The sequence below is a fragment of the Leptodactylus fuscus genome, chromosome 11 (assembly GCF_031893055.1).
Source record: "Leptodactylus fuscus isolate aLepFus1 chromosome 11, aLepFus1.hap2, whole genome shotgun sequence".
Classification (NCBI taxonomy): domain Eukaryota; kingdom Metazoa; phylum Chordata; class Amphibia; order Anura; family Leptodactylidae; genus Leptodactylus; species Leptodactylus fuscus.
Genome location: NC_134275.1, coordinates 80,346,388 through 80,418,476, shown reverse-complemented (window position 1 = coordinate 80,418,476; position 72,089 = coordinate 80,346,388). Strand labels below are relative to the sequence as shown.

Sequence of the window (72,089 nt, the reverse complement as noted above, 5' to 3'; positions counted from 1 at the left end):
ACAGAGTGGGAAGGCCCATTGGTATTATCCAGCCCAAAAATGCCAACTTGTGGCAGCTCCATCTCTAAACCATCAAATCTGATGATCCTGGTCTGATGATACCCAACTCTTGCCAGTACCCCTGATGTGTTGAGTACTGGGGTAATAGTAAGAGAGATTAGTGTTTGCTTTTTTGCTGACTTAGTAATGGGAAGCTGTAATATAATGAAGTAGTGTGCAAGTCTGAAAATAGATATCTCCTAGATGTCACCTACTGCGGACTATTATCCTGCAATATTTTTCCATAGGAAGCCAATTTTCTTAACTTTAGGGGGGAAAAAATCCTTCCTGACTCCAATCTTGAGAATCAGAATAAATCTCTGTTGATCAGACAACTCCATTACCCGATCTCCAGGAAGAGCGACGTGCATAGAAAAACTGCCCCATAGCAAAATGACCCTCAGCAATAACGATGACAGGCTTTGTTCCACAGCATAGAAGGCTCTGTTGTCTGCATCCCCCGGCATACATAATTCTCTTAGATAATTAGTGGCACCGGTTATCACTTGCTAATTATTAGTTACATTTTATAGATGTTCCTTCCTGAGATCCAGGACTATCACCCAGGGTTATGTTTTACCTTATGTAATCTGTCAGATAAGATACACTGTTATTATAAATGGAGAAAGTCTTACAATAATATACTATAATCAGCATCATATACGGTATTCTACTATGTGATCCTAATAACACCGTATATAGCTGAAATATACGTTAAGGCAAAAGATATAAAGCTGTAAGCTACCCATTCATTCATCCATCCATCCATCCATCCATTCATTCATTCATTCATTCATTCATATTGTGCCCCAAACAGTAATAGTGCCCCACAAACAGTGTCCATACACACTTCTATCCTAATAAAAAAATCACATTGTTAACCCTTTCAGGTCAAAGTTCATTTTGATGTTTTCAAAATTGACTCCCAACTAGGGTTGAGCCAATCTTGAGATTTCAGGATCGTTTTTAAAATCCGATTTTCGATCATTTTTCCACCAAATGAATGCAGTAAAATGTAATTTTTTTTTACGATTTGCACCACAGATCTCATCTCTCATACGGCTATGTTAGCAAAAAACTTTAAAACTATATGGGTTTTGGAAGGATGGGAGTAGGGTTGAGCATTTGGATCGGGAAAGATCGCATCCTGATCGGCGATTGAGCAAATTTCATGATCAGGATGCAATCTTTCCTGATCCCAATCGTTCAACCCTACTCCCAACCTTCCAAAACCCATATCGTTTTTAAGATTTTTGCTAACCTAGCCATATGAGAGATGAGATCTGTGGTGCAAATTGTAAAAAAAAATAATTACATTTTATTACATACACTTGGTGGTAAAATTGCCAAACTACATCTGATGTAAATGTGGGAACATGGCGGACATATCACATGTGCACCTGGCCCATGGAGGGAAGGGGGCCCATTTTATTTGTTGGATGAGAATCTTCCAGCAGTTTTGTTTGGACCAAACAGGCCTAAAATGAAACTGCAATTTTCGTTTTTGACTCCCTGCCTTACAAGCCCCATTACTTTTTTTTTATTTTCTGTTCACAGAGACATATAAGGGCTTCATGTCTGTAGGACAGATTGTTCTTCACAATTGCATATTCTGTACAATGTACGGGGAACTAGAAAAAAATTCAGAATTGGGTGGAATTGGAGAAAAACTGCATTTGTGTGACTTTCTGACGGGCTTCATTTTTATGGTGTTCACCGTCGGTGAGATTCTGAGGATACCAAATTCATGAAGTTTTATCTGTTTTAGCCCCTTAAAAAAATCCAAAACTGCAGAAAAAAAGCATTTTCTTGGAGTCCCCATACTTTTTTGCAGGACTAGGTGTACAGGTAACATTAAGAAAACCAAACCTACTCAACTGTCCAGTGTCTGAGACCACACCCTGTTAAGTCACATACCATGCCTCCATAACCCTGCACCCCACATGACCACTCATGCCAATTGGTGGCCTCAGCAGATGCTGCAGAGGTCACCCACATGTGTCACTAGTTCCTCTCCCGCGACTGCTGACATCAGCGGCACGTGGGGTGCATAGGTTCTGAGGACTGAAGTAACAATGTCTCCTTTGTACCTGCTAGAAAATAACGAAATAACGAAATAATATAGTGGGACAATTTATTGTGTAGGGGCAAAACGTGGACTGTTAAAAATGTCCATCTTTGTGATGCCTAATAGTTTATAGTGATCCCTTGAAGTTAAATTGCCCATCATAAAAAGTTTTACTCACCTGTTTTTCCCACTTTTTCCACCCAGTCACCCAACAAGTAAAATTGCTGAGACCTCTAGAATAAGCCAACCAATGCCAATGACACAATACAGTGACATCATTGAACCACCTGTGTTGGGACACTGACGTCCCAGGTTCAATGTGTCCTAAAGAATGGCCCCTACAGGAACCTAATGCTCCCTTCGCTACCAAGCATTGACCGTTGTCCATTATTTGGGTCATCCTCCCACTTCTTCCAAGTTCTCCATACCAATCGATATGGGAGAATTGAGAAGAGCCGGCCACGTCCTAGAGTTCTCCAGTGGCCTCCTCTATAGAAGACACATGTTTCCTTCTCAGAGGACACGAGCTTAGCTCTTCAGGGCGTTGCTATGAGATTTGGGTTTTATGTCCAAATAAAAATTTTGAAAAGTTTATTACTGGAATGTACCACGTAAAAAGATTGTCAGGTTGCCCTTTCTGTGTTAATGGGTGAATTCAGGGCATGGAACAGAACTGGTTCCTGTTAAGTAAAGTAGGTGTGGTGTACTCGCTCATATATAAAGATTTTTTCTGAGACTATGTCAACAGTGATAGCAGTTCTTCCAAAATGTCCTACCTCCTGCTGCTTCTCCTGGTCTCTCTACAATTTACCGGTGAGTCCCTTACACTACTTTATTGATCATTTAGAAGAGGAAGGGTGTACATAGTGGGATTTTAGGGTCATCTTAAATTTTTGAAGTTGATATTTTTGGGTGCCCACGAGTTATTTTCTATACTGACATAGTAACATAGTAGATGAGGAAGAAGAAGAAGAAGTTGGACTGTGAGAAGACTTAATTCCATCCAGTCCAACCATTAGTGGAGGAGAGCCAGGTCTTATTTTCTTACCAATACCATGATGTATGAAACATAGAGAATGAAATTTATTTTTTCAAGAAATTTTCTTGGTTGGTAATAATTTGGTATTTTACACATTGTAGACATCAATGGGGCACCCTCATGTTTCTAAACAGTCAAGTACTGCTTGGCTAGGTCCTAAGAACCCATTAGATTGGGTCTATGAGGGTTCATTGTCAAGTTCTATGTATATATAATCTTGTATTTCAGTGCTAAGTGTTAAGATTCAACTTGCCCAGAATATTTAAGGTTTGTGCCAAGGGTGAGGCCTGATCCCTTCAGCAATGTATAAGTCAATGTTACGCCTGGAATGTGGATGAGCAGCTAGGCCTCAGCCTTGGACGTTATCAAGTATGAGCCAATCTTCAATATTAATGCTAATTCCTTGAATTAAACATCTTCCTTATAAAATATACATGAGCTTAGTCCTTGTTCTACATCTACATATGATATATTTAACTAGTGCTACGCAAGGTTGCATCTACTATATACTGTAGACAGGCCTTGTCACGGCCAAGAGACCCTACAAGAGATCCACCCAATGTCTAACAAACCCTTCCAAGTGCATAATTGTTAGTACTACTCCTACTATCTTCTCTCTCAAAAACTGAAGACGTTTACCAGTGTTGAGCAGCGCCATGTTGGTAAATGGAAGGTTTCTTTGGCTTTGTGGCCATAGACCCACATGCCAGGAAAAGCCTGAAGAAGGTAGCCATTGTATATAAAGATGGAATTTGAGAATTCATGTCATTAATAATGGATGGTTGGACAGAAGAAATACAATGCCCGGGATAGGGACATCAGGGGCCCAGATTTCAAAGGGTTAAAATGGCCTCGCCCACTTCTATAATGACTGACATGTTCTTATCAATCATAATGGGGTTGTGATATGATGATCAAATAGTCCAGAACAGGGAGAGGTCTATGGTGACCATGAATGGACAAACAATGGACCGTTTTACTGTCCTAGACCACCAGGGAGACTACAAGAAACTCAATGAACACCTACAATCATAAGAGTCATTCTACTGAACTCCTTTATACCCCTAGACCACCAGGATTATTTACTGTAACCTCTTATCCTAGACCTACAGGGATGGATCCATCTCTAGACCACCATAGAGGACCACAGATATACAACGTAATGCCCAAAATACCAGGATATTGTAGACCAAGGAACCTATAAATTACCTTCAACCCCCAGGAATGTTTGGTATTAGCTGTGGTTACCTTACAGCCCTGGGGTCCTGGGTTTGAGTCTACATGAAGTAGAGACCTGGAGACTAGATGGTGTTGGGGACGAGCGTCTGTATGGCAGCCAATGTCTACCCCGCTCCTTTGGGTGAGATAAGCAGGTTACAAATGTTTGTCATTCTCATGGATGTCTATTCACACATACCGGCCCTATTACCCTACTGTGGGTTTTCTGTATAGATAAAAGACGTGGATGTTGTAACGTATGTACAGTATAGCCATATAGATACACCCAAGCCTTATTGTATTCTTATCTCACAAATGATTGCACAGTATAACTGGTTCGCCAGCCCCATTCTTAAGTTATCTCAGAAATTCTTCCGTAATGACTGGACCTTATGAATTATATCTTCTTTTCTCTGTATTACAGGATGTCTGTGCTACTCCTATTGTAAGTATACGCAACTCCCTATAACCTTGAACATAAAACACACTATGGGAATGTATTAACCCGTCTGGGCTAGTTTTCTGGAGTAGATGCGTGTAATTGTGGGGCATTTTTAGCACCCTTTTTGCACTAAGGGTAAGTTCACACGGGGTATGTTGATGGCTCCCATTGATTTCAGTTCTTTTTCATTCCTTCTGGCTCCCATAAAAAAGAAGTGACATGTTCATTCTTCAGGCCGTTTCGCCTCGCAATTTGGCCTGAAGACACTCCCTCCTCCCAACTAGACCCCTTCATTGGGCCTAATCTGGAGCATAGTATGTGACCGGATGCCGGTGCAGTGCACCGGCATTCGGTCGCGGCTACCTGCCTTTTGGTCCGGAACCTGCCTCAGGTTCTGGACCAAAAAATCTCATGTGCGCTTACCCTAAATTTGCACCACCTGATTGGCTCTGGGCCTTGCTCAACGGTTTTGGCCGGAGTGAAGAGCAAGGTAGGTGGAGAAACCCCAACGAGAAATATATTATAACTCCAGAAACCAACATGAAGTGTATACCAATGTCTTACTGAAAATAATTTGGCTCTTGCACATGGGAGTGCACCTGATTTACCAAGAGCTGGAGTCTCCAAATAATTCAGGTGCACCTTATACTAGTCGGCTGAGGGAATGTAAGCCTTATCAATTCTTCCCACTGTCTTGCAGAGGGAACAGAAAGGAGTTCCCTTACTAGTATCACTGCTATATCCCAAATTGTTCAGTTTTGGTAAAAGGAATATTAGGAATTAGGAATTCAAAATGAATCTAATTGCAAGCCGCTTCAACCAGCACTAATCTTGACTGTACAGAGTTTCTTGTAGAATCCGCCTTCTTTCTTTCTGTCACATAGGTTTCTACAAGAAACTCTCTATAGTCAAGATTAGTGTTGATTGAATCGGCTCACGATGAGATGGATTCGTCCAGAATATTCCTAATTGTTCAATTTTTACTGAAACTAAACAATTTGGGATTTGCGGTAAATTATTATTGCACAGTATGAGTGGCGGTAAATTATTATACTCGGAGGTCTCTTCGGACCCCAAAATATAATAGGTGGAGGACCAGGGGTGGTGGAAAAAATAAAAAAACATTGGTACTCACCTTCCCTCACCTCTTCCAATCTGCTTCTTCCTCCTCTGGGTACATGACTTTATATGCCCAGGGTCGCACTGACATAGGCAAGCTAAAGTCTCTTTCACATCTGTGTTGGTATTCCGTCCGGGGGAGTCCGCATGAGAACCCCCCCGAATGGAATACCGAACACAACTGCAAGTGGTGTGCCAGTGAAAACACATAGATCCCTATAGACTATAATGGGGTCCGTGTGCTTGCTGCCAGATCTCTGCAGGGATCATGCGGACAGGAAAGTAGTTTACAATCTACTTTCCTGTCCGCATTATAGTCCCATTATAGTGTATGGGGTCCGTGTACTTTTACTGCACACCACTTGCAGTTGCATTCGGTATTCTGTTTGGGGGGGATCCCCATGCGATATATATATAGATATGAACGAAGGGTAAGACTCATGATGCCAATCACAGGCCTCAACGTGACCTCAGTGGGTAAGATGCCACAGAAGAGCCCCAGATGCCAGTACTAGTGGACTTCTGAGATGTCTAACACCCAGAGGAGGTAGAAGCAGATCTCAAGACGCTGCAAGGTGGCCCAAAAGAGGAGACGGAAGGCGTGTGTTTTGGTTTTTTTTTACACCTCCCTTGGGCCTCTACCTATTATATTTTGGGGTCTGAAGAGACCCCCACCGTATAACAATTTCACTTCTGGTTCTATCTGAACTTGTTTGACCTGAGACAAATCTTGCACCCGAACCCAAAGCAAAACGACTCTTAAGGGGTTTGTCCACCTCTAGACGTAACCACAGTGGTTGAGATTCACCAATTGGGATCTCCTAATATCATTAATGGACCCATTTCAGGCGGTTGTAGAAGTAAATCAGATTTCAATGGGTTCAAAATATGATTAAGTTTATAGCGATGCAATGGAAGACTAATAAGAAAGCCTCAGTTGAAGGATTATGCAAAGTCTGAAGGTGTGATAGACAAAAGGAATGTGAACAATAGATCTCCTTATCAGATCCTTATCAGATGTTCTTTTGTCCTTTGCTCATTGTGATCATTATCAATGTCCATGTGAAAGTGCAAAGAATTATTAATAGTGATGTCAGTATAAAGATATCTACATAATATAATCTGCATACAGAGGAGGAAGAAGTCCATGAGAAGTCTTATCTAAAGGGAACCTGCCGCGAACCTGTTCTGTCATCTGCGGACAGCGTGTTATAGAGTAGGAGGGGCTGAGAAGATTGATATTTACGGTAAAAGATGTAATGTGGCTTATCAAGTATCCAGATATTTCTCAGGTCTTTCCATGGCTTTTGTTATCATAGAATGTCTCATATAATATTAGCTATTGCAGGAACTGGCTGATAACAGAGAGCAGTAGAACTAGTTGTGTAAATCTTATAAAGCACCAGCTAACAGATCTCAGATACCCAGACAGTTTCACCAGAACCAGCTACAAAGCCAGATGGACTTGTGCTAAATGTGGGGCCCAAGTTATCACCACAGGAACTAGTAAAGGAAATAAATACTTCACAAACTGTAGTCAAATCAGAACCCACAATACCTAACAAAGCAGCTCCAAACCAAGAGGGAACGTCTAAGTCACGCGTCAGTCCGAGAGGTAACAACTGCGCCAGAATTGGAAAACAAGCAGATTTCCAATCAAATAGAACAGTCCAGCACAAACAATCAGGATATGAAACCCACAAGAGGTACAACTAACTAGCAGGCACCTGGACGAGGAGGAAAAGGGTTTAAATATCCCTCCTCAGTTGCTGATTGGTTCAGCGTCACAGAGTTCAGTTTAGTTGTACATAGATACACAGTTACATAGTTACATAGTAGATGAGGTTGGATAAAGACATTAGTCCATCAAGTCCAACCTATAACCCTACAATCCCTACAGAGTCAGGGAATGCTTCATATGTCAGCATGGCAACTGTAAAGCACCAGTAGCAAGTGATATGTTAGTGAGAATACACACTAAGAATCCTAATAGTAACTGAGTCCAGTGGGCGGTCCTAACGAGTGATCGACAACTGTCTCTATAAGCAAAGGTACAGTGTTAGGACCGCCCACTGGACTAAGTATAGAAAGATCGGAGAACTAACTGGATAATTGACAAGTTATACTCAATCTTGTCCCATAAAACAATGTATCAAACAGCTCAGCACATCCTGCTCTAGAACATCCTGCAGGTTACACTGTATTTTCATGGTGCCAGTCTTCTTCTTCTTCTTCTCCTCCTTTTCCTTCCTTATTTTATGCTACTTCTCTTAATGATACCTCCTTCCTCCTCCTCCTTCTTCTTCTACTATGGTATTACTTAGGTAAGTACAAAGAGTGCACTCACATTGATCATCACGAGCAATTCATCCTCTGATCTCCCTGCTTGGTTTTTGATACCCCCATGCTACACAAATATCAACACTACTAATGTATCAGCACTTTATGCTATAGCCTGTGTGTGACCGAAATATGACACAATATAACGGCTTTGTCTTTGCCTCTTGATAACTACAGATGGCGTCCCAACATGGGGAATCGTGTGTCTGGCACTGGTGGGTTCCGTATTGCTCATCTTGTTCTTTGTCTTTGCTATTATGGTAAGTAATATGTTTGGTCACTGGAAAGGAAATTGTTTGATGGACTTTTTATATTACTGTAAATATTTGTAACGATCAAACACTGAATTAGGAAAAAAAACAAGTTGTAACTGTGATTGTAATCCTATAAGTCATAACGGCATCCAAGAGAAACACTGACGGAGGACCTTCCGCCACCGCCACTGTCTACAACTCTTTGCCTCCTTTAGATTTTGTTCTTGTCCCCCGCCATTCCTGAGAAATCATTGCTGTTATTGTCAATATAATTATGTTCTCTGCTGTCAGGTGGGAGGCAATGTTCCCTCTAAGATTCATGTCCCTCCATCTCTGCCCCCAGATTCATGTCCCTCCATCTCTGCCCCCAGATTCATGTCCCCTCCATCTCGGCCCCCAGATTCATGTCCCCTCCATCTCTGCCCCCAGATTCATGTCCCCTCCATCTCTGCCCCCAGATTCATGTCCCTCCATCTCTGCCCCCAGATTCATGTCCTCTCCATCTCTGCCCTCAGATTCATGTCCCTCCATCTCTGCCCCCAGATTCATGTCCCTCCATCTCTGCCCCCAGATTCATGTCCCTCCATCTCTGCCCCCAGATTCATGTCCCTCCATCTCTGCCCCCAGTGTCATGCCGTCCCCTCCTTCATCTGCCCCGTTTCATGTTCCACCTCAGTGTACACATTAAACTTACCTTCTCCTCGCTCCCCCGCCGCTCTCTCCGCACCTCTCTCTCTCTCGTACACAGTTGTCATCACATCGCGTCTACACAGCGACTAGCCAGAATGCAGCGGCAAAGCAAGGAGCTGAGCTGTGACAGCTCCATGCTTTAGTCACGTCTGTATTCAACTCAGATCTGCGTCCTCCGGACGCAGATCTGAGTTGAGTGAACGGGCATTAACTCTGGCTGAGCGGGGTGGCTGCAATAGGTGAGCGGCCACCCATGCGCGCACGCTATTGGGAACAGTGGTGGGAGGTCTCTTTCTTTCTGCTTCAGCCCAGCACCGCCCACCTGACAGTAGAGAGTTAAATTGGGTTGAAACTAATAACAATGGTTGTTCAGGAATGGCGTGGGCTAGAGAAAAAATTCCAACTGCACCGGAATCAGTGAAGCAATGTGTATTGAAAGTTGTATTGAATTGGTGATGGAGGTGAAGGGTCCTCTCTAACAAGATGTTCTTCCCCTAAATGTGTAATCAGTATATCCCAGTATTCTACATTATTTGTAAACTACTTGTCTTCATAGTAAAGTTCCGCCATCTCCTCTTCCCGCTCACGTCTTGTGACGTCACTCGGCTTTCATCTTATACTTTATTCCTTCCAGATTGCCCTGCGACGTAGACTCTTATACTGACACTGATCGAAGATGATAAGTAACATCAAGAACCTGCTACATATTGAGACCTTGGAGACACCGATTAGGACAAAATTTCATCAAAGATCAAAAAGTGAAGCTCAAGATGGATATTTTCCACTATATCTTTGGGTTCCTTTGTCTTGGTCTTAGATTGCTAAGGAGTTTGCTCTTTGCTTAGAGCACCTGCTGCCATATATATTCCATAGGTGACGCTCGTGACTTGACAACCAGTCACTTTTCTGTATTGTCTGTATCATGAAGAAGCTTCTTTTCTATTAAACTTTATAATAATCTATCTATAGTTTGTACCTTAAGTATTCCGAAGATGAACCTTTACAGCCTGGCATAGAAGACTAGATGCCGAAGAACTGGATAGTCGCCGTCTCACCTTCCTATTGATTGATTAGTTTGTCTTAGATTTCTGTACTGACTAGGAGGGCGCTAGAGAAGAAGCTGGGGCGAGTAAGTGCTGCGGCTGAAGAGTAGACTATGTACGACTCAGAATGGGCGAATTCGTTGTATAATTATAATCTCAAAAACCAAAAACTGGAGAATTTTTTTTAAAAAGCAGAATGTAAAAATAAAACGTGTCCAATGTGATACATTGATTAAAGAACTAAATGTATCAGGATTCTTCAATCTGTTCTGTTCATGCATTTATTAAAGGGGGTTTGTGGCCCCCAAGTTATTTCATATGGATCTAGAGAATCGGTGAGAGTCTGACACCCGGACCCCGCACCGATCAGCTGATCTAGTTGCCTCTACAAAAAGACGGGATCAGAAGACGTTCTACTTCTACTCAAGTGTTTTCGACTGTTTCCGACTCCGTCCTTCGCTGTGGTTTCCAGCATACAGGTGTAAGATAGAAGAAAGTCATGTGCATTTTTGCAAATTTTGCCCTGATGGGGGATTGAGCGTTGCAAGGCGTTGGTAGGTTACCACGTGCTGCACCCCACTGCATTGTGAATGGTTGAAAAGGAAAATGGAGCTATGAGACATAAAGTAGTAAGAGATACAGCCCTATTTATAGAAACAGCGTCACACCCTCTGCAGAGACACAAATATACACCAGTGTATACAAGACAACACCAGGAAAAGAAATCTCACTGGATCCTTTGTTATTATTAGGTTCTGCCTCTAAGAATAAGCAGTAAATGCACAGCGCCCTCTAGGGGCAGCTCAAAGTAGTCAGCACGTATACTGAGAGCGGAGGAGTTCTGTGTGACTATAGCAGGTACTGCAGCCATATAGAATGGGACTAACCTACAGTACAAGACACAGTCACATGGGAATGGATAGCAACAGTGTGTGTGGGGGAGGGGGGGGGGGTCAAGATTTTAACAACAGACTCCTTACTTTACATGTGGGATTTTAAAGGGAGTTGTCATGGGACCCAGTATATCACCCCAGCCCTGCAGATAGATAGGTTAATGTCACCAGAACCAGTATATCACCCCAGCCCTGCAGATAGATAGGTTACTGTCACCAGTACCAGCATATCACCCCAGCCCTGCAGATAGATAGGTTACTGTCACCAGAACCAGCATATCACCCCAGCCCTGCAGATAGATAGGTTACTGTCACCAGAACCAGCATATCACCCCAGCCCTGCAGATAGATAGGTTAATGTCACCAGAACCAGCATATCACCCCAGCCCTGCAGATAGATAGGTTACTGTCACCAGAACCAGTATATCACCCCAGCCCTGCAGATAGATAGGTTACTGTCACCAGAACCAGTATATCACCCCAGCCCTGCAGATAGATAGGTTACTGTCACCAGAACCAGCATATCACCCCAGCCCTGCAGATAGATAGGTTACTGTCACCAGAACCAGCATATCACCCCAGCCCTGCAGATAGATAGGTTACTGTCACCAGACCCAGCATATCACCCCAGCCCTGCAGATAGATAGGTTACTGTCACCAGAACCAGCATATCACCCCAGCCCTGCAGATAGATAGGTTACTGTCACCAGACCCAGTATATCACCCCAGCCCTGCAGATAGATAGGTTACTGTCACCAGACCCAGCATATCACCCCAGCCCTGCAGATAGATAGGTTACTGTCACCAGACCCAGAATATCACCCCAGTCCTGCAGATAGATAGGTTACTGTCACCAGTACAAGCATATCACCCCAGCCCTGCAGATAGATAGGTTACTGTCACCAGAACCAGCATATCACCCAGTCCTGCAGATAGATAGGTTACTGTCACCAGACCCAGCCTATCACCCCAGCCCAGCAGATAGATAGGTTAGTGTCACCAGAACCAGTATATCACCCCAGCCCTGCAGATAGATAGGTTACTGTCACCAGAACCAGCATATCACCCCAGCCCTGAAGATAGATAGGTTACTGTCACCAGAACCCAGTGTATCACCCCAGCCCTGCAGCTAGATAGGTTACTGTCACCAGAACCATTATATCACCCCAGCTCTGCAGATAGATAGGTTACTGTCACCAGACCCAGCATATCACCCCTGTCCTGCAGATAGATAGGTTACTGTCACCAGACCCAGCATATCACCCCTGTCCTGCAGATAGATAGGTTATTGTCACCAGAACCAGCATATCACCCCAGTCCTGCAGATAGATAGGTTACTGTCATCTTAATAAAATTGTGGCTCCTGACTTCCTTTCCCTATTGCATATAGATATTCTGTGTAATGGATTGCAATACAGAAGTATTTCTGTACCTTGCACTGTGGATCAAGACATATCAGGGCCAAGTCTCCTTACGGGACTGTAAAAATATTTTATAAAGTTAAAAAAAAAAAAGCGTTAAAGAAAGTATTAAAAAAAAAAAAAAAAATAGAATATAAAAATATGTAAACACACACGTTAATTATCACCATTTGCATAAAAGTCTCCATTATCCAAAAATAATGTTATTTATTCCATAAGGTGAATGCCATAAATGTATATAATGTGCAAATCATGTATTCTGATCCCTTCACCCTCCCTAAAAATAGCAATTATACCAAAGGTTGTCTCCAATGAAAACTACAAGTCGCCCAACAAAAAAGAAGCCCTCACATCGCTCCGAGAACAAAACAGAATATGGTGACCCCAGACAAATCCTTTATTGTATTAATAAAAGTGGTAACACATGATAAAACCAATATAAATCTGGTATCGCCATAATCGTAAGGACGCCTTCCCCGGACAAAGCTGCCAGGTCATATATAATGCAGAGCGAACACCGCAAAACAAAGTGCAGAAAATAGTTAGAAATAAATAGATAGAATTATGGAGGTTTTCACACAGACCCCCCAGAAACGTTAGTGGAAGCTAATCAAAACATTATATGGAACCCAAAATAGTGTCAATGAAAACTACAACTCATCACACAAAGAATAAGCCCTCACATAGCTATGTGGAGAGAAAAATGAAAAAGTTCAGAATTTTGCAAGGTGGGGATGGAAAATATTACAAAAGCTGCCGACCTTTGACAACCCAAACTACGCCGTGTCATTAAGGGGTTAATAGCAGAATCATTGTACAGGGCACCCGACTTGTCAGAATGATTTATATTACATAAGCGCCCCCTGCTGGAGGATACAGGCAGTGCAGGCAATAGAAAACATTTGTACAATAAAGCAGCAAAGGCAGTGGTGAGAAATAACTTTACCCCATACAACATGAAGTATTGTATTAGTAATGTAAAAAAATCCAATTTTGTAAGACTTACATTTAAAAAAAGTTACATTTTGGAAATTGGGAAACATCACGCTGAACAACTGATGGATATAGATAGATAGATAGATAGATAGATAGATAGATAGATAGATGGATGGATGGATGGATGGATGGATGGATGGATGGATGGATGGATGGATGGATGGATGGATGGATGGATGGATAGATAGATAGATAGATAGATAGATAGATAGATAGATAGATAGATAGATGATAGATAGATAGAAGATAGATAGATAGATAGATAGATAGATAGATAGATAGATAGATAGATAGAGGAGGTAGATAGATAGATAGATAGATAGATAGATAGATAGATAGATAGATAGATAGGAGATAGATAGATAGATAGATAGATAGATAGGAGATAGATAGATAGATAGATAGATAGATAGATAGATAGATAGATAGGAGATATAGATAGATAGATAGATAGATAGATAGATAGATAGATAGATAGATAGATAGATAGATAGATAATGAGATAGATAGATAGGAGATAGATAGATAGATAGATAGATAGATAGATAGATAATGAGATAGATAGGTAGATAGGAGATAGATAGATAGATAGATAGATAGATAGATAGATAGGAGATAGATAGATAGATAGATAGATAGATAGATAGATAGATAGATAGATGGATGGATGGATGGATGGATAGATAGATAGATAGATAGATAGATAGATAGATAGGAGATAGATAGATAGATAGATAGATAGATAGATAGGAGATAGATAGATAGATAGATAGATAGATAGATAGATAGATAGGAGATAGATAGATAGATAGATAGATAGATAGGAGATAGATAGATAGATAGATAGATAGATAGATAGATAGATATAGGAGGTAGATAGATAGATAGATAGATAGATAGATAGATAGATAGATAGATAGGAGATAGATAGATAGATAGATAGATAGATAGATAGATAGATAGATAGATATAGGAGGTAGATAGATAGATAGATAGATAGATAGATAGATAGATAGATAGATAGATAGGAGATAGATAGATAGATAGATAGATAGATAGGAGATAGATAGATAGATAGATAGATAGATAGATAGATAGGAAATAGATAGATAGGAGATATAGATAGATAGATAGATAGATAGATAGATAGATAGATAGATAGGAGATAGATAGATAGATAGATAATGAGATAGATAATGAGATAGATAGATAGATAGATAGATAGATAGGAGATAGATAGATAGATAGATAGATAGATAGATAGATAGATAGGAAATAGATAGATAGATAGATAGATAGATAGATAGATAGGAAATAGATAGATAGATAGATAGATAGATAGGAGATAGATAGATAGATAGATAGATAGATAGATAGATAGGAGATAGATAGATAGGAGATAGATAGATAGATAGATAGATAGATAGATAGGAGATAGATAGATAGATAGATAGATAGATAGATAGATAGATAGATAGGAGATAGATAGATAGATAGTTAGATAGATAGATAGATAGATAGATAGATAGATAGAAGATAGATAGATAGATAGATAGATAGATAGATAGATAGATAGGAAATAGATAGATAGATAGATAGATAGATAGATAGATAGATAGATAGATAGATCTTTTCTCTTTGCTGATTTCAGGCGGACCCCGGACTCCATTACAGTCTATATGGTGCAGGAGTTTCCCCGGGTAACGCTTTTTAATCGAATAGGGTATTCCGTTTTTCAGGTCCCTAAGCAGACCCAAATACAAGTGTGAACCTAGCCTACGGGTAATGAGTCTGATATTGGTGATTATTATTATTATTATTATTATTATTATTATTATTATTATTATTATTATTATATTGGGGACTTCTGATGGATTTCGCCGTTTCCTCCGGTCACTATAACTAGGACTTTGCAGTAATAACAGAAATCCTGAGCTCAGCTCATTCCAATGTCCTGAATGTAAATGATCCCTTACAGATATAATGGGCCGCTGGACAGGTCACATTTACCATACCGAAAAGTGTAAATAAATCAACGCCTGGAAACATCGCAGTACTTCATTACAATGATGTCATGTGTAACCAGCGATCACCGGGACAGATAGTGCGCGCCATCTCCTGGTGATCCTCAGTTACTGCAAAGCAAATTATACTTTATTTATACAAAGCCTTTGCTAGGTAGGGGTCCAAATTCTGGAAGAGTCACATGACTATCAATATATTTGTATCTATAGCCAAACTATAACAATATCTAACTCTAAACTTTAATCTATCAATGTACTAAGAAGATATGAGATTATACCAAACACATCGTGAAATGCTAAGATGGAAACGTAGGCCAGTATTTCAGTGCCATCTCTATCTGCTCCTCGGGGGCGGTCCCTTTGACTAATGCTTAAATCCACAACTGTCCTTGGATGAGATCCCAGATACCTGACCACATAGTCTTATTCTGTCTAACCAAACTTATTCTCCATATTTCTACTTTCCATTTCTATAACAGGAAGTTGTCAGGCGGTAATTTTGTTGTCAGCGGGTCACTCACAGCGTCACCTGATAGCCGGTCCATAAGTGAATCCTTGATGGTGACAGAGATGGAGGAAGGGTCTAGATTCCCCTCCTAATGGGTGACTGTGTCTATGACAAGGAATGTCCCTCTAGTTATTTGGGGGTTCTGTTGTTCATTATTAATTGAATAGGTCCAGAACATTGGATACATCATGAGCTGATTGTATCTTATCCATTGTAGAAGAGGACAGAAGGAGGTCGCCAAATCATATTATAATAAGGTACAGATCAGCAGGGAAGAAATGGGGACCAGCAGGGAAGGAAAGTGGAAGAGAGATCAGGGATCAGCAGTGGAACAGAGAGAACAGGAGATTGGATGGATGGTGGATATACAGAAGAAGACAGAGACGTGTTATGGTGGTGGATCAATGGGAGAGAACAGGAGATCAGTGGTAAGGCTGATTCACATCTGTGTTCGGGTTTTCGTTTGGGGATTCTGCGGAGTCTGCGTGGGGACCCCCCCAAACAGAAACCTATCTGGATAAAAAACCAGTTACCTAAGGAAACGCGCCGACCCCATAGACTATAAGGGGATCCATGTGGTATCCGCTCGGTTTCCGCTCGAAAAATGCAGAGAGAAAACTACTGCTTGGAGGAGAACGGAACGGTCCCAATGCAGATGTGAACCGGGCCTTAGGACAAGGGTTGAGATTTCAAGATCGTTTTTAAAATCGGATATCCGATCATTTTCCAGCCGATCCCGATCGTGAAATTTGCTCGATTGCCAATTGGAATCCGATCTCTCCCGATCCCGATCGCTCATCCCTAGTTACTTTATGTTCATGGGGTAGGGTTGAGACGATCTTGAGATTTCAGGATCGTTTCTAAAATCTGATTCTCAATCATTTTCCAGCCGATCCCGATCGTGAAATTTGCTTGATCACCGATCGGGATCTGATCTCTTCTGATTGCTCAACCCTACTTAAGACTGTAAATATGAAAGGGAGAAGAGCGTGTCAGCCAAGGAATGAATGTAGCTATAAACTTTATTGCATCTCAATATGAGAAGGAAAGTAAGTCATTAAAGTGATTCTTCAAGATATCATCGTATAACCTGGGCAACAAAATGGGTCGGCAAGGAGCCGAATGGACCAGCGAGGAGAAACCAGGAGCTGCAGATATTAGGACAGTTTATGGCAGCAGACGTTACATTGTAATGGCTCAGCGGGGTGAGATAGTATCCTGACAGGTCAGTAGGCAGAGTGCTACATTGGTGCACTGCGGGGTTCTCTATAAGACTATTTCATCAAGACATGGAGAACTTCTTATCAGCCATGAGACAATGTCTAAGCAGGGGCCGGTCATTGGTTGCTTTGTTGCATTGGGTTGAGGGGTCTGTATACCATTCAGAGTAACAATCCCTGAGCACAGAATACGGAGCCTGACACAGTTCCTGAGTTACGAGACGTCAGATTTGACTTTTCTGTTGATTCTATTATTCAGCGAGTTATTAGACCTGGTTATTAATCTGCAATCTATCATCCCAAGGCTAAGTATAGGATGTCACAAACTATAATTATATTGAACACAGCTATTAGGGAGTATCATTGATACCTAAACTATATCAATTACACCTGGCACAATGACACCCAACAAGTTATCAAACGGGATTCATTGGGGAAAGCATGCTGGGAATGTGGGGAGAGCGATGATGGGGGACAGGTGGCTATGTCAGGAATGTCGCTGCTATCACATGTCACGTTCTCGTCATCACAATAGAAGCGATTAGGAAATCCGAAGGGAGATGAGAAACGTGTTTGTGCGTGACCTCGGGGGAGGAGGAACCTGATATATAGCAGCTGGCGGCTTTATAAGCTCCTTAAAAAAGAAACAGAAAACATCGGACCGCACTTCAAAATGGCCTCCTACCTCCCCATAGTGCTCCTCGTCTGTCTCCAGATCACAGGTAGGTCCTAGAGAAGAACGGCAGTAAGTCATGGTAGAAATCTGCTGATTGTTGCTGGTGTCAGAGAAGGACACGAAAGTAAGATAGAAGTGGAGAGGTTGTCAGATGTAGCAGAAGAGTCAAAAGTTACAGAGAAGCGATTGTTACAGGTTGTTACAATGTTAACTTGATAGATGTAATAGAAATATACGCTCTATATACTATCTATCTATCTATCTATCTATCTATCTCCTATCTATGTATCTATCTATCTATCTCCTATCTATCTATCTATCTATCTCCTATCTATCTATCTATCTATCTATCTATCTCCTATCTATCTATCTATCTATCTCCTATCTATCTATCTATCTATCTATCTCCTATCTATCTATCTATCTATCTATCTCCTATCTATGTATCTATCTATCTATCCATCCATCCATCTATCTATCTATCTATCTCCTATCTATCTATCTATCTATCTATCTATCTATCTATCCATCCATCCATCCATCTATCTCCTATCTATCTATCTATCTATCTATCTATCTATCTCCTATCTATCTATCTATCTATCTATCTATCTATCTATCTATCTATCTCCTATCTATCTATCTCCTATCTATCTATCTATCTATCTATCTATCTCCTATCTATCTATCTATCTATCTATCTATCTATCATCTATCTATCTATCTATCTATCTATCTATCTCCTATCTATCTATCTATCTATCTATCTCCTATCTATCTATCTATCTATCTATCTATCTATCTATCTTCTATCTATCTATCTCCTATCTATCTATCTATCTATCTATCTATCTATCTATCTATCTATCTCCTATCTATCTATCTATCTATCTATCTATCTATCTATCTCCTATCTATCTATCTATCTATCTATCTCCTATCTATCTATCTATCTATCTATCTATCTATCTATCTCCTATCTATCTATCTATCTATCTATCTATCTATCTATCTATCTATCTCCTATCTATCTATCTATCTATCTATCTATCTATCTCTTTCTCTCTCTATCTATCTATCTCCTATCTATCTCCTATCTATCTATCTATCTATCTATCTATCTATCTATCTATCTATCTCCTATCTATCTATCTATCTATCTATCTATCTATCTATCTCCTATCTATCTATCTATCTATCTATCTATCTATCTATCTCCTATCTATCTATCTCCTATCTATCTATCTATCTATCTATCTATCTATCTATCTATCTCCTATCTATCTATCTATCTATCTATCTATCCATCTATCTATCTATCTATCTATCTCCTATCTATCTAACGGCTAGGGGTATTTTATTCCATTCAGCTTGGAGAAGACAGGTAAATTATTTTACCGATTTTGGTCGGCCGTCTTAGTTCGGCAATCCAACTTGTCCCAGAGGTGCTCGATAGGGTTCATGTCTGGGCTTTGGGCAGGGGAGTCCAGTAAGTTAACCTTACTGTCTCTGTACCAAGCCATGGTAGACCTCACTACATGATAGCTGGCGTTGTCATCCTGGAAGTAACATTGGTCGGACCCATAGAACCGCCATAATGGAGGCAGCACACTGTTATCTGACATAGTACAATAGACATCAGCGTTGAGTTTACTATGACCAAGGGTCCGAGCCCATACCAGGAGAAACACCCCCAGACCATAACTCCAACCCCACAGAACTTATTGGTAGACAGTGTATGTGATGGATATGTCTATGTATATCATCAATTCTAATAATCTCCTTTCCATCTCTTCCTTTGCAGGAGGCCTGAGCCAGTCATGTCGGGGCAGTAAGTAGAGCTTGTACTTAATATATGTACTATATGTGCCTTATATACTATATATGCCTTATATACTATATGTGCATTATATACTATATGTGCCTTATATACTATATGTGCATTATATACTATATGTGCCTTATATACTATATGTGCATTATATACTATATGTGCCTTATATACTATATGTGCATTATATACTATATGTGCCTTATATACTATATGTGCCTTATAGTAACATTCCTATGGATGTCAATCTAGACATTAGCTAGAAATGTATCTAACCTATGGCTACAGTTTCTACGTATGCTATAACTTACACTTATTTGTCCTATAGGCAAGATAGATAGATAGATAGATAGATAGATAGATAGATAGAAAGATAGATAGATAGATAGATAGATAGATAGATAGAAAGATAGATAGATAGATAGATAGATAGATAGATAGATAGATAGATAGATAGGAGATAGATAGATAGATAGATAGATAGATAGATAGATAGGAGATAGATAGATAGATAGATAGATAGATAGATAGATAGATAGGAGATAGATAGATAGATAGATAGATAGATAGATAGATAGATAGGAGATAGATAGATAGATAGATAGATAGATAGGAGATAGATAGATAGATAGATAGATAGATAGATAGATAGGAGATAGATAGATAGATAGATAGATAGATAGATAGGAGATAGATAGATAGATAGATAGATAGATAGGAGATAGATAGATAGATAGATAGATAGATAGATAGATAGATAGGAGATAGATAGATAGATAGATAGGAGATAGATAGATAGATAGATAGATAGATAGATAGATAGATAGATAGGAGATAGATAGATAGATAGATAGATAGATAGATAGATAGATAGATAAAGATATTACTATTAATATGTTTTTCTCTGCAGCCGGCCAAAACAGAATTTGTGACTGGCAGATCGCGGTCATAGTCTTGCTCAGTATCATCCTGGCCATCATTGTATTAGGCTTCTTGGGTATGGTAAGTAACACACAGACAGTAATTCTATACTTATATTCTTTATGTTGCCCAATGAACTGCTTGAACTATCTTGATTTTGATTTACATATATTATATTACAATGGCCGCTTTGGCTAGTTACTCCCTCCTTCACCATACATAAGGCAATGGTGTAGGTGGAAGAGTGAGGAACCCAAAGTAAAGATCATAAAGAGACCCCAATTATAGGGCCGGGTTTTGTTCCTGTATTTGTTTTCCACTTTCTACCTTGGGCTAAATCTCCTCACCCCTTATTTGCAAACCGTTGGGGTAATAGCCATAGGAACTAAACGAACCTTAGCGGGGCTCCAAGGGCACCATAACATGTCCTTGCCCTAGGACGGCTTCTCTCTGCAAGGACATATCTGTATTTTGTAAAAATTGGAAAAAGAATTTCCCCCGAGCCCTTAAGACTACTTGGAGATTTGGCTACGTGACTCTCAGATTTTCTATTACTGACCACAATTTTCTCCTCCGTCCTTCTATATTAGATCTGTTGTGGTGCAAAGATGTGCAAACAGAACCAATGCAGCAATGACGTCTACCTACAAAATATAGGCTGCCGGGGACAACAACAGTGATTTCCCGACCTCCCAAGTATCCCGAGTGTTCTCCTCCACGCTACAGACATGAAGACAATGTTCCTTCTGCTTATGTAAATTCATTATTTGTTAATTTATGACCATGAAGAGCCGAGGCTCTGATAATAGTCCTGTCCATGATAATATGGTCTCATTCAGACTTTTTCCATGAAATGTTTACAATAAAGTATTGATATTGCTGCTGACTACCCGTCCTGGCTTTGTATTATTGGGTTTGTTCCAACAGGTTACATATCAATAGATCAAATAAATGGAATATTAAATGGAAGTCTAATAACCCTGACCCATCATCCCGGCCGGATTACTGCAACATTCACCACACTTTTACCCGACCGTGTTCCATAAGGCTTGGGATACATTGTGACAACAAAGAGTAGCAGAAAGAAACAATTGTGCAACTTGTCTGTGACTTACCGTCAAGCAACTTTTGCATTGTTGCGTTTCGCCATGTGACTTCTTAAAGATACATTGAAATTTTTGTTGCACAACTATGTAGTCTTAATCTTAGAATTGGGCTAAATGGTGACAAAAAGTTGCACAAATACAACAGTTGTGCCTCTTGTCCAGGACCTACTGTCACGAAACACTCTTAGCGCTAAGATTTGGCTGTAGAAACAAAGCAAAGTCACAAACTTCCACTGAAGAATGGCATGCTACTTAAGACTAGACACAGGTGATCCTTACAAGATTCATTTTCCCAAATATTTGTGAGGTTCAGCCCCCCTCAGTTAGTTTGGGGCTGAACTCTTCCTAGATCCCAGAGTTTAGTAAGTGAGGGCCAAGGAAGGGTGAGTAAAAATAACCAACTGATATACTTCCCTTGCCTGACCTCTGTTGGGGATCCTTATATTGTCCAGCAGTGCCCCGACATTCCCTTTAGGCATCTTCTGGCTATGGGGTCACCACTGCGGAGTACGATTGGGCTTCAATAGTCACATGGGACACGTCAACGTCACAACCTCTCCTGGGCCTCTTCACGACGTCCAGTGTCCTCTTCAGGCCTCTTCTCTCCTCTGAATGACATCAACCACCTCAGGGGTCACCACCGAGGCACACCTTTACCCAGTGTTGTGTCCTCAACACACACCATGTGACCAATGAGGTCCAATCACAGGCTTCAGTGGTGACTCCGGGGTGCTAGTAGTGGCATGAAGTGTATGTCAGGTGGCCACGGGGGGCCCAGGAGAAGTGAGGAGACCCCACAGTATAATAATGTCTCGTGGGTGGCAAACCTCAAAGGTTTAGGGTTTGGGTAGAATCTGAAACCTTTGAAAAATCCAGTTCTAACCAAATTAGTTCACTCCTCCCTACTTGGAACCATACTCCAACACGTTTGGGTTCTCTGCGACTGTCACGTTCCAAGTGCGTATTGTTACGTGTCATAATTTTTTTGCTTGACTTCCGTGCAACTTTTCGTTGACATGTCAATGTGAAGTTTCTTATTCCAATGTGCAACTTCATAAAGGGCACCACTTTGTCTGTGGGTGCACTAATTTACATAAATGTGGACTTGCTGCAGTGGCGCAAACAACCATAGGGGGTGCTGTTCTGAAAGAATGATCAGATTACACAGTCATGTTTAAGTCAAAGGATGAATGAATGGAAAGTGTCTACTTTTAATATAGGTCAAATTTGGGTAAAAACTTTAATTTATTCATTAGACAGATATAACACAATGGTAGAGATGAGCGAACCGCTAGAGATTCATTTTGCCGAATATTCACAAAGCTTAGATCCTTCAGTTCGTCTCGGGTTCAACTTGTTCGGCACAAGCCAGACGTGTTATTATTATCATCTGGAGTAATGAACCCGGCTTGTTACGCTCCAGTCGGGTCATCTCTTCTAACTCCCTCTCGTATGTAACGGTGTAAGCTTATAGGATAAAACCAAATGATACCATATCATCCTGGGGGAATCACAATGGATATCTTGCTGCAGCCCGTGTCTTAGGAAATGACATGCCCCATGATACCTTGTTCATGCATCACATAGGGAAATTGGGCTAAATCTCCTCTACCAGAAGCCCTGGTTACAGATTATTTCCCATCATGAAGACGATCCTAGAAACAGATGCCGTTCAGGAGAGACAGACTGTGCTGTGTGTAGCACAATGGAAACAACAACCCATTATAGTAAGGCTGTTGTTAATGTCCGTTGCTGTTTTCCATCATAGGTTGACAGCAACAGACATTAAACCGTTGCAGAGAATGAACACAGACTGATTCTGTCTCCGTTTCCATTAAACAACATGGCAGACGCTATCTTCCTGCACAAATTTATCTTCCATTACAAAGTAAACAAACATAACAGGAGATCGTGTCCATCATGTTATTTATTAGCTTTAATGGGAATGGATAGAGAATCAGTCCGTGACCGTTCTCTGCAACAGTTTGATGTCCGTTGCTGTCATCCTATGATGGAAGACAGCAACGGACATTAACAACAGCCTGAGTGAGTAAGATGATAGTTTGCTGGAGTGATCCCTTTAGATTACCTTCAAGAGGCAAACAATGTTTCATCTGGACATACGGCCTCTTATAGTCACAGTTACAGGCCTGGATACAATAAGTTCTGTGCATTGCTATTTGATTATCATTGGGTATTATATATGATTATTAGGCACCCATGAAATGTTAATATAGCAGGTAACAACCTATACATTAGCTTTGTATGTGTCATTGTGAAATACTGTAAATACCCCCCACCCCGCCAACCATGTGACATTACATTATACGGTATTACATTGGCCTTCATCTGACATTGTCGAGGTATATCGCAGTAATACAAACACAGCAGAGCTGATAATACTGCTGAATGTAAAGAATTCCTTCGCACACTGGATAGGAATTTACATATATAAAATATTTCTCGCTCCTTTGTCTCTAAAAGACATTACTTATCTTACTATGTAGGTAATCACGCCATGAATATCAAATAAAGGACTGAAACCCTTCTAGTCCCGTATCTAAGACTCACATCACGTCACTTATATTCTGAGAAATGGAAGGTAACAGGCGGTGTTTGACCATAATACCGCACTTATCGCTCAGATTATCACAGGTTCTGCTCTAAAATGCAAAAAAAAGTGATGGGGTTAGCCAATGGTTAAAGTAACAATAACCTAAAATCACAGGCATGTCACTAGTAGAATGGGCCACACCCCAAATTCAGGGCATCAATGTGTCCCGGAGGACCAACCCCCAGAAACGTTATGGATCCATAGAATGAAGCAAATATTAAAGTCCATTGATGTTTATCCCAGCACAGAATCACGTATACAGATGTAGGTCAGGGATATCCACTAGGGTTCAGTGATCGGGATCGGGAAAGATTGGATCCCGATCAGCGAGCGAGCGAATTTCATGATCGGGATCGGATGGAAAATGGTCAAAAATTGGATTGTAAAAACGATCCTGAAATCTCAACCCCAGGTACAGCCACAACGGTCTGTTCTTGGATAAATAATAAAAGCACAGCCCTATTGTTCTATCGATGGGTCAGTGTCCCACATGTCTAATCCCTACAGTGTTGGCCATCACTCAAAAATCCTGGGCAAATTACAAGCTGCTGAAAAAGCTAGAATATACTCTGAAATGGAAAGGAGTCTATGACCCCGAGAATATCACTTGGGACCCAGAAAAGAACCCGGACGTCATTTGGCAAGGAACAAAAAATTCCCCAATGGAACATGATTGCCACAAACACCAGCAGTGGAAACCAGTCGGCCATTGCCACCACCACCCAAGCTTACTTGACCCCAAGCAAATTATTTGGGTGCCAAGGCTGCACATCGGATGGAATTCTCACTATTACAGCTACCACCAGCCTCTTCTTCTTTTGAATCATTTTTATTAAAGTTTTCCAAAGAACAAAAACACTAGAACAATAGGTCATATAAAAAGGACCAAGAAAACAAAATGGTACGAACAATGGCATGTGGTGGACGCCTCTCGGAGAGGACATTAATTATGTAACAGTATAGAGAGAACAAAGGAGAAACAATATGGCAACATAAGGGTGAAGGTAGGGGAGAACCGAAAAGGAAGAGGGGTTAGGACCAACCTTCTAAGACTGAATGTTTGGTATCAATAAATATATTTTGGAAGAATAGAGGAACATAAGAGGGATGGGCTCATCTTACTAGCTAGTCAGAAGGAAGATGGTGGCATGGCAGCCACAAGGACCATCGTGAGAAGAACGTCTTAAGCTTTCCCTCTTGACAAGCCAACAGGTGCTCCTGCATTCAGGTATTGGAGATAATAGAGAGAGGTTCAGCAAGGGATGGGGTGTGTAAAGATTTCCAGTGGCGGGCAATTAATAGGTGGGCAGCCTGAAGAAAGTGACAAGTAAGGGAGCAGTGATGGGGGGTGGGGGGATTTGTGGATCCCCAGCAAGAGGAGAGACAGAGGTGCGGACGGATCTATTGCGCAGTGAATATACACAGTCCAGTCCTATTAATGTGACCACCGCCTACTTTTGATGTCAACGTTAAATAAGCAATGGCAGAAGGCACGTGTCATCAGCCATCTGGTTGCACTCATCATTGTGGAAGGCACGATGGAACAACACAAGTATGCATCTATCCTTGCAGACCATGTTCACCCTACATGCCAATTGTTTTTCCTCAGGATGATGGCATCTACCAGCAGGACAACGCAACGTGTCATGAAGCTCGCATTGTACGTGCGTGGATCGAGGAGCACCAGGATGAGTTTACCGTACTCCCTTGGCCAGCAAATTCCCTGGACTTGAACCCAATCGAGAATCTGTGGGACCACCTTGATTGGGTTGTTCGCGCCATGGATGCTCAACCGCGTAACCTAGCGCAGCTGGCCACGGCCCTGGAGTCAGCATGGCCCAACATCCCAGTGACATCATCACAACATCCCCTCTCTTCCTGCACGTCTCACAGTGGTCCGCTCTGCCAAAGGTGGTCATTCTGGATTTTGACAGGTGGTCACATTAATGTGGACTGTGTAGTAGCTGAGTATGTTAAGAGTGGCATGCCAGAATGGAACAATATAAGGGCAGCTCCAAAAAATATGGTAGAGTGAGCCAGTTTGTCCACAATCCCTCCAGCAAAATGGTGAAGAAGTTGGGTAAAATCTTGAGAGTCTCAATGGGGTATAATACCATCGTAAGAGACGCTTGTGGTATTGTTCCCGATGGTATTGTGGTATTGTGGTATTGTATTGTTCCCGGAAGTTGCTCTATGAGCCCAGGTTAAGGCGCCGTTCCGCTCTGCCACATCAAAACTACAGCCTAGATCAGATTCCCATTTTAAAATGGGAGGGGATTTGGTATAAAGATCATTGGCTATAAGGAGATATAGAGGTTTTACCCCTTTAGATTTGGAGGCCAATGGGCTTTGTAGGAAATCACCTAACATTGCTTGGATGGAGGTAGTGGTAGGAAAGCTATATGGGACCCCACTTCCTTATAGTTTGATATTATTCTGTTCTATGCCAAATCAAATGGCTGCTAACGGTGGGGGCGCATGCGCGGGGTGGTACTTCCTTCCTGCATTGTTCTGGGGGCCGGTGGATTGCAAATGAAACTGCCTGCAAATGGGCACTTCTTCCAAGCCATCCACCTATAGTTTGCGCATTGCCAATATCCTTCCAGAACACTTCTTATATCTATAATCCCTGATATTTCTGACATTATTGGACTTTTAGGGCTATAGATCATCATTCCAACTAAGGTTACAATCACATTAATAATAATAATTCCCATCAGCACGTCTCTAAGTCTAGCGTTGACGGACATTGGTTTCATGTATTTGCGGTTACCCGCACAATGATGTTAATAATTGCTGAACATACAGGCAGAGGTCGGAGGTTATCAGCTCTTCATAGAAAGTGCTCCCATACACATGAGGGATGTGATAATAGACCCACCCTTCGTCCTTCGCTGTATATACACAACCTGCTCTCTGTAGCCTAGTGGCTTTCGACTTGGCTGGGGACGGAGGAAAGACATGGGACTAAGGCTCCGGATATCCATCTTATTGGCCTTGTGTATGATTGGTAAGAAATTCAATTTTAAGAATTTTTACTATAGAGAAAGGAAAGTCAAACCCCCCAAAATTAAGACCGTCATATAGGTTCAGAGGTCGTTAGTGAACTTTTTTAGTTGACCCCGTAGTTGGTTTCTTATCTACTGGTCATCAGAATACTCTTACATTTTATCACCGTAAATTTGATGTATCTTGGGTTTGTTGGAATTCTATAATGTGTATGGATTGAGAATAATTTGTTCTATTAGGTCTGCCAAAATTAAAGGGATCCTATCATTAAGACTAATTTTTTTCCTTGTACCACATAAGAATAGCTTTAAGAAAGGCTATTCGTCTCCTACCTTTAGATGTCTTCTCCGAGCCACCGTTCAGTATATAATCTGGTTTTTGTCAGTATGCAAATGAGTTCTCTCGCAGCACTGGAGGTGTCCCAAATGCTGCAAGAGAACTCTCCATCGCTGCCCCCATCTTCTTCAGTAACAGGTTTTCTTCGCATCTTGTTCTGGCAGTGGCTTTAAACTTCTAGGCCTCGGGCAGTCGACTACCCATGCCTGCTGGTCACAAGAAAAGTCAGTTGTGGTCTAATATTTGGGTCCCGTAGATTCCACTTCTAATTACATTATATTTTTGAGACATTTGGGGTGCACAGAATATTGTCCTGCCTTTGTCACGCCTACTACGTTCTACGAGGAACATGATACAGTTAAATCCAAGACTTGGTCTACAGACGCTTATATAGTCGTTTTGACTAAAATCTGACTATTGTGTTGGGATTGGCCAATGAGTTACTGTGAATAGTAAAAATAATTTCCTAATCTGTTGAATTCTAGATCACATATTTAGGAATAAAATTGGGGAAAGAAAAGCAGTTGGCCGAGCGACAATTTTGCCTACGACTCTCTTACGTTGTGGCCGGCTTTGGCTACGTAATAGCTGTAACTCTAATCTCCTTCTATCACTTAACTCTTTATCTCTGGATTATTTTGCTGCTGCCACAATCATTTCATTATTTCTACATATATGTAATTAAAAAATTCTAAAAATATCCAAATGTTCCATTTTATGGTCCTTGGGAACGAGATTTTTTTTTTTTTTTTTTTACTTTTTATTATTAATGCTATTTATTAATGTTATTTAATTGCTGAATATAATTCATCCTCCATTTTTTGGTTTTTCATGCTCTTGGTGGAATCTTCTGGTTCGCTACTTTGTTAATACTAAATTACTGGTTCAGATTAATTGGTAATTTTTTTTCAAAAAGTTATTTAATAGATTACATTTCACTTACACATACATTTAGACTTTTGCGTGTATTCTAAGGTATTAAACTTGCTAAATATATGATGCCAGCCACAAAGAATAAGTCACTAGTCTGAAGGGATTAGGAATCAGGAATTAGGTAGGGGGGTCTTTTATCTAAAATAAATAGATTTAAAGGTAATGTGTTGCCAAGAAATTACTATTGTGTAAATTGTGTTTTTTAAGAAGTTTTGGTGATGACATTTTTAATTTTCCATTTTACTATCTATATTTTTTAAAAAAAATCAAAAGCTTCTTGCAATACCAACTCTTACTACTAAGCCTAAAAATAGTTTGCAACTTCCTATCTCCTGTAGATGGACCAAGGACCATACACACAATGACTTCTACAGGAGAGTTTTCTAGGCATGCTCTGTGACCTCTGCAGAGGTCATTGCCCAGAGGGGAGAGTAAAAAAAGCTGTGATATCACCTATGGTCACTGCTGCAAAGAAATCTACAGAAAACAGGAATTGTCAGCATATTATTTGGCTGGGTAATCAGAGTCAGAACTGCAAGATTTTTTGGAAATTTTTTAAATATAAATATATAGAAAAACATAATTTAAAAAAAAAAATCAACGAAAATTCTTTAAAGATCTATTTAACGTAAAACTTGATTTTTTTTTTAAAAAAAGGCCATTTTTTAGTGACACATTCCCTTTAACCCTTATGCGCACCAGGACGTGTATAATGTGTCCTGGTGCATGTGATTACATATGGCGACCGATCCAAAGTTGTTATATAGTGAATCTGAAATAGACTGCAATACAGGTGATCCGAAGAAAAAAAAAAGTTGAAAAAAAAGTTTTAAAAAAATATTTAAAAAACCCTAAAAGTTTAAATCTCCACCCTGTCCCTAGATAACATAGAAATTAAAACAAATAAAAGTAAACATGAACAAGATAGGCCCAAGTCCGAAAATGCCCAAACTATTAAAATATAAATATATTTGCCCCATACGTTAAACGCCATAGCAGGAGAAAAACAAAATCCAAATGGCTGATTTGTCATTTTTTGTCGATTTATCTCTTTAAAAAAAAATAGAATAAAAAATGATCAAAACATCATGCCTTCCCCAACACAGGATCAATAAAAGCTACATGTCGTCCCACAAAAAAAAAGACCCCTTACACAGCTCATAGAACACTGAAATATTAAAAAAAAAAAAAAGTTACAGGGGTCAGAATGTGATAAATTCAAAGAAAGAATTTTTTTTCTTCAAAATTTATGAAAAAAAAACAGAAAAATTTGGTATCACCATGATCGTACCGACCCAGAAAATAACGTTAACATAGCATGGGAACTGTAAAAACAAAAGCCATAAGAAAATGGCGGCACTGCGTTTTTTTCTAAATTTCACTTCAATTCTGAATTTTTTTCTGTTGCTCAGCACATTGTGCAGAATAATAAATGGTAACCTTTGGAAGTAAAACTTGTCCTACAAAAATCGAGCCCTCATATGACTACGGAAATCTAAAAGTTAGAAAGTTATGGCTTCTGGCATACGGGGAGTAAAAAACGAAATCTCAACAATTAAAAATGTCTGCATCACCTAAGAGTTAAGGGGTAAAACCTAGGGCTTGTACCCTGGTAGGGGAGGAGGAACCGTGTACAGAGACGGGAAACTTCTTTTTTGACCCTTTCTTTTTTCCATAGGAAAAAATGCCAGCCCTGAAAATCTCAGCACCACGAATATCACAGTGTTTCACAATGAGCCCACGTTGATCCGTATCGATGCCTATATACCCAAAATGAATGACTTAATCGATCCAAAAATTGTTCAGACTTCGCTGGAAATGCTATCTTCTAATAATGTTATATCTCACATCGTAGCCCAGTACAACGGCACAATACCTCAATGTGCCAGCAATACGTCTAGTGCCGCTCCTGGCACCAGTACTGGGAGACCGTGTCTTGCTAAAAACGTGGATTTGGTATTGGTTGTAAATGTCACCTTTACTAGTCAATCAAGGAACTCCACGTATTCATTCAATCTGGGAAATGAAAACCTTTTAGCGGATATCTATGTGAACACTTCTGCTGTTTTAGGAACTACTATAAGTCCTGGCACCCCAAACACAGCAAGGGCCACCGTTAATATCTACGCCCTTAACAGTGACGTCGGCACAGTTAGTTTTCCATCATTGGGATACATGGATGACACCAGTGATTTACATACACAGATCCAAATTACCCCTACAATTACATTAATTACTACTCCTCCTACCACCACCACCACCACCACCACCACCACTACCGTCACCAGTACTGAACCAACCTCACAAACCTCATTAACTTCAATCGAAACAAGCCAAACCTCAACGTCTCCTCCCGAAACGACGGAAACAACTGCTATAAGTACAGAAACCACAACCAACACTACACCTTTACCTACAACAACTAAATATACCGAAGTAACAACGTGGAGTACTTCAGCTGTTCCCTCAACATCAATAAGTACCGAGCAAACAACAAAAAGTTCTACGACTACAGAATCAACGTCCGGTATTACAGAAGAAACCACACAAACGTTCACAACCATCAGTACTTCAGTTGTACCTTCAACAACCGTCACTACTCATTTCACCGTAGGCAGTACAACCCTGCCAACAACAGTAACCAATACACAATCAACCTTGTCCAGTGTCATTACAAAGAGTGCATCGACTGTTCCTTTGACACCTGTAAGTACTCATTTCACAACCGGTAGTACAACACTACCATCAACAATTACTAGCACGTACTCAACAATGCCCAGTACACAAGAAACCTCAACAAGCTTCACTACAGTTGGTACGTCAACTGTTCCTACAACACCTTTAACTACTCATTTCACAACCGAAAGTACAACACTACCATCAACGATTACTAGCACGTACTCGACAATGCCCAGTACACAAGAAACCTCAACAAGCTTCACTACAGTTGGTACGTCAACTATTCCTACAACACCTCTAACTACTCATTTCACAACCGAAAGTACAACACTACCATCAACGATTACTAGCACATACTCAACAATATCCACTACAGAAGAAACCTCAACAATATTCACTACAGAAGAAACCTCAACAAGTTCCACTACAGTTGTTACGTCAACTGTTCCTTCGACACCTGTAAGTACTGAGATCACAACCGACAGTACAACTCTACCACCAACAATAACCAGCACTCAATCAACAATCTCCAGTACAGAAGAAACCTCAACAAGTTCTACGTCTCCCTATACAACCTTTGTAAGTACCACTCCAACAACATTCAGCACAACAACCATGCCAACAACAATCACAGAACCAACTACAACTAGTACTTCGGCTTCTACTACAACGAGCCCTACAACTGCTGAGACAACATCAACCAGTACCACATCTACGTCTTTGCCCACGTCCACTACATCTCCAACAACAATCAGCTCTACAACAGTCACAACCTCTACAAAAAGGACATCAACCAGTACTACGGCCAGCCCTTCCACAACAAGTACACATCCAACAACAATTGTTCCACCACCTGTTACACCCGTTGAGACAACAACATCCAGCACAACCTCTGTCCAGTCCACGGTCTCTAGTGCACAACCAACCTCACCCACTACTACTTTTAGTACAGTTACCACTTCAAGGCAAACTTCCATAAATAACCCCGAACATCCTGTCGAGATTTGGCTGATCATCGTGGTGGCTGCTCTTACTGCCTTTGGAACCAGTCTATTATGTATACTTTGCATAACGGTAAGCTTGGTCAATCTTGGATATTAATATGTGTTTGACCATGTTTCATCTATCTTTCTGTACAAGATACATTAAGTGAGTTAAGCTTTGTTCACACTACTGTCATGACCAAGGTATCATGAGGCAAGGTGAGAATTTTGCCTTGGTACGGCAGCACTTTCCTCATCTGCAGAGCGCAGTATTTGGGCAGTTATAGACGTCATCCATACACTTTTCCCACCTCTAATTTAGGTATATGAGGGACCCGTTAAATTTTTTGTCCCAGGTTTGAAACCCCCGGTCCCAGTTTCCGATCTTTACGTAGCCATCACAGTTGTGATGGCTAAGTGGTTTCCAACAGAACAGAATCCGGTGACAGTGTGAGCAGAGCCTTAGCCTGTATTTGAGGCTTTTGGTTGGGTATATATGTCATAATAATAGGCCATCAAAGATGGACCCCAAATTTTTGACTTCTGTTTATTTTTTACCTTTAGATTTCCAGAATGTTGAGAAAATCTCATCGATCGAGAGGAACAACTCTCACTCAAAACACTTGAAGAAAACCTCTACAGATATCCATTGGTGCCAGACCTTTCAGCTTCTTGTGATGTCAGATTGGACTTAGACTCAAAATGAAGTTTCCTATTTTTAAGCATTCGGTGACCCACCCCATGTCACAGAACACCAATCACACGCTATCATTAGACTGAACCATTGGTAGGATCCCAAAAACGGACTTGAAGCTAATCGAGTGCTGATACCCAAGATTTGGGGAGGGATTAATATGGGCGGGGCACATTGTCGGTAACACTTGGGGCAATCAATCAATTGCCTGTAGTAATAGGGGGGCTACTTTGATTCTGTTATGGGGCCCCTTTTCTCAGTGATGCCACCGTCATTCTTTTAGATAATGAAATTATATTCTTGTAAAGTATAAAAGTTATATCTGCAGAACAAAATAGCTGCTCATTATATTTCATAAAAGTTCCTGCTCTTTTAGGCCGGCAGTACGTGCAGTTCCAAGTGACTCCATACTGCTGACTTTGTACTACAGACTCTGCTCCACTGTGCTGCAGGGACCGTAAACCACTGAGCTTCATAGGACTCTATACCATTGAGCTGCAGGGACTCTGTACCACTGAACAGCAGGGACTCTGTACCACTGAGCTCCACAGGACTCTGTACCACTGAACAGCAGGGACTCTGTACCACTAAACTGCAGGGACTCTGTACCACTAAACTGCAGGGACTCTGTACCACTGAACAGCAGGGACTCTGTATCACTAAACTGCAGGGACTCTGTACCACTAAACTGCAGGGACTCTGTACCACTAAACTGCAGGGACTCTGTACCACTAAACTGCAGGGACTCTGTACCACTGAACAGCAGGGACTCTGTATCACTAAACTGCAGGGACTCTGTACCACTAAACTGCAGGGACTCTGTACCACTAAACTGCAGGGACTCTGTACCACTAAACTGCAGGGACTCTGTACCACTGAACAGCAGGGACTCTGTATCACTAAACTGCAGGGACTCTGTACCACTAAACTGCAGGGACTCTGTACCACTAAACTGCAGGGACTCTGTACCACTAAACTGCAGGGACTCTGTACCACTAAACTGCAGGGACTCTGTACCACTAAACTGCAGGGACTCTGTACCACTGAACTGCAGGGACTCTGTACCACTAAACTGCAGGGACTCTGTACCACTAAACTGCAGGGACTCTGTACCACTAAACTGCAGGGACTCTGTACCACTGAACAGCAGGGACTCTGTACCACTGAACAGCAGGGACTCTGTACCACTAAACTGCAGGGACTCTGTACCACTAAACTGGAGGGACTCTGTACCACTGAGCTCTACAGGACCCTGTACCACTGAGCTTCATAGGACTCTATACCATTGAGCTGCAGGGACTCTGTACCACTAAACTGCAGGGACTCTGTACCACTAATCTGCAGGGACTCTGTACCACTGAACAGCAGGGACTCTGTACCACTGAGCTCCACAGGACTCTGTACCACTGAGCTTCATAGGACTCTATACCATTGAGCTGCAGGGATTCTGCACTACTAAACTGCAGGGACTCTGTACCACTGAACAGCAGGGACTCTGTACCACTGAGCTTCATAGGACTCTATACCATTGAGCTGCAGGGATTCTGCACTACTAAACTGCAGGGACTCTGTACCACTGAACAGCAGGGACTCTGTACCACTGAGCTTCATAGGACTCTATACCATTGAGCTGCAGGGACTCTGTACCACTAAACTGCAGGGACTCTGTACCACTGAGCTTCATAGGACTCTATACCATTGAGCTGCAGGGACTCTGTACCACTAAACTGCAGGGACTCTGTACCACTAATCTGCAGGGACTCTGTACCACTAATCTGCAGGGACTCTGTACCACTGAACAGCAGGGACTCTATACCACTGAGCTTCACAGGACTCTGTACCACTCAAATGCAGAGACTCTGCACCACTAAACTGCATGGACCCTGTACCACTAAGCCAAAAAGGCCACATGTGCTTCTGTCCTAGAATGTCTCTGTACATGTGGTATCTGATGGAGCATGGCCTGATTAGGGACATAGGGACATAGAGGCCCCATAATGACCACATGCAAAACAGGGCTGTAATATGGCCTTGTCCATGTGACCTTAAAAGTTCCTTTACATTTGATCCTTTTTTTCCTATAACTTCCCATACTCTGAACAACATAAACATAACTGGTCAAAGCCCCTTCTGAACAAGTCTGCAAACTCCAGCCCCATCCACTCGATTGTAGATAATATTACATACTTGCCAACTTATAGAACCCGACCTCTAGGAACACCTCGGTGTGCTGTGAAAATTATCATATGACTTGGCCCCCCCTTTTAATAGGGCTCCCCACCCTAGGTGTGTGACACATCCCTCTTGTTGCGTGTTATTCCCTCTTTTTGTGATGTGGACATTAAAGGTGCCAGTCACACCCCTTAATTGTGATGTGACCAGAACATAAAGTGCCCATATCACCTATATTATGACCGAGAGCCCGGTGGATTCCCATTCACAGATGTGCCAGCTCTTTTGGGACACTGGGAGGTCACCCCTTTTTTTGTGGGGGCTCCCAGATATTTCAGGAGGGTTGGAAGGTATGATACATAATGGGACAGTAGTAGTAATCCAATGTCACACGCTCTATATAAAGACATGTAGGGTGAGATTTACCAAAATTGGTGCAAAAGTGCCCTAAGCAACCAATCAGTTGCCCCTTTAATTCCCTAAAGCTCCTTCGAAAAATGAGATCTGAAATCTGATTGGTTCCTCTATTTTCCCCTGCAGCAGTTTTGTTAAATCTTCCCCCATCGTCCTAAGATCCTGAACACACATCATGTACGAGCAGCGACATATAGCCGAATAAACAAACAATAGTTACAACCTGATGTTTCAATTTGTATCTTTTTTTTGAAATTCTAAATTACAAAGTTATTTTATTATTTTTGTTCTTTGTGTATTTTATTTTATTATTCTACAATGTTTTATTATAAAAAATTCAATTTTAGAGAAAAAAATTATAAATCAGTGTCCATAGGTGTACATTTCGTATCAATGCAGTACCGACCATAAAGGTAAGAATGGCTGCTATGGGGCCCTTGGTGGAAGGGGGGCCCAGCAATGAACGTCTTCTTGTACAAACATAGGAGGGAACATCTTAAGACTGGCGTATTGGGTAGGGTTGAGCGATCGGGAAAGATCGGATCCCTGTCTCGTAGGGCACAGGATTATCTCTTCAGTAGGGTATACGGATGGGGTTGACAATATGAAACGACGCCTTTAAGACTTGAGATATTATATAACATTACAGAGACTCACGGTACGACTGAACACTTTCCACATAGACGTACAGTGCGATGTCATCCATTATCGTACTAATATATACTAAATATTTATTAACATGCGGACATCCTAGATGGCAGCCATCCCAGACACCGCCGCCAGGATAAGATAACGTCTCGCCTTAATCCTTTAACCCTGACTCTACTAAAGCAAAAAATTCTTATTGTTATTGTAGGAGACAAATAATATTTGTACAATCCGTGTATTATGACATAACGATATCACAGAGATCTGCTTAAACCTTGCTACATCTGTAGACATTCATCGGTGCTAATAGAATACTGAAAATGAGAAAGAATTGCAATGACAGTTTGTTTTCTAGGTAGAGAACTAGTTAGTTTGTGCAGTAGTATTCAAGGCAACATGATATTGTGTCACAAGAGGGCGCTATGTGACGGAATCCAGGACGCTCTACAACCAATGCAAGGGTTGGAATCTGCAGGAAAGAACTCGAACATGTTGCAGATTTTTTGCACAGCAATAGATAAAAGCTGTCAGTGAATGTGAGGGTTTAGTAAAGAGCGCTAGTTCATTAATAATATGCAACAAAAAACCTCTAGTAAGGCCGACTTCATGCAGATGGATTTCGTCTGGGAAATACAGACCCGATGTCGGCCACATTTCACAGACCTTGTCTATGATATTTGGAGTTTCTGCTTCCTCAACGCTCTTCTGTCCTGCACTGATAACACAACTACAGTACAGCAAAGTAAAACAGCGGAGAAGGAGGGACTCCGAGTAATATTGGGATTATGGGTCCTGACTCAGGGTTTTGATCAGAAAATATGACAGCCAGTCCGTATCTTAAAGACCAAATCCATCCATGTGGGGTTGGCCCTACTGTAGATTAGTAATAGCACCAGCCCTTTGAACACTGATAAACTCACATATATTGTATATGTGTCACATGTATATAGGTTGTACGCTTTCATGTACATATTATTCCCTTGTGGTTAGGGTTTCTCCAATGACATCAGAATTGAAGAGACCTCAGACCTGTGTTTGCATTTGAGAGCTAGAAATAGATAGATAGATAGATAGATAGATAGATAGATAGATAGATAGATAGATAGATTCCTAGGAGCCCTGACAGTGTCATACACTATGTATTATAGATATATATAGTCCTAGGAAACCTGACAGTTTCATACACTATGTATTATAGATATATAGTCCTAGGAGCCCTGACAGTGTTATACACTATGTATTATAGATATATAGTCCTAGGAGCCCTGACAGTGTCATACACTATGTATTATAGATAGGTCCCTAGGAGCCCTGACAGTGTTATACACTATGTATTATAGATATATATAGTCCTAGGAGCCCTGACAGTGTCATACACTATGTATTATAGATATATATAGTCCTAGGAGCCCTGACAGTGTCATACACTATGTATTATAGATATATATAGTCCTAGGAGCCCTGACAGTGTCATACACTATGTATTATAGATAGGTTCCTAGGAGCCCTGACAGTGTCATACACTATGTATTATAGATAGGTTCCTAGGAGCCCTGACAGTGTCATACACTATGTATTAAAGATAGGTTCCTAGGAGCCCTGACAGTGTCATACACTATGTATTATAGATAGGTTCCTAGGAGCCCTGACAGTGTCATACACTATGTATTATAGATAGGTTCCTAGGAGCCCTGACAGTGTCATACACTATGTATTATAGATAGGTCCCTAGGAGCCCTGACAGTGTAATACACTATGTATTATAGATAGGTCCCTAGGAGCCCTGACAGTGTCATACACTATGTATTATAGATAGGTCCCTAGGAGCCCTGACAGTGTTATACACTATGTATTATAGATAGGTCCCTAGGAGCCCTGACAGTGTAATACACTATGTATTATAGATAGGTTCCTAGGAGCCCTGACAGTGTCATACACTATGTATTATAGATAGGTTCCTAGGAGCCCTGACAGTGTCATACACTATGTATTATAGATAGGTTCCTAGGAGCCCTGACAGTGTCATACACTATGTATTATAGATAGGTTCCTAGGAGCCCTGACAGTGTCATACACTATGTATTATAGATAGGTTCCTAGGAGCCCTGACAGTGTCATACACTATGTATTATAGATATATAGTCCTAGGAGCCCTGACAATGTCATACACTATGTCTTATAGATAGGTTCCTAGGAGCCCTGACATTGTTATACACTATGTATTATAGATAGGTTCCTAGGAGCCCTGACAGTGTCATACACTATGTATTATAGATAGGTTCCTAGGAGCCCTGACAGTGTCATACACTATGTATTATAGATAGATTCCTAGGAGCCCTGACAGTGTTATACACTAAGTATTATAGATAGGTTCCTAGGAGCCCTGACAGTGTCATACACTATGTATTATAGATAGGTTCCTAGGAGCCCTGACAGTGTCATACACTATGTATTATAGATAGGTTCCTAGGAGCCCTGACAGTGTCATACACTATGTATTATAGATAGGTTCCTAGGAGCCCTGACAGTGTCATACACTATGTATTATAGATAGATTCCTAGGAGCCCTGACAGTGTTATACACTATGTATTATAGATAGGTTCCTAGGAGTCCTGACAGTGTCATACACTATGTATTATAGATATATAGTCCTAGGAGCCCTGACAATGTCATACACTATGTCTTATAGATAGGTTCCTAGGAGCCCTGACAGTGTTATACACTATGTATTATAGATAGGTTCCTAGGAGTCCTGACAGTGTCATACACTATGTATTATAGATAGGTTCCTAGGAGCCCTGACTGTCATACACTATGTATTATAGATAGGTTCCTAGGAGCCCTGACAGTGTTATACACTATGTATTATAGATAGGTTCCTAGGAGCCCTGACAGTTTTCTACACTATGTATTATAGATAGGTTCCTAGGAGCCCTGACAGTTTTCTACACTATGTATTATAGATAGGTTCCTAGGAGCCCTGACAGTGTCATACACTATGTATTATAGATAGGTTCCTAGGAGCCCTGACAGTATCATACACTATGTATTATAGATAGGTTCCTAGGAGCCCTGACAGTGTCATACACTATGTATTATAGATAGGTTCCTAGGAGCCTTGACAGTGTCATACACTATGTATTATAGATAGGTTCCTAGGAGCCCTGACAGTGTCATACACTATGTATTATAGATAGGTCCCTAGGAGCCCTGACAGTGTAATACACTATGTATTATAGATAGGTCCCTAGGAGCCCTGACAGTGTTATACACTATGTATTATAGATAGGTCCCTAGGAGCCCTGACAGTGTAATACACTATGTATTATAGATAGGTCCCTAGGAGCCCTGACAGTGTTATACACTATGTATTATAGATAGGTTCCTAGGAGTCCTGACAGTGTCATACACTATGTATTATAGATAGGTTCCTAGGAGTCCTGACAATGTCATACACTATGTCTTATAGATAGGTTCCTAGGAGCTCTGACAGTGTCATACACTATGTATTATAGATAGGTTCCTAGGAGCCCTGACAGTGTCATACACTATATATTATAGATAGTTTCCTAGGAGCCCTGACAGTGTCATACACTATGTATTATAGATAGGTTCCTAGGAGCCCTGAGAGTGTCATACACTGTTTTATAGATAGATTCCTAGGAGCCCTGACAGTGTCATACACTATGTTTTATAGATATATAGTCCTAGGAGCCCTGACAATGTCATACACTATGTCTTATAGATAGGTTCCTAGGAGCCCTGACATTGTTATACACTATGTATTATAGATAGGTTCCTAGGAGCCCTGACAGTGTCATACACTATGTATTATAGATAGGTTCCTAGGAATCCTGACCGTGTTATACACTATGTATTATAGATAGGTTCCTAGGAGCCCTGACAGTGTCATACACTATGTATTATAGACAGATTCCTAGGAATCCTGACCGTGTTATACACTATGTATTATAGATAGGTTCCTAGGAGCCCTGACAGTGTCATACACTATGTATTATAGATAGGTTCCTAGGAATCCTGACCGTGTTATACACTATGTATTATAGATAGGTTCCTAGGAGCCCTGACAGTGTCATACACTATGTATTATAGACAGGTTCCTAGGAATCCTGACCGTGTTATACACTATGTATTATAGATAGGTTCCTAGGAGCCCTGACAGTGTCATACACTATGTATTATAGATAGGTTCCTAGGAGCCCTGACAGTATCATACACTATGTATTATAGATAGGTTCCTAGGAGCCCTGACAGTGTCATACACTATATATTATAGATAGGTTCCTAGGAGCCCTGACAGTATCATACACTATGCATTATAGATAGGTTCCTAGGAGCCCTGACAGTGTCATACACTATGTTTTATATATCGGGTATAAAGCTCTCATCTCATGCCATACCTGACTGCCTGGTCACTTTCCTGTATCGACACAATGGCTAACCAGTCGAATAATACAGGACTTTTTGCTTGACCAAGTCCTCATTTGGATGCTATTCCTCCGGTGTGCCAAGAGCCTCATGCCACACAAAAACCGGGCCTGAATCACACAATCCATCCATTCATCAATTACGGATTGTCATATGCAAATGTCCAGCTTTTTTTCACTTGCCTGTTGCAGGGGGTCTAACCTCAAAATTTGTAATCAGAAATCATTATACAATTAAACTATTATGAAGCATAACCTGAACTTTTTCTGTTTGCTGAATCCCAAGGGGAGGTGATCAGCCCCTCATAGTACATGCACCCTTCCATGACTGACTTCCAAGTAGGAGGAGTGTTACACAATCCCTACACAACCAAGAGCAACTTCCTGAGCCTCTTATTCAGCCATGACAGCGTCTTCTCCCGCTCTGATATCTCACATGTTTTCTATAAATCTTCGTTATTTCTAGAAAATCTCTCAGTTTTCCTTTCACTTTCTCCAGCTCTAACCTCTCCGTCCTTATTCTGCCCGGTAACTGCTGATCAGCTGGAGAGTAATTTTCCTATTGGAGGAGACTGTAACTCCCGTCCAATCAGAGCTGAGCTCCGCCCCCAGTCTGCAGAGTTACATTGTTACACTTGTATTCAGACCCGGCGACACTCGCAGCTGTATTTGTCTTGTCACTCGGGGCCCCCCAATATATGAGGGCCAGGATGAGGAAGATGTTCCCGCTCATTGTACTTCTCCTCCATGCGTCTGCCGTGTATTCTGGTCAGTATATAGGAGATGAGTTATTATATGTGATATGACATGATTAGTATGTATTATATATGTAGTATGTTGTGTATTATACATTGTACTTCTCTCCATGTGTCTGCCGTGTATTCTGGTCAGTATATAGGAGATCAGTTATTATATATACATATTACATGATTAGTATGTATTATATATGTAGTATGTTGTGTATTCTGGTCAGTATATAGCATTTTTTCCTGGTCCACAGTACAGAGGATAATTGTCTGATCACTGGGGGTCCAGTCGCAGATGTCCCCCTAAAGCTTCTTTGTGATTGTTGCTCCAGTGCACTTCTGCTCCATTTACTTCTATGGGCTGCCGGGACTGTAATTTCTGCGCCTGCAGCCCCATATAAGTAAATGGAGAACAATCACGCTGGAGCTCCATTCTCAAGGAGGCTTCAGGGCAATTTTCAATCCCTTGTCCTCCTGATCACTGCAGGATCCAACAATTGGGCTCCCTGTTCTGTGGATAACAGGAGAACCGCTTTAAAGGGATCCTATCACTGGATCCCCTTTTTTTCTGCCTACCACATTGGAATAGCCTTAAGAAAGACTATTCTTCTCCTACCTTTAGATGTCTTCTCCGCGCTGCCATTCGGTAGAAATCCGGGTTTTCTTTGGTATGCAAATGAGTTCGCTTGCAGCACTGGAGGAGTCACCAATGCTGCAAGAGAAATCTCCAGCAACTCCTCCATCTTCTTCTGGAGCGGCCTCTCTCTGTGTCTTCTTCCGCCCTGGGTTTCAATCTTCTAGGCCTCGGGCAGAGCCGACTGTGCATGCCCCTATGGCTACAAGAAAATGGCCGCTTACATATTAAGCTGTGTAAGCGGCCATTTTCTTGTTGGCCGTGTGCATACGGGGCACAATTTTATATACACTATATATATATATATATATATATATATATTGTATATATATATATATATATATATATATATATATATACTGTGTGTGTGTATATATATATATATATATATATATATATATAGTGACATGTAACCCTCTGTATATATATAGTGACATGTAACCCTCTGTATATATATCTGGTGACATGTAACCCACTGTATATATATATATATATATATATATATATATATATATAATGACATGTAACCCTCTGTGTATATATATATATATATATATATATATATATATAGTGACATGTAACCCTCTGTATATATATATATATATATATATATATATATATATATATAGTGACATGTAACCCTCTGTATATATATATATATATATATATATATATATATATATATATATAATGACATGTAACCCTCTGTATATATATATATATATATATATATATATATATAGTGACATGTAACCCTCTGTATATATATATATATATATATATATATATATATATATATATATATATATATAGTGACATGTAACCCTCTGTATATATATATATATATATATATATATATATATATATATATATATAGTGACATGTAACCCTCTGTATATATCTGGTGACATGTAATCTCTGTATATCTCTCAGACAGGCACTCTCTGCGCTATTATCACACTGTGGTCTCCGCTTCGGGGTCCGGACTACCTTTGTACTCTGTAGTTGGATATGTGGATGATCGGGAGATTATGAATTATAACTCAGACAGTGGCAGATACAGACCCAGAGTGCAGTGGATGGAGAAGATACAAGAGCAAGATCCGGAATACTGGGAGAGAAATACACAGAGAGCTAAAGGAAATGAGCCTGTATTCAGACATAATGTAAAGGTAACAATGAAGCACTTCAATCAGACTGGAGGTGAGAGACAAATATACCATATACACAATACACACTGATATACACACTACACTGTATAAATCAATACCGACCACACTGTGTGCACAATAAACTACACATATATACACACTAATACACACAAAAACCACAAAAGTTCACTCCCCCCCTCCCCTTTCCCTAGATGAGATATAAAAGTACATAATAATAACCATAATCACTTTAGGTCTCCGGCGCTGAAAATTGCCCAAACTATTAAAATATAAAAATATTTATCCCATGTGGTGAATGTCGTAACAGAGAAAAAAATAAATAAATAAATATCCAAATGGCGACTTTTTTTTTTCTATTTATTTACTTATTTTTCCCAATACTTTGGGGGGGGGGGGGGAAGTGGCCTGGTATGCACGCCAGTAGTCGTATGGTGTGAGACCTCCGCTCCGTGCTCTGACATTACCAGATATTAACAGCGGCATAATGGGCAAAACTAGGTCTAAACGGCACCCTGGGGCCCCACTGACCTCTCTGCACCCTGAAGCATACCTCCCGACTTCTGAAGAACTGAAAGAGGGACAAAATGTGCGGCGGCAAATTTAGCCCCGCCCACTTTTGTGTTGACTCCGCCCACTCGTTAATTTTTCATGTGCCTGCACACAATATAATCCTCCTACAGTCACCCATAAATTATATGTCCCCCCTCTATCTCTCCCCCAGTTTCATATACACCCTTCATCTGCCCCCAGTTTCATGTCCCCCTTCCATCTCTGCCCCCAGATTCATCTCCCCACATCTCTGCCCCCAGTTTCATGTCCCTCCATCTCTGCCCCCAGGTTCATGTCCCTCCATCTCTGCCCCCAGATTCATGTCCCCCCATCTCTGCCCCCAGATTCATGCCCCCCATCTCTGCCCCCAGATTCATGTCCCCCATCTCTGCCCCCAGATTCATGTCCCCCCATCTCTGCCCCCAGATTCATGTCCCCCATCTCTGCCCCCAGATTCATGTCCCCCATCTCTGCCCCCAGATTCATGTCCCCCCATCTCTGCCCTCAGATTCATGTCCCTCCATCTCTGCCCCCATATTCATGTCCCCTCCATCTTTGCCCCCAGATTCATGTCCCTCCATCTCTGCCCCAGATTCATGTCCTCTCCATCTATGCCCCCAGATTCATGTCCTCTCCATCTCTGCCCCCAGATTCATGTCCCCACATCTCTGCCCCCAGTGTCATGTCCCCCCATCTCTGCCCCCAGTGTCATGCCATCCTCTCCTTCATCTGCCCCCAGATTCACGTTCCACCTCCACATTAAACTTACCTTCTCCTCCGCTCCCTCGCCGCCTCTGGCGAACAGAGATATGGAAAAATGATGGCTCTTGGAAGGTCGAGAGGAAAAAATAGATATGCAAAAACAAAAACTGTCTTGGTCTTTAAGGGGTTAAGTTGGCATGCCGTATAAAAAAAATAGTTACCACCCCCTGTATTACACTGTATAGACAATAATATACAGAATATAATAGCAGGGGCCCCAATCACATTGCAGCAATGTACTACAGCCCGAGACCTGGCGCTGATCACATGTGATCAATGTTATACATCATATATAATGCACGGGAGCGATCAGTGTTATATAAATGTGAAATGTTTGTGGGTTTGTGACTTTGGATGTTCGGATGTTTGTTCCTCAATCACGCAAAACCCGCTCCACCGATTTGGCTGAAATTTTCCACAAACATAGTTAATACACACGATTGCGCAATAGGCTACTTTTGAACACAATAACCCACATACGTTTTCCACACGAACCCCACAAAAAACAAACTGGCATCACCATCTCTGCAATCTCACACACTTTGGACCATAGCAAGCCCCTAAACTTCACATTACCCCCTACAGCCTCGCCCCTAACCCCACACACTCACATTCACATATACTTTCCCACTTTCACCCTCACCTTCACCATCCTGCAGGAGCCGACCTCTGTCACTCTCCGGACCAGCCATCTTTGCCGACCCCCACCGCTGGGAGGATCCGCGCCACCGCCCACCACACTACTCCACAGGCTTCACAGGAGCATGCGCACTTTGCACACATAAACAACGTGTTACTGGCACGCCACCATTTTGCGCCTCCACCTTAGGCCGCAGCACACGAAATCCTGCCTCCAGCCTGCAACAGTACCCGACGCCGCTATCACCTCCCTGCTGTTCGCTCTGCATCATCCATCCACCAGCTCGACACTGGTAAGTTCACGTACGCCATAGCCCTTCTCTTACACAATCGCGCATACACTGCGCTACCCCCGTCATGTCTCCGGTTCCTGACAACTTTGCGTCCTCCGCCGCCTTCTCTTACCGGTCCCACGGCTCCCGTCTGTCCCGTCTGCATCCTCCTGCTCATCTCTGCCGCCTACACTGGGCTAGGCTGCCGCCGCGAAGGTTCCTGTAGCAGCCGCTAGCTCTCCCACGCCTCCCACACAGCTCAGTGTGTCCAGGCTGCTAGAAGCTATGCTATGTAGCCTGCAATAGCACTCTCACGATTATGCAATACATAGCAATACATTACGATTGCAATGCATTGCATTGTTCAGGACATCCCCTGCTGGTGTACAACGGTATTGCTTTGCAAACTGCTGGATGCAGCCTGCAAACCTCATTAGCATTAAAATAAAAAAAACAATACTGTGAAACACACACATATCCCCGCCTCCGAAATACCCCACTCTACTAACTGAACTAAACATTACGCCTGCATACACTCTCACTATTAGGCAATGCATTATTCAGTGCACCCCCTGCTCTCCTTCACACCCACTAAACGCCCATGTATTTGCTGAGAATACACTAGAGATGAGCGAACACTAAAATGTTCGAGGTTCGAAATTCGATTAGAACAGCCGCTCAATGTTCGTGTGTTCGAACGGGTTTCGAACCCCATTATAGTCTATGGGGAACAGATACTCGTTAAGGGGGAAACCCAAATCCGTGTCTGGAGGGTCACCAAGTCCACTATGACACCCCAGGAAATGATGCCAACACCTCTGGAATGACACTGGGACAGCAGGGGGCGCATGTCTGGGGGCATCTAACACACCAAAGACCCTCTATTACCCCAACATCACTGCCTAACAACTACACACTTTCCACATTCAAAAAAACCTCTATCAAAGTGGGAAAATACCTGGAAACCTTCTTTACTCCCCAAATGGATGGACACAAACCCCAATTTAAGCTCAACAAACAGTAACAACCACCCCTTTAAATCACGTTCCCCATGACAACCACAAATGGAATAGGCAATGGGAATTCCAAAAGCCCTCACCCTTAACTGTCATTTTGAGTGTGTGTGTGTGTGTGTGTGTGTGTGTGTGTGTGTGTGTGTGTGTGTGTGTGTGTGTGATGTGGTAAGACCTTCCAAAATTCACTTTTCTAGCCCTTAACATGAGCCCTTCCAAACAAAGTTACATGACCTTAAGCTGAGCTACCAGCAGAGATTGAGGCCCTTGGCATGAGTAGAGCCTTGCACCAGCAGTGTTTTTGGCACTTAGGGTGAGTTGAGCCTTGTACCAGCGTGTGTCCCTTAACATCAGGCGGGCCCTAAGTTCTGCGCTTTGCACAAAAGTTCCACATTAACTAGGCTGAATGGTACAAAGATTAGTAGGCCCGAGAACCAGGAACAGGTCTTGCAATGGCTGTCGGATAACGCTTAAAGCACATTGTCCACCAGCCAGTCAGCCTCTACCTCCTCTTACCCAACAGTCTTGTCCTCCTTCCACCCAAAATTCCCAATCTTCCCAGAACAATAACCCCAACTGTCCCTGCTCCCCAGAGCTGTTCTCCCTTCCTTTGACTGTACTGCACCCTGCCCCTCCATTTCGTGATTCCACGTACCTAACAGACGAGTATCTGTGTCCAGATGCTCAAACACTAGAGTCTCCTCCATTCCATCTCCGGTCGATTTGGTGGCGGATGACCAGCAACCCACCCTCATCGACGACGATGGGGCGCAGTTGCTGTCAGGGCAGCCAGTTGACATGCGCATTGTGCAGGAGGAGGAGGCGAGACAGGAGTTGGAAGAGGAGGTGGTGGACGACGAGGACACCGACCCCACCTGGACAAGGCGGATGTCAAGCTGGGAAAGTAGTGTGGATGTTGAGGCAGGTGCAGCACCGAAAAGGGTAGCTAGAGGCAGAGACATGTCCAGAGGCAGAGGTCAGCTGCTTTGCCGAAGCCAGGCCAGACCCGGAATGTCCGAAGATGTTCCCTTTTGTACCCAGCCCAGAAAAACTCCCCCATCGAGGGCACGTTTCTTGAAGGTGTAGAGTTTTTTCAAGGAATGCGCCGAGGACAGATATAGTGTCGTCTACACAATTTGCCTCTCGAAATCGAGTAGGGGCCCTGAGAAGAGCAACCTGTCCACCACTTCAATGCACCATCATTTGGAATCCAAGCAATGGAATCAGTGGCAGGCAGCAACGGCAGGACAAACGTCGCCCGCCGTTCATGCCACTGCCTCTGCTCACAGTGCTGGCGATGCACTCCAGAGGACGAGCCAGGACATCACTTTATCTGCCTCCGCCACTTTGTTGACTTCTTCCTCATCCTCCCCTGTTCCTGTCTTATCTCCTTCTCCTGCACCATCAAAGGCACCATCAGGCGCTTCTTTACAACAACCCACCATCTCTCAGACATTGGAGCGCCGGCAGAAATACACCGCTAACCACCCACCCACGCAAGCCTAGAACACCAACATCGCTAAACTGCTGGCCCAGGAGAGGTTGGCGTTCCGGCTTGTTGAAACTCCCGCCTTCCCGGACCTGATGGCAACTGTGGCACCTCACTATGCCGTCCCTAGCCGTCTCAACTTCTCCTGGTGTGGCGTCCCCGCCTTGCACCAGCACGTGTCACTCAACATCAGGTGGGCCCTTAGTTCCGCGCTTTGCTGCAAGGTCCACTTGACCACCGACACTTGGACAAGCGCCTGTGGTCAGGGATGCTGCTTATCTTTAAGGACAGGCAGGGTGAATGTGGTGGAGTCTGGTCCCAGGGTGCAAACTGAGGTACCCTATCTTCTCTCCCAGGCCAAAATTCATGGCAGGAGTAGACTGAAACCCTAAGACGCTGCAACCTCCACCACAGCTACTAGCGGCAAACGCTAAAACACTGGTGTGGGGAGACGTCAGCAGGCGGTGCTGAAGCTCATCAGCTTGGGGGACAGACAGCACAGTGCCTCCGAGGTCAGGGATGCCATCCTGGCTGAGATGGCATTTTTTTTTTCCCTGCTACACCTGGGGCCTGGCATTTTTACGCCTGTGATAATGGCTGGAACCTGGTAGCGGCTCTGGAGCTTGCCAGCCTCCAACACGTTCCATGTTTGGCCCACGTCTAACCTAGTGGTGCAAAGTTTTTTGAAAACATACCCAAATGTACCGAAGCTACTGTTGAAAATGCGGCGCTTGTGCGCCCACTTTTGCAAGTGCACAGGAGTCGCTGCTAGCCTAAAAACACTCTAGCAAGGCCTACATCTGTCCAAACACTGGCTGTTGTCCGTCATTCACACACGCTGAAACCCTACAATACCATATCTTGAGCAGGGTGTGTGAGCTGCACAGACCTTTGATGGAGTTCCATCTACAAAACCCAAGGGTTCCTCAAAGTCAGCTCCCAAAGTTTCTGCACCATGAGTTTGCAAGGGTGGCAGAGTTATGGCTAGGGGCAGAGGCATGGATAGGGATGATGTCTAGGGGCAAAAGCAGTGTGGATGTGGAGGCAAGCTAAGCAGGAAAAACTGGGGGTACAAGCTAAGGCATGGACTGGGGTGATGTCTAGGGGCAAAAGCAGTGTGGATGTGGAGGCAAGCTAAGCAGGAAAAACTGGGGGTACAAGCTAAGGCATGGACTGGGGTGATGTATAGGGGCAAAAGCAGTGTGGATGTGGAGGCAAGCTAAGCAGGAAAAACTGGGGGTACAAGTTAAGGCATGGACTGGGGTGATGTCTAGGGGCAAAAGCAGTGTGGATGTGGAGGCAAGCAAAGCAGGGAAAATGGTGGCTAGAGGCAAAGGGATGTCCATAGGCAGCAAGGGCAAAGATGCAAAACTCTCCCCTGTTTCAAGAATTTTCCTGACTTGTCTCCCCACAAAACATTCCTGGGAGGAGGGCTGAAACACCACCCTCCTCCTCTTCCGCTGTTAGATTGACCCCAGCTACGAGCTGAAAACGCTGCAACACTGGTGTGGGGAGACGTCAGCAGGCTGGGCTGAAGCTCATCAGCTTGGGAGACGGACAGCACACTGCCTCTGAGGTCAGGGATGCCATCCTGGATGAGATGGCAATTTGTTTATCCCCGCTGCCCCAGGGGCCAGGCTTTTTTGTCTTGTTGGAGGGCTCTGGAGCTTGCCAGCCTCCAACACGTTCCATGCCTGGCCCACGTGTTCAATGTAGTGGTGCAATGATTTTTAAAAACATACCCCAAATTAGCTGAGCTAAGGGTGAAAGTGCGGCACTTGGACACCCACTTTCCCAAGTCTACAGTACCTGGAGCTAGCCGCAATACACTCCAGCAAGGCCTACATCTGCCTGAAGCACCTACTGTTGTGCGAGGTCACCAAACGCTCTAACCCTAGATACCGTATGTTCAGCAGGGTGTGTGAGCAGCAGAGACCTTTGATGGAGTACCAGCTACAAAACCCAAGGGTTCCTCAGAGTCAGCTCCCTCACTTTCTGCACCATGAGTTTTCATGGGTGGCAGAGTTATGGCTAGAGGCACAGGCATGGATAGGGGTGATGTGTAGGGGCAAAATCAGTGTGGATGTGGAGGCAAGCTAAGCAGCAAAAACTGGGGGTACAAGCAGCCGGTGGCATCATCAGTGACAAGCACAGCTGTCTGTCAGCTGACAGGCTGACTTTCACCAAAATGAACAGACAATGGATAGACTCATCATATACATGTCAGTTACATGACAAATTTAGTGCAATTTGCAAGTCTAAGATGGGTTGGAGATCTGCAGAGAGGAATCTCACCACCTCTTGCGGGTGCCATCATTTGGAAGGCAAGCCCTGGGCTCAGTGGGTGAGAGCAAGCGCAGGATAATCGTCGTTTGGCCTGGCGGCCACTGCCTCTTCCACTGTTGACAGGGCTGGCGCTGCAGTCCAGACCAGGAGCCAGGACACCTCCACATCTGCCTCTGACACTTTGGGGAGTTCACCCTCATCCTCACCTTTTCCTGCCATTTCTCCTTTTGCCCGCGCCATCATGCGCCTCTTCCCAGCAACTCCCCATCTCCCAAGCCTTTCATTTCATGCTAAAGTACAGCGCAACCCACCCACATGCCCAAGGCTTCAACGGCCTCATCTCAAGAAATCTGGCCCAGGAGATGTTGGAATCCCGGCTGGGGGACACTCTGCCCTTTTTGGGCAGAGTGTCTACTGCGCCACCGCACTGTGCCGTCCACACCAGCACTTTCCCCCAAACATGAGGCGGTCCCTAAATTCAGCGTTTAGCCCTAAAGTTCCATGTGACCAGTTACGAATGGACAAGTGCATGCGGACAGGGACGCTACCTTTCAATTTTGGCACAGTGGTTGAATGTAGTTGAGGCGTGGACTGGGTCGCAAAATGTGGTGGCCTGACTTGTCTCCCCACACAACATTCCTGGGAGGAGGGCTGAAACACCACCCTCCTCCGCTGTTAAATTGACCCCAGCTACGAGCTGGAAACGCTGCAACACTGGTGTGGGGAGACGTCAGCGGGCCGTGCTGAAGCTCATCAGCTTGGGGGCCAGACAGCACACTGCCTACAAAGTGAGTCATGCCATCCTCGATGAGACGGCAATGTGGTTTTTGCCACTGCACCTGGGCCCAGGCATGTTGTCATGTGTGATAATGGCCGGAACCTGGGATCGGCTCTGTAGCTTGGCAGCCTGCAACATATTCCATGCCTGGGCCACGTTTTTAACTCATTGCTGCTAATCTTTTGAAAAAGGTACCCCAATGTTCCTGAGCTACTGGTGAAAGTGCGGCGCTTGTGCGGATAGTTTTTAAAGTGTATAGTTGCCGCTGCTAGCCTCTATGCACTCCTACAACGCCTGTACCTGCTGGAACAACGGCTGTTGTGCGACGTCTCCACACTGCTGGCACTAAACATATCATGTGTTGAGCAGAGTGTGTGAGCAGCACAGACCTTTGATGTAGTTCCAACTCCAAAACCCTCAGGTTCGTCAAAGTCAACTCCCTCAGTTGCTCAACCATGAGTGGCCATGGGTGGCAGACTTATGTGAAATCCCATCCCATCCATTGCACTGGACACGAAACATTAGCATGCGCTCAGCACAACTTCGGATATGGCAGCTGCGTTAAGCAGGGTGCAGGGTACAACACAGACCAGGCCCGAGCACCAGGAACAGGTGTTAGAAATACTGCAGCATCCGCCATTTCCTTCCAATTTTGGGGTTTTGGACCCGCCACCGACTTGTCTGGACCTAAGTGGGGATCATGAGACACAGTTGCCATCAGGGCAAGCTGTGGTCATGTGCGGTTTGCAGTAAGGGGCCAGTGCGCAATTGGAAGAGGAGTTGGTGGATGATGAGGCCACCGACCCCACATGGACAGGGGTGATGTCTAGGGGCTAAAGCAGTGTAGCTGTAGAGGGAAGCTAAATCAACAAAAAACCTGGGTAGAAGCAAAGGCATAAACTGGGGTGATGTTTAGGGGCTAAAGCAGTGTAGATGTGGAGGGAAGCTAATTCAACAAAAAAAAACAGGGTAGAAGCAAAGGCATAAACTGGGGTGATGTTTAGGGGTGAAAGCAGTGTAGATGTGGAGGGAAGCTAAGCAGCAAAAACAGTGGGTAGAAGCAAAGGCATGCAAAACTCTACCCTGTTGGAAGACTTATTCCTAGGTCTGGAACACGTTTATGGCCCCCCTGGACAAATTACTGCCACTCAGGGGCCTAGTGTCACCAGGAGGGACAAGTATAGGCGCATGTTGTGGGAATACCTGGCCGACACCAGCTCTGTCCTCTCCGATCCCTCTGTGCTCTACTGCCTAAACTTATTTTCTCATCTTTTTTTCTGCACTGCACATCTCTTGCCTGCTTCCTTTGGGATCTTACAAGTGGTGGTCCACTTCCAAAGTTGGTAACTTCAATAGACAGTGTAACGGGAGTAGCTGAGGGATCGCTATCTTAACCACTTTTTGGCACAAAATTAACTTCCAAAGCCAAATATGGTGCAAGTATATGATGCAAGGACACCTACACACCTATCTCTGACACATTGGGGAGTTCACCCTCATGCGCCCTTTTGGCCTGCACCATCATGCGCCTCTTCCCAGCCACTCCACATTTCCCAAGCTTTTCATTGCAGGCAGAAGTACAACACAACCCACCCCCATGCCCAAGCCTTTAACAGCCTCATCGATAAACTGCTGGCCCTGGAGATGCTGGTGTTTGTTTACGCTTCTGGAGACCCAGGCCTTCCGTCAGCAGATGGCAGCTGGGGCACCTCCCTATGCTGGGCCTAGCTGTTACTACTTCTCTTGGTGTGCTGTCCCTGCCTTGCGCCTGCATGTGTCCCATAACATCAGTCGGGCCCAGAGCTCTGCGCTTTGCTGCAAGGTCCACTTGACCACCGACACATGGACAAGCGCCTGTGGTCAGGGATGCTGCAGTGCTTATCTTTAATGACAGGCAGGGTGAATGTGGTGGAGTCTGTTCCCCGGGTGCAAACTGGGGTGGCCTATCTCCTCTCCCAGGCCAAAATTCATGGCAGGAGTAGACTGAAACCCTACGATGCTGCAACCTCCACCCCAGCTACTAGCGGAAAACACTGTAACACTGGCATGGGGAGATGTCAGCAGGCCGTGCTGAAACTGATCAGCTTGGGGGACAGACAGCACAGTGCCTCCGAGGTCAGGGATGCCATCCTGGCTGAGATGGCATTTTTTTTTCCCTGCTACACCTGGGGCCTGGCATTTTTGCGCCTGTGATAATGGCTGGAACCTGGTAGCAGATCTGGAGCTTGCCAGACTCAAACACGGTCCACGCATGGCCCACGTTTTCCAACTTGTTGGTGCCATGTTTCTTTGAAACCTACACCATTGTGCCTGATATACAGGTCAAAGTGGGGCCATTTTCGTAAGTGAGAACTAGCCTCTGCTAGGCAGAAAACATTCAGAGCACACTCCTCTCATCTTCGCACCGTTGGCTGGCAGAGGAAGACGAGGGGGTTGGAGTGGCATCTGATGTCCCTGTCCCACACGAGGCTAGAGGGTGCACTTCAGTGCATCCCATTGCTTCACCACAAATGGTGTGAAGGGGAGTGGAAAATGGAGGAAATGGAGAGTGACCCTTACAGTTGGGGCCAGCAAAGGCATGCCAAGTAACACACTGGCACACATGGCTGACTTCATCTTGGGTTGCTTTTCAACACATATTTCACATCATGAAGAACAAATAATACTGGATTTTTACAAGCCTCGAACCCCGGTCTAGGTCTAATGTCTGTTCCTTTCTTATATTAGGGGAGAGGGAAAAAAAATTACTTCAGTGATACGTTTAGCGTACATAGACTGACTATTAATGTGTATCCCACTTAGTGTTGTTAGGGTTACACACTGTCACAACCTGGCTAAAGTTTCTATAGCTGTTAATAAAGTCAACATAACTTTACGGTATCCAAAAAGAGAGCTGGTACCGACAGAGAGCAAGACAAATGTCAACAAAAGCTGTGAGCTCTGAACACCCACAGTGACTTTGGCGTCATCATCATTATAAGGGAGCGGGTGGTAATAAATAACTTGGCAGTGCCTAAAACCCAAAAAGCTTATACAACTATATTTACATTAAGATACACAAATGACACTTTTCAGTAGCATGTCATGAGACAAGCTGATAAGCTCTTCCTTTGTGCAGTGCTATTTGAAAGTTAAACGCTGCCTTTATTTTAATTCTGGAGAAGGTGCAGACATTAGATTTAGAACATGTTGTCTTCATTGTCCAAATCCTCTATATAGGTAATGTGTTTTTCGGGCCGAGCTGTCTGGGAACGAGCTGGTGCAGCACTGACAACCTGGGTGAATATGGCAAGAGCCTGAGATGTAGGGTGAATGAATCCCCAAATTATTTGTGGAATTCCCAGTCAGACAATGGCACTATATACCAGTAGCAAAAATTGTGGGTGCACATAACCCCCATATATTCTTTGAATTCCCAGTGAGACAATGGCACTATATACCAGTAGCAAAAATTGTGGGTGCACGTAACCCCAATATATTCTTTGAATTCCCAGTCAGACAATGGCACTATATACCAGTAGCAAAAATTGTGGGTGCACATAACCCCAATATATTCTTTGAATTCCCAGTGAGACAATGGCACTATATACCAGTAGCAAAAATTGTGGGTGTATATAGCCCCAATTCTATTGCTAGGGGACTTGCAGGGTATTTCTGAGGTGAAGGTGGGGGGGGGGCACACCGTTGGAACGGGGATTTGGGGTGTATATATGGGGTATACGGGAATACACTGTCAGTGTGTTCCATTCAGGATCCTGGGAAAGCTGGGTTGCGGCGATTGAGCCTGTCAGTGCCACGTTACACTGACAAGCTTCTCCCTGGAATTGAAGTTATATGTAAGCCCAATATATTCTTTGAATTCCCAGTGAGACAATGGCACTATATGGCAGTAGCAAAAATAGTGGGTGTATATAGCCCCAATTCTATTGCTAGGGGACTTGCAGGGTATTTCTGGGGTGAATGTGGGGGGGCACACCGTTGGAACGGGTATCGGGGGTATATATCGGGTATACGGGAATACACTGTCAGTGTATTCCATTCAGGATCCTGGGAAAGCTGGGTTGCGGTGATTGAGCCCGTCAGTGCCACGTTACACTGACAAGCTTCTCCCTGGAATTTAGCTCTTACAAGAGCTGTTGTGGTTGTCTTCTCCTTCCTATCCTAGCCTGTCCCTGCCTACCCAGAATCTAAGCCCTAGCTAACTGGACGGAAACCTCCGTCTCCGGTGAATTGCAAGCTCAGAATGACGCGAAGCTGGGTGTCGCTGTTCTTTTAAATTAGAGGTCACATGTTTTCGGCAGCCAATGGGTTTTGCCTACTTTTTTCAACGTCACCAGTGTCGTAGTTCCTGTCCCACCTACCCTGCGCTGTTATTGGAGCAAAAAAGGCGCCAGGAAAGGTGGGAGGGGAATTGAGTAATGGCGCACTTTACCACGCGGTGTTCGATTCGATTCGAACATGCCGAACAGCCTAATATCCGATCGAACATGAGTTCGATAGAACACTGTTCGCTCATCTCTAGAATACACGTCTACAAATAAACGTGTAAGGGTCCATTCACACGGCGTAACTTGGTGCTTATTTTTACATCGAGCTCCGCATTACGGGAGCGTTTGCACCGTGCTATTTACGGTGCGCGTTTACGATCGTAAAATTTCACCCGCGACTCGATTTACACACTTCTACAATCACCGCAGACAAAGTCGCGGGTAGCAGCTAGTATATATATATATATATATATATATATATATATATATATATATATATATATATATTGTACACTACCACCCCATACCCTGTATATTACATATCATACACACATATGACTTGTACATACATGATATATGTGCTGTGTGTAACATGTTCCTGTGCTGTCTGCAGGTTTCCATTATTACCAGGTTATGTACGGCTGTGAGCTGGGAGATGACGGCAGGATTACGGGATATATACAGTACGGATATGATGGCAGAGAGTTCATGTCCCTGGACACACAGACGTGGACATTTATCCCCACCATGTCCCAGGCTCTGCTCACCACACAGAGATGGAACAGTCCAGAGGTAGAAGAGGGGGAGAGACACAAGAATTATCTGGAGACTGAATGTATCGAGTACCTGAAGAAACATCTGGAGAATGGGAGAGAAGATCTGGAGAGGAGAGGTGAGCGCTCAGTATACAGCTGTCTATGGTCCCTACTGTCACATGTCCTGTATGTGTGTGATGCGTGGGCGGATCCTACTGTCACATGTCCTGTATGTGTGTGATGTGTGGGCGGATCCTACTGTCACATGTCCTGTATGTGTGTGATGCGTGGGCGGATCCTACTGTCACATGTCCTGTATGTGTGTGATGTGTGGGCGGATCCTACTGTCACATGTCCTGTATGTGTGTGATATGTGGGTGGAGCTCTACTGTCACATGTCCTGTATGTGTGTGATACGTGGCGTGTTCTGGCCATCACATGGCAGGCCACCATTAATGCTCTGACATCTCTGCTGTGTATGTAACTGGAGCTGGCTAGGTATATAAAGTACACATAGCATACCCTGTTCCCCCGAAAGTAAGACATATCAGACGTTTTGTGGAATTTTCTAATATAAGGCATCCCCCGAAAGTAAGACATCCCCCAATAATAATAATCCTTCTGTGCAAAGATTGTATGAAGAAAAACATTGCAGCCTGCTGAACGCTGTGTGCGGTGCTCCGTGTGCACATGTATGACGGCTGCTGCCACTGCTGTGATACCATATGTTGTATCCACTGTTCCTGCTGCTGTAGGATGAGCTGGGAGATGCCCGTGGACATACACTAAGCATCGTATGCAGCGGAGGGTCCACTCTCCCAGCTCATCCCACAGCAGCAGGAACAGTGGATACAACATATGGTATCACAGCAGTGGCAGCAGCCGGTTTTCCTGTGCACACGGAGCACCGCACACAGCGTTCAGCAGGCTGCAATGTTTTTCTTCATACAATCTTTGAGCAGCAAGCACATCTCAATGTAGCGCAGTGGTGGTAGCAGCACACAAAAATAAAATAAGACATCCCCTGAAAATAAGACCTATCATATCTTTAGTTCCAAAATTTAATATGTCACTGTCTTATTTTTGGGGAAACAGGGTAGTGTCAGTATATACAGAGAGTCACCAGTATATACAAGGAGTGGACCAGGCAATATATGCAGATGATGGAGCAGTCAGTATATACAGATAATGTAGCATTTATCTGCACCCCATAGTATATTCTTTATTTCTATGGGCTCCTACAGGGATGGGGGCCCTCAGGGGCACCGTCTTTACATGAACATCTAACACATGTTCCAGGGACTAGAGATGAGCGAACACTAAAATGTTCGAGGTTCGAAATTCGATTCGAACAGCCGCTCACTGTTCGAGTGTTCGAATGGGTTTCGAACCCCATTATAGTCTATGGGGAACATAAACTCGTTAAGGGGGAAACCCAAATTCGTGTCTGGAGGGTCACCAAGTCCACTATGACACCCCAGGAAATGATACCAACACCCTGGAATGACACTGGGACAGCAGGGGAAGCATGTCTGGGGGCATAAAAGTCACTTTATTTCATGGAAATCCCTGTCAGTTTGCGATTTTCGCAAGCTAACTTTTCCCCATAGAAATGCATTGGCCAGTGCTGATTGGCCAGAGTACGGAACTCGACCAATCAGCGCTGGCTCTGCTGGAGGAGGCGGAGTCTAAGATCGCTCCACACCAGTCTCCATTCAGGTCCGACCTTAGACTCCGCCTCCTCCGGCAGAGCCAGCGCTGATTGGCCGAAGGCTGGCCAATGCATTCCTATGCGAATGCAGACTTAGCAGTGCTGAGTCAGTTTTGCTCAACTACACATCTGATGCACACTCGGCACTGCTACATCAGATGTAGCAATCTGATGTAGCAGAGCCGAGGGTGCACTAGAACCCCTGTGCAAACTCAGTTCACGCTAATAGAATGCATTGGCCAGCGCTGATTGGCCAATGCATTCTATTAGCCCGATGAAGTAGAGCTGAATGTGTGTGCTAAGCACACACATTCAGCACCGCTTCATCAAGCCAATACAATGCATTAGCCAGTGCTGATTGGCCAGAGTACGGAATTCGGCCAATCAGCGCTGGCTCTGCTGGAGGAGGCGGAGTCTAAGGTCGGACCTGAATGGAGACTGGTGTGGAGTGATCTTAGACTCCGCCTCCTCCAGCAGAGCCAGCGCTGATTGGCCGAATTCCGTACTCTGGCCAATCAGCACTGGCTAATGCATTGTATTGGCTTGATGAAGCAGTGCTGAATGTGTGTGCTTAGCACACACATTCAGCTCTACTTCATCGGGCTAATAGAATGCATTGGCCAATCAGCGCTGGCCAATGCATTCTATTAGCGTGAACTGAGTTTGCACAGGGGTTCTAGTGCACCCTCGGCTCTGCTACATCAGATTGCTACATCTGATGTAGCAGTGCCGAGTGTGCATCAGATGTGTAGTTGAGCAAAACTGACTCAGCACTGCTAAGTCTCTGCATTCGCATAGGAATGCATTGGCCAGCCTTCGGCCAATCAGCGCTGGCTCTGCCGAAGGAGGCGGAGTCTAAGGTCGGACCTGAATGGAGACTGGTGTGGAGCGATCTTAGACTCCGCCTCCTCCAGCAGAGCCAGCGCTGATTGGTCGAGTTCCGTACTCTGGCCAATCAGCGCTGGCCAATGCATTCTATTAGCCCGATGAAGTAGAGCTGAATGTGTGTGCTTAGCACACACATTCAGCTCTACTTCATCAGGCTAATAGAATACATTGGCCAATCAGCGCTGGCCAATGCATTCTATTAGCTTGATGAAGCAGAGTGTGCACAAGGGTTCAAGCGCACCCTCGGCTCTGATGTAGCAGAGCTGAGGGTGCACAAGGGTTCAAGTGCACCCTCGGCTCTCCTACATCAGAGCCGAGGGTGCGCTTGAACCCTTGTGCAGCCTCGGCTCTGCTACATCAGAGCCGAGGGTGCGCTTGAACCCTTGTGCACACTCTGCTTCATCAAGCTAATAGAATGCATTGGCCAGCGCTGATTGGCCAGAGTACGGAATTCGGCCAATCAGCGCTGGCCAATGCATCCCTATGGGAAAAAGTTTATCTCACAAAAATCACAATTACACACCCGATAGAGCCCCAAAAAGTTATTTTTAATAACATTCCCCCCTAAATAAAGGTTATCCCTAGCTATCCCTGCCTGTACAGCTATCCCTGTCTCATAGTCACAAAGTTCACATTCTCATATGACCCGGATTTGAAATCCACTATTCGTCTAAAATGGAGGTCACCTGATTTCGGCAGCCAATGACTTTTTCCAATTTTTTTCAATGCCCCTGGTGTCGTAGTTCCTGTCCCACCTCCCCTGCGCTGTTATTGGTGCAAAAAAGGCGCCAGGGAAGGTGGGAGGGGAATCGAATTTTGGCGCACTTTACCACGTGGTGTTCGATTCGATTCGAACATGGCGAACACCCTGATATCCGATCGAACATGTGTTCGATAGAACACTGTTCGCTCATCTCTACCAGGGACGTTTCCATTGTATACATGACCTAGACAGGTAGTATATAATGAGAGAGCAGCCGAAGGTAATATAGAGTGGTCTGTAACCAGCTATTGGGAAACTACAACTCCCAGCGTAATATAATAGGTGCCTCATATATAATCATTTCCCCCCTCTTATAGGCCTCTTATAAATTGTTCCTTCCTTATAAATAATAGTTCACCCTAATAATAGTCTCCCCACATATAATGTCCCTTTATAATACCCCCCTTATATAGGATTGTTCCCTTATACAGTGTTGGACTGAAGGGTCTAGGTCCCATGCTCACTACAGTGACCCCACACAATATAATATACTCCCCACAGTGCGCACCCCTGTATATTATGCTCACCACAGTGACCCCACACAATATAATATGCTCCCCAGAGTGCGCACCCCTGTATATTATGCTCACCACAGTGACCCCACACAATATAATATGCTCCCCAGAGTGCGCACCCCTGTATATTATGCTCACCACAGTGACCCCACACAATATAATATGCTCCCCACAGTGCGCACCCCTGTATATTATGCTCACCACAGTGACCCCACACAATATAATATGCTCCCCACAGTGCGCATCCCTGTATATTATGCTCACCAAAGTGACCCCACACAATATAATATGCTCCCCAGAGTGTGCACCCCTGTATATTATGCTCACCACAGTGACCCCACACAATATAATATACTCCCCACAGTGCACACCCCTGTATATTATGCTCACTACAGTGACCCCACACAATATAATATGCTTCCCACAGTGCGCACCCCTGTATATTATGCTCACTACAGTGACCCCACACAATATAATATGCTCCCCAGAGTGCCCCACTCAGTTTAATGTTCCACAGTGTCCCCACACATCACAATATGCTCTCAGTAGGGCCCCCCAGTATAATGCCAAACAGTGGCCCCACACAGTATAATATACTTCCCAGAGCCTCTTAGCGCTTTAGGTGAACCTCTCAAAAGTAGTTATAATGAATATTCGTGACGTTTACGTTTCAGTGCTATTATTATACTGTGTGATATCTTCAAACCCCAGAGAATAATAATCAGAAGCCCAGGGGAGGTGAGGGAAATTAACAAACAGTTATACTCACCTCACCTTACCTCTCCTGGGAATCCTCGCATTGCTCCACTGGCTCTGGCTTCTTGAGGTCTGCAGCTGACGTCATGGATCCAAGATGTCACCGCTGAGGCCTGTGATTAGGCCACAACCACAGGCCTCTGTGGTGACATCTGACAGAAATGGCCACAAGATGATCCCGCATCGCTGGACCTCCTCTGGGCAGGCTTCTGTTGGAAAGGGGCTTTACGGCACATGATGCAGGATCACTGGACACCCATAAGAGACTTCTTTCCATTATCGATGTGGCCGAGGTTTACACTCTATGACTGTGCTGCAGCTCTCATACAGTATAGAAGGGTCTTCAGACTTCATAATGCCATGCACACGGTCAAGCAGTCCAGTGCCAGAGGCAGCAAAGCAACCCCAAAACATCATGGACCCTCCGCCATGTCTGACTGTAGGGGGCGTCGTCTTTTCTTTGAAGGCCTCTTTTTTTTTCCTGTAAACTCTATGTTGAGGCCTTTTCCTACTTTTGTCTCCTCTGACCAGAGAACATTCTTCCAGAACGGTTTTGGCTTTCTCAGGTAAGTTTTGGCAAACTCCAGCCTGGGTTCTGTCTGTGGGTAAGAAGTGGGGTCTTCCTGGGTCTCCTACCATACAGTCCCTTCTCATTCAGACGCTGACACTGGATAGTACGGGGTGACACTGTTGTACCCTCGGACTGCAGGGCAGCTTGGACTTGTTTGGATGTTAGTCGAGGTTCTTTATCCGCCATCCGCACAATCTTGCGGTGAAATCTCTCGTCAATGTTTCTTTTGCGTCCACATCTAGGGAGGTTAGCCACAGGGCCATGGGCTTTACACTTCTTGATGACACTGCACACGGTAGACATAGGAACATTCAGGGCTTTGGAGATGGACTTGTAGCCTTGAGATTGCTCATGCTTCCTCACAATTTTGCTTCTCAAGTCCTCAGACAGTTCTTTGGTCTTCTTTCTTTTCTCCATGCTCAATGTGGTACACACAAGGACACAGGTTGAGTCAACTTTAATCCATTTCAACTGGCTGCAAGTATGATTTAGTTATTGTCACCACCTGTTAGGTGCCTCAGGTAAGTAACAGGTGCTGTTAATTACACAAATTATAGAAGCATCACATGATTTTTCAAACAGTGCCAATACTTTTGTCCACCCCCTTTTTTATGTTTGCTGTGGAATTATATCCAATTTGGCTTTTTGACAATTCTTTTTGTGGTTTTCCATTGAAGACAAATTAAATAAAGAAAATAATACCAAAGAATTTGTGATTGCAATCATTTTCTGGAAGAACACGAGTATTATCTGACAGAATAGCAGGGGGGCCAATACTTTTGGCCAACACTGTAAATATAATCCATGGGAAAACCCCTTTTGAAGGGAGTCTGTCAGCAGTGAAATCAGTATCAGAATAATGGCAGTACCTTGTAGGGCGGCTTTCACACTTTCCACTTTCTTAGGCCATTTATATTTTCTTCTTTTCTTTTTCTCTTAGTTCAGCCAAAAGTGAAGGTCTCTGGTCAAAAGAAAGATGAGATTCTGACACTTCACTGCCAGGTCTACGGATTTCACCCCAAACCAGTGGATGTGAAGTGGATGAAGAACGGGGAGGACGACATTCCCACATATCAGACCACACACACCCTCCCCAATCCTGATGGCACCTATCAAATTAGGGTCACTGCGGAAGTGATCCCCAAAGAGGGCGACAGCTACTCCTGTTATGTGCATCACAGCAGCCTGAAAGAGCCCCTGAACATAATGTGGGGTGAGTTGTGTCCATACTGGGGGGATAACAGGAGGACGACTATGGAATATGTCATGACTGGTGGTCACTACTTAGCTGTCTAGTCTATTGCCTGATCTCCAGTGTCTCATTAATGTCCAGTTCAATACATGGGTTACATAGGCACTATACTGTCCTATACTGTACTCTACTGTAAACAAACTATATATCAATTAATAGTATAATTTGCAGTGTGAGACAAATACAGAGACTTACAAAGCGATACTGCAGCCTCTAGTAAGTGATTGACCTCACCGCAGTGCTGGATTTGCAGCTGCATTGCTCAGTATTGTTATAGCACTTTCTTCTTGCTGTTGCTTCTGAGAGGGAGCAGGATCTGCGGCGCAAGACTCACTACCGACTAGGCCCATTCATTCAGGCCTAATCAGGAGCAGGATGCCTAGACAGAATATTGATGCACAGCATTGGCATCCCATCGTGGCTAGCTGCACTGAAAAGTCACATGGCGGAGAAGGTTGTTCCAGGTTTGAGTAGCAGATTCAGCAATGAAAATCGCCAATGACTATGAGAGTCTAAATTTATCCTAAGATGAAGTTACAAGATGAAAGATATGCTGTAAATCGACCTTATGTATCTACATGTATATAATATTACTCCACTATATACAAGTTATTACTACACTGTATATCTAGCTTGTGTACCTGTATATAATATTATCACACTATACACATGTCATTACTACACTGTTGGTGGCTATATTGTGATCTTTGATGCCTGAGGCTTCCAGAATAATCCGCAGCTCATATTCACCTTCCTGTTCTTTACCTTTTAGAAGCAGAGAGGTCCGGTATCTGGATCATCATCGCTGTGGTCATAGGTGTGCTGGTCGTCGCTATTCTTGGCATTATTGGATATTTTGTATATAGAAGTAAGTGTCAGTAATGCAGCGCTCCTTCTCTTCTAAACTGGGAAGAGTCACAATTCACCAGTAACTACATACACATATCTCACCAGTAACTACATACACAGATCTCACCAGTAACTACATACATGAATCTCACCAGTAACTACATACACAGATCTCACCAGTAACTACATACATGAATCTCACCAGTAACTACATACACATATCTCACCAGTAACTACATACACAGATCTCACCAGTAACTACATACATGAATCTCACCAGTAACTACATACACATATCTCACCAGTAACTACATACACAGATCTCACCAGTAACTACATACATGAATCTCACCAGTAACTACATACAGGGATCTCACCAGTAACTACATACACAGATCTCACCAGTAACTACATACACAGATCTCACCAATAACTACATACACAGATCTCACCAGTAACTACATACACAGATCTCACCAGTAACTACATACACAGATCTCACCAGTAACTACATACACGGATCTCACCAGTAACTACATACACAGATCTCACCAGTAACTACATACACAGATCTCACCAGTAACTACATACACAGATCTCACCAGTAACTACATACACAGATCTCACCAGTAACTACATACAGGGATCTCACCAGTAACTACATACAGGGATCTCACCAGTAACTACATACACAGATCTCACCAGTAACTACATACACGGATCTCACCAGTAACTACATACAGGGATCTCACCAGTAACTACATACACAGATCTCACCAGTAACTACATACACAGATCTCACCAGTAACTACATACACAGATCTCACCAGTAACTACATACACGGATCTCACCAGTAACTACATACAGGGATCTCACCAGTAACTACATACACAGATCTCACCAGTAACTACATACACAGATCTCACCAGTAACTACATACACAGATCTCACCAGTAACTACATACATGAATCTCACCAGTAACTACATACAGGGATCTCACCAGTAACTACATACACAGATCTCACCAGTAACTACATACACAGATCTCACCAGTAACTACATACACAGATCTCACCAGTAACTACATACACAGATCTCACCAGTAACTACATACACAGATCTCACCAGTAACTACATACACGGATCTCACCAGTAACTACATACACGGATCTCACCAGTAACTACATACACAGATCTCACCAGTAACTACATACACAGATCTCACCAATAACTACATACACAGATCTCACCAGTAACTACATACACAGATCTCACCAGTAACTACATACACAGATCTCACCAGTAACTACATACACGGATCTCACCAGTAACTACATACACAGATCTCACCAGTAACTACATACACAGATCTCACCAGTAACTACATACACGGATCTCACCAGTAACTACATACAGGGATCTCACCAGTAACTACATACACAGATCTCACCAGTAACTACATACACAGATCTCACCAGTAACTACATACACGGATCTCACCAGTAACTACATACACAGATCTCACCAGTAACTACATACAGGGATCTCACCAGTAACTACATACACAGATCTCACCAGTAACTACATACACGGATCTCACCAGTAACTACATACAGGGATCTCACCAGTAACTACATACACAGATCTCACCAGTAACTACATACACAGATCTCACCAGTAACTACATACAGGGATCTCACCAGTAACTACATACACAGATCTCACCAGTAACTACATACACAGATCTCACCAGTAACTACATACACGGATCTCACCAGTAACTACATACACGGATCTCACCAGTAACTACATACACGGATCTCACCAGTAACTACATACACGGATCTCACCAGTAACTACATACACAGATCTCACCAGTAACTACATACACAGATCTCACCAGTAACTACATACAGGGATCTCACCAGTAACTACATACACAGATCTCACCAGTAACTACATACACAGATCTCACCAGTAACTACATACATGAATCTCACCAGTAACTACATACACAGATCTCACCAGTAACTACATACACGGATCTCACCAGAAACTTCATACACGGATCTCACCAGTAACTACATACACGGATCTCACCAGTAACTACATACAGGGATCTCACCAGTAACTACATACACGGATCTCACCAGTAACTACATACACGGATCTCACCAGTAACTACATACACGGATCTCACCAGTAACTACATACACAGATCTCACCAGTAACTACATACACAGATCTCACCAGTAACTACATACACAGATCTCACCAGTAACTACATACACAGATCTCACCAGTAACTACATACACGGATCTCACCAGTAACTACATACACAGATTAATCCCATGGTGCTCTGTACATTATTAGATTAATCCTATGGTGCTCTGTACATTATAATATTAATCCCTTGGTGCTCTGTATATTATTATATTAATCCCATGGTGCTGTACATTATTATATTAATCCCATGGTGCTCTGTACAATATTAAATTAATCCCATGGTGCTCTGTACATTATTATATTAATCCCAGGTTGCTCTGTACATTATTATATTAATCCCATGATGCTCTGTACATTATTATATTAATCCCATGATGCTCTGTACATTATTATATTAATCCCATGATGCTCTGTACATTATTATATTAATCCCATGATGCTCTGTACATTATTATATTAATCCCATGGTGCTCTGTACATTATTATATTAATCCCATGATGCTCTGTACATTATTATATTAATTCCATGGTGCTCTGTACATTATTATATTAATCCCATGGTGCTCTGTACATTATTATATTAATTGCATGGTGCTCTGTACATTATTATATTAATCCCATGGTGCTCTGTACATTCTTATAATTATCATATGGTGCTGTACATTATTATATTAATCCCATGGCGCTCTGTACATTATTATATTAATCCCATGGTGCTCTGTACATTATTATAATTATCATATGGTGCTGTACATTATTATATTAATCCCATGGCGCTCTGTACATTATTATATTAATCCCATGGTGCTCTGTACATTATTATATTAATCCCATGGTGCTGTACATTATTATATTAATCCCATGGTTCTCTGTACATTATTAGATTAATTCCATGGTTCTCTGTGCATTATTAGATTAATCCCATGGTGCTCTGTACATTATTATATTAATCCCATGGTGCTGTACATTATTATATTAATCCCATGGTTCTCTGTACATTATTAGATTAATTCCATGGTTCTCTGTACATTATTATATTAATCCCATGGTGCTGTACATTATTATATTCCATGGTGCTGTACATTATTATATTAATTCCATGGTTCTCTGTACATTATTAGATTAATTCCATGGTGCTGTACATTATTATATTCCATGGTGCTGTACATTATTATATTAATGCATGGTGCTGGACATTATTATATTAATCCCATGGTGCTCTGTACATTATTATATTAATCCCATGGCATTCTGTACATTATTATATTAATTCCATGGTGCTCTGTACATTATTATATTAATTCCATGGTTCTCTGTACATTATTAGATTAATTCCATGGCGCTCTGTACATTATTATATTAATCCCATGGTGCTCTGTACATTCTTATAATTATCATATGGTGCTGTACATTATTATATTAATCCCATGACGCTCTGTACATTATTATATTAATCCCATGGTGCTCTGTACATTATTATAATTATCATATGGTGCTGTACATTATTATATTAATCCCATGGCGCTCTGTACATTATTATATTAATCCCATGGTGCTGTACATTATTATATTAATCCCATGGCGCTCTGTACATTATTAGATTAATTCCATGGTGCTGTACATTATTATATTCCATGGTGCTGTACATTATTATATTACTCCCATGGTGCTGGACATTATTATATTAATCCCATGGTGCTCTGTACATTATTATATTACTCCCATGGTGCTGGACATTATCATATTAATCCCATGGTGCTCTGTACATTATTATATTAATTCCATGGTTCTCTGTACATTATTAGATTAATTCCATGGCGCTCTGTACATTATTATATTAATTCCATGGTGCTCTGTACATTATTAGATTAATTCCATGGTGCTGTACATTATTATATTCCATGGTGCTCTACATTATTATATTAATTCCATGGTGCTGTACATTATTATATTAATGCCATGGTGCTGGACATTATTATATTAATCCCTTGGTGCTCTGTACATTATTATATTAATCCCATGGTGCTGTACATTATTATATTAATCCCATGGTGCTCTGTACATTATTATATTAATCCCATGGTGCTCTGTACATTATTATATTAATTCCACGGTGCTCTGTACATTATTATATTAATCCCATGGTGCTCTGTACATTATTATATTAATTCCATGGTTCTCTGTACATTATTAGATTAATTCCATGGTGCTGTACATTATTATATTCCATGGTGCTGTACATTATTATATTAATGCCATGGTGCTGGACATTATTATATTAATCCCATGGTGCTATGTACATTATTATATTAATCCCATGGCGCTCTGTACATTATTATATTAATTCCATGGTGCTCTGTACATTATTAGATTAATTCCATGGTGCTGTACATTATTATATTAATTTCATGGTGGCGTACATTATTATATTAATCCCATGGTGCTCTGTACATTATTATATTAATCCCATGGTGCTCTGTACATTATTATATTAATTCCATGGTGCTCTGTACATTATTAGATTAATTCCATGGTGCTGTACATTATTATATTAATTTCATGGTGGTGTACATTATTATATTAATCCCATGGTGCTCTGTACATTATTATATTAATTCCATGGTTCTCTGTACACTATTAGTTTAATTCCATGGCGCTCTGTACATTATAATATTAATTCCATGGTGCTCTGTACATTATTAGATTAATTCCATGGTGCTGTACATTATTATATTCCATGGTGCTGTACATTATTTTATTAATTCCATGGCGCTCTGTACATTATTATATTAATCCCATGGTGCTGTACATTATTATATTAATCCCATGGTGCTCTGTACATTATTATATTAATCCCATAGTGTTCTGTACATTATTATATTAATCCCATGGCGCTCTGTACATTAGTATATTAATCCCATGGCGCTCTGTACATTATTATATTAATCCCATAGTGTTCTGTACAATATTATATTAATTCCATGGTGCTCTGTACAATATTATATTAATCCCATAGTGTTCTGTACATTATTATATTAATCCCATGGTGCTCTGTACATTATTATATTAATCCCATGGTGCTCTGTACATTATTATATTAATTCCATGGTGCTGTACATTATTATATTAATTTCATGGTGCTTTACATTTGGGGGTTACATACAATACACAGAATATACAGGTAGATATAATACTAACAATGACCGACTGGCACAGTGGGGTAGAGGGCCCTTTTTCAAGACTATAGGAAGAGTCTCCGGATGTGCCGTCATCTATCTAATGTATATGGCCTCCTGATACACGTGTGCTATCATGTCTATACAGCGTGTCCTCATCACCATCCCCCTCTGTTATTTCCCATGTAAGCAGTAATAATGGAGGGAGATGGACTGGATGACATTGTAGGATGGGATTATTTTTCCTAATTCCTTCTCTTCTTATTTCAGGAATGAGTGGTGACTACGGCCGAGCCCCTGGTGAGTATTGTGTATATGTGTCTGTGCTGAGATTAAGAGAACTCCTTAAGGAGAGTGCCATGAAGGCCACCTTTGCAGGTGTATGGAGACTTACAAGCCATTGATGCTCCACTGGGGGATTCTGGAGAATATGCAAATCTGTTTTCCATGATGTAATTAGGAAGACAATGCCTCTTCTTGCCGCCTCTAGGACTGCCCCCTTAGACACCAGGCATGGCTTTTTCAGACAGCCTAATACCATGATGTGGGATTATTGCCAAACTAGTATATCTCTCTCAAAAGGAAAAGACTCCCAACGGTGGACAGCGCTGTTTCGTTCTGGTTGGATCTCGTCAGCACAGCGTAGGGAAACTAGTTTGTCTAAGTGAGAGACTAGAGACCAGTGTCAGGAGGGTGCCATTAAGGCCACCTTTGCAGGCGTATGGAGACTTACAAGCCATTGATACTCCTAGTTGTGAATTTACTAATGATCTGGGGTATACAAGACTGTATCTTATGTATATAGTGTGGTGTATAGGAGATCACTGTGATCGCCATAATAACAGGACATCCCGACCTCCATCGGCTCTTGTAATCTTCTGAATTCTCACATCTAAGCTCAGTTGTGATTTAGGCTGAGGTCCCACGTTGCGGAAATTCTGCTTTTTTGTTGCAGGTGAATTTCACTCTAAATCTTTTCCTATTTTCACAGTTACAGAAGAGTTACCTGAATTGTCCCATAAACCCGCCAAAGTCTAATGGTGAATGGCGACGTCTTCTATAAGGACCCACAACCAGAGATCGCCATGTTGTCCTGTGATTATTAGCTTTATATTATAGGACAGACTGGATGAAAAAGAAGAGATTTCAGCATTGTGTGTTCTGGCCATAGAAAAAGAAGAAAATATTTTTGTATCGAAGACGTCTCATCATTTCCTCTGTATATAAACATCTAATCTAAGTTACACCTGCCGAGAGGTCTTGGGCAAACTGGAGAGACTGATGGACTGTTCCTCTTCTGCCCTTTATCTTTCCTTCCATTTGTGGAGACCTTTATCTCTAGAAGGTTAAGTTTTATTCCTTAGTAGACCTTTGCGTAGACGTTATCTACCTGATCTATTTGTATTCGGTGGATTAATTCATATCCAGATTGGAAAGTCCTGATGGAATTTTTTGCCTTTTTCACTTTCTTACACAGCAGAATTTTTACACTGTATGTTCTCCATTCTAGATCCAGGTTTAGAAAACCAATATCTGACAATGAACTTTCTTGCAAAATGCAGCAATTCCCTCAACACCAAATGTATTGATATATGAGTTTTTGTTAAACAATGGGATACCCTGAAACTCGTAATCTTAACCGTTGAACCGTTTCCTCTTTGCAATTCTTTTTTCCAATTGGACATCTGGTTATGTGAGTTGGGAGGAGCACAATCCCTGATTTTTGCTACCTAGAGGCATAGCCTCCACCCATATACCACTACAGCGGCCACAGTCCTTGGCACAGCCGGTTATCCAGCTGGATGTGACCCCCATTTCAGGATATCGTTGCCATTACTACAAAGATTTAGCTCTTACCAGAAACAGTGAAGTGTCCCCCAATTTTTGAGGAATCATGGGGTCACACTGGATGAACTTACTATCCTCTGGTTCCAATCAGGAGCGCACTGCTTTCCATTTTTGCTTTCCTCTACATGATCTTCATTCTCTATGTGTTTTAGACACTTTTTAACAGTTTCTGTGCATCACCTGACAGGTGGGTGGGGCTTGTTAAAAAGGGGGTGGGGATTAATATGCAAAACTGAGGACTAGACAATGTGCCAAAATTCTGGACAATGGACAAACTTATCAGAATCAAAGTCACCTAACAGACGACAAAAAGTGAGACTAGACAGTGTAAAAGTATGTCAGATTGTGAAGCAGATTTGGAAAATCTGTCGCACTATAAAAGGAGACAAATAAAGGAGGCGAAGATTGAGGTGGAGAGAAAAATTGCCAAGGAAAGTAAAAGTAATCCAAAATTATTCTTCAATGACATAAATAATAAGAGAATAAAAACAGAAAATGTGATCTGGGAGTAATGGTGGAGGAGGATGAGGAAAAAGCGCAAGTATTAAATGTCTTCTTCTCTACAATGTTTACACAAGAAAATCCATTGGCAGCGACATGATTAGGGGTAATGTTAACTCTCAATTAAATTTCACCTGCTTAACCCAGGAAGAAGTGTGGCGCCGTCTGCAAAACACTAAAATAGAGAAATCGCCCGGTCCAGATGGAATACACCCCCGAGTTCTGAGGGAATTAAGCATGGTCATAGATAGACCCTTGTCTAATATTTAAGGTTTCAGTAATGACTGGGTCAGTTCCACAGGATTGGCAAATAGCAAATGTGGTGCCAATGTTCAAAAAGGGGTGTAAAAGTGAACCTGGAAACTATAGGCCAGTAAGTTTAACTTCTGTGGTGGGAAAGATATTTGAGGGCTTTCTAAGAGATGCTGTCCTGGAGTATCTCAATGTAAATAATCTTATAACACCAAATCAGCATGGGTGTATGAGGAATCAGTCCTGTCAGACTAATCTGATCAGCTTCTATGAGGAGGTCAGTGCAAGACTGGACATGGGTAATGCAGTAGACGTGGTGTACCTGGACATGGGTGATACAGTAGACGTGGTGTACCTGGACATGGGTAATGCAGTAGACGTGGTGTATCTGGACATGGGTAATGCAGTGGACGTGGTGTATCTGGACATGGGTAATGCAGTGGATGTGGTGCATCTGGACATGGGTAATGCAGTGGACGTGGTGCATCTGGACATGGGTAATGCAGTGGACGTGGTGTATCTGGACATGGGTAATGCAGTGGATGTGGTGCATCTGGACATGGGTAATGCAGTGGATGTGGTGCATCTAGACATGGGTAATGCAGTGGACGTGGTGCATCTGGACATGGGTAATGC

The 72,089-nt window shown here is 42.7% G+C and overlaps 1 protein-coding gene across 2 annotated transcripts; it reads left to right on the top strand.

Annotated features, from left to right (window-relative positions):
* The first annotated feature begins 41,399 nt into the window (after positions 1–41,399).
* On the top strand, positions 41,400–71,873 carry LOC142185072 (class I histocompatibility antigen, F10 alpha chain-like). 2 transcript variants are annotated; one of them, XM_075260322.1, is made up of 7 exons: positions 41,400–41,547; positions 43,093–43,362; positions 56,001–56,279; positions 62,287–62,559; positions 63,371–63,466; positions 69,123–69,152; positions 69,844–71,873. In XM_075260322.1, the coding sequence occupies exons 1-7, from the start codon at positions 41,478–41,480 to the stop codon at positions 69,888–69,890; spliced, it is 1,065 nt and encodes a 354-aa protein (XP_075116423.1). In that variant the 5' UTR covers positions 41,400–41,477; the 3' UTR covers positions 69,891–71,873. The 2 variants fall into 2 exon arrangements, with proteins under 2 accessions (XP_075116423.1, XP_075116424.1); XM_075260323.1 differs by lacking the exon at positions 41,400–41,547 and adding an exon at positions 41,650–41,665.
* Positions 71,874–72,089: the final 216 nt, after the last annotated feature.

Coding starts and splice junctions, on each gene's coding strand:
- LOC142185072 (XM_075260322.1), top strand. CDS start 41,478: ATGAGGGCCAGGATGAGGAAGATGTTCCCGCTCATTGTACTTCTCCTC. Junction 41,548..43,092: donor TGCGTCTGCCGTGTATTCTG/GTCAGTATATAG, acceptor TATATCTCTCAG/ACAGGCACTCTCTGCGCTAT. Junction 63,467..69,122: donor TGGATATTTTGTATATAGAA/GTAAGTGTCAGT, acceptor TTCTTATTTCAG/GAATGAGTGGTGACTACGGC.